Below are 72,089 nucleotides of genomic sequence, written 5' to 3'. Positions count from 1 at the left end.
GTATCAACGTAGCTGGTGCTTCCTTCCCAGAGAATTAGCAATGAATGGGAAAATCATGGAGCAGTTGGGAAACATTAGGAGGGAAAAGATGAAATATAAAAGCAAGCTAGCAAACAATATCAAAGTGGATAGTACACGAGGACATCAACGACTGTATTGGCGCTGCTTCCTGCACGCATGCTCAGCTCGTTGACTTTATTAACTTTGCCTCCAACTTTCACCCTGCCCTCAAGTTTACCTGGTCCATTTCCAACACCTCCCTCCCCTTTCTAGATCTTTCTGTCTCTATCTCTGGAGACAGCTTATCTACTGATGTCTACTATAAGCCTACTGACTCTCACAGCTATCTGGACTATTCCTCTTCTCACCCTGTCTCTTGCAAAAATGCCATCCCCTTCTCGCAATTCCTCCGTCTCTGCCACATCTGCTCTCAGCCGCTTTTCATTCCAGGGCAAAGGAGATGTCCCCCTTTTTTAAAGAAAGGGGCTTCCCTTCCTCCACCATCAACTCTGCTCTCAAACGCATCTCCCCCATTTCACGCACATCTGCTCTCACTCCATCCTCCCGCCACCCCACTAGGAATAGGGTTCCCCTTGTCCTCACCTACCACCCCACCAGCCTCTGGGTCCAACATATTATTTTCCGTAACTTCTGCCACCTCCAACAGGATCCCACCACTAAGCACATCTTTCCCTCACCCCCCCTGTTTTCCGCAAGGATCGCTCCCTACGCAACTCCCTTGTCCATTCGTCCCCCCCATCCGGTATTTATTTATTTATATACACACATTCTCTTTCTCTCTCTCCTTTTCCTCCCTCTGTCCCTCTCACTATACCCCTTGCCCATCCTCTGGGCTTCCCTCCCCTCCCCCTTTTCCTTCTCCCTGGGCCTCCTGTCCCATGATCCTCTCATATCCCTTTTGCCAATCACCTGTCCAGCTCTTGGCTCCATCCCTCCCCCTCCTGTCTTCTCCTATCATTTCGGATCTCCTCCTCCCCCTCCCACTTTCAAATCTCTTACTAACTCTTCCTTAAGTTAGTCTTAACGAAGGGTTTCGGCCTGAAACATCAACTGTACCTCTTCCTAGAGATGCTGCCTGGCCTGCTGCGTTCACCAGCAACTTTGATGTGTGTTGCTCAAAGTGGATAGTAAAAGCTTTTTCAAGTATGTAAAAAATAAAAGAGATGAGAGTGAATATAGCACCACAAGAAAATGAGGCCAGAGAAATAATAATAGGAGACAAGGAGATGACAGATGAACTACATGAGTATTTTGCATCTGCCTTCACCGTGGAAGACACTAGCAGTGTGCTAGATATTGAAGGGTGCGAGGGAAGAGAAGTGAGTGCAGTTACTATTACAAAGGAGAAGGTGCTCAAAAAGCTGAAAGACCTAAGGGTACATAAGTTACCCGGACCAGATGAACTGCACCCTAGGGTTCTGAAAGCGGTAGTGGTTGAGATTGCGGAGGCATTGGCAATGACCTTTCAAAAACCATTAGCCTCTGGCATGGTGCCAGAGGATTGGAGCAATGCAAACTTCACTCCACTCTTTAGGAAAGGAGGAAGCCAGCAAAAAGAAAATTGTAGACCAGTTAGCCTGACCTCAGTGGTTTGGAAGATGCTGGAGTCAAGTGTTAAGGATGAGGTTATGGAGTACTTGGTGACACAGGACAAGATAGGACAAAGTCAGCATGGTTTCCTTAAGGGAAAATCTTGCCTGACAAACCTGTTGGAATTCTTTGAGGAGATTACACGTACGATAGATAAAGTGGATGCAGTGGATGTTGTATATATTGGACTTTCAGAAGGCCTTTGACAAGGTGCCACACATGAGGCTGCTTGCCAAGTTAACAGGTCGTGGTATTACAGGAAAGTTACTGGCATGGTTAGAGCATTGGGTGATTAGTAGGAAGTAGCAAGTGGGAATAAAAGGATCATTTTTCTGGTTGACTGCAAGTGACTAGTGGTGTTCCGTGGGGATTGGTGTTGGGACTGCTCGTTTTATGCTGTATATCAATGATTTAGATGATCAAGTAGATGGCTTTGTTGCCAAGTTTGCAGACAACATGAAGATTGGTGGAGGGGCAGGTAGTGATGAGGAAACAGGTAGGCTGCAGAAGGATTTAGACAGATTAGGAGAATGGGCAAGAGAGTGAAATACAATGTTGGAAAATGTATGGTCATGCACTTTGATAGAAGAAATAAATGTACAGACTATTTTCTAAATGGGGAAAAATCCAAAAACCTGAGATGCAGAGGGACTTGGGAGTCCTTGTACAGAACACCCTGAAGATTAACTTGCAGGTAGAATCAACGGTGAGGAAGACAAATATAATGTTAGCACTATTTCAAGAGGTCTAGAATACAAGAGCAGGGATGTGATGCTGAGGTTTTATAAGGCACTGGCGAGGCCTCACCTTGGGTATTGTGAACAGTTTTGGGCTCCCCATCTAAGAAAAGATTAGATTAGATTATGAGGACACTCAGTCCTCGTTTATTGTCATTTAGAAATGCATGCATGCATTAAGAAATGATACAATGTTCCTCCAGAGTGATATCACAAAAAAAAAGATGTGCTGGCATTGGAGAGGGTTCAGAGGAGGTTCACAATGATGATGCCGAGAATGAATGGGTTACCATACAAGGATATTTGCTAGCTTTGAGTCTGTACTCGCTGGAATTTAGAAGGATGAGACGGGATCTCATTGAAACCTTTTGAAAGTTGAAAGGCCTAGACAGAGTAGATGTGGAAAGGATGCTTCCCATGTTGGGAGAGTCCAGGACTAGAGGACACAGTCTCAGGATAGTGGGGCATCTATTTAAAACAGAGATGTGGAAAAATTTCTTTAGACAGAGGGTGGTGAATTTGTGGAATTTATTATCACAGGCAGCTGTGGAGACCAGGTCGTTGAGTGTATTTAAGGCAGAGTTTGATAGATTCTTGATTGGACACAGCATCAGCGATTACGGGGAATGGGTCTGAGGAGGGAAAACAAAAAAGTTCAGCTATGATTGAATGGCAGAGCAGACTCCATTGGCCAGATGGCCTAATTCTGCTTCTATGTCTTATAGTCTTATTTCGAAGTAAAATTTGTGTCTGGGAAAGCAGAGGTGAAAGGTCAGAAGGACATCCTTTTGAAGATTAACAATGCATCTTTACTAAGCACCACTGAGTTGATTGTAATGGTAACAAGGCCACATCAAACTTTGGGTAAAGGAATGCTAAAAAAGATAATAGCTTACCTAAATCTGTATTGTGTTTGACTGCAGACTGCTGCAACATTCATGGACTCGGGGACATGGACCGTATTTTTTTTATTTTACTGCTGTCTTATATGTACTATATGTGCCGTATGCTGTGTCTGACTGTTGGTGGGGTGCCGAATTAAACTCGAACTTGAACTTCAACTTAAATTTTTTTGATGATTTTGTTGGATCTCCTCTGGTTACTAATGGAAAATGGACGTTACAACAAAACATTTAAAGTGACTAAGTGTAATTTTAGTGTCATAAGAGAAGAGCATGAATACACTTTGGTGCTGTTCTGCCATTCAGTTCAAACATGACTGATCATCAACTGTGTCTCCATTGGAATTCACTCCCTATAACCTTTGATGCATTTTGTATCTGTTTCCTTCTCTGATACCTCCAACAACTTGGTGTCTATGGAACTGTGATAGCAAATTCCATGGGGTCATTGCCCTCTGAGTGAAGATGTGCCTGTGTCTTACTCACCATTTGGATTCTCCAATGGAGAAGAATAAACATTCAATACTTCAGACCAAGAACCTCAGCCCAAAATGTCAACTGTTTATTCCTCACCCTAGATTACGCCAGCAATTTCAAGTTCCTGGGTGTCAATATCTCTGAGGACCTAATCTGCTCACAACATATTGATACAGCTATAAAGAAGGCAAGGCAGCGACTATATTTCATTAGGAGTTTGAGAAGATCTGGTTTGTCACCTAAAACACTTGAAAACTTCTACAGATGTACAATGGAGAGCATTCTGACGGGCTGCATCACCATCTGGTATGGGGGTGGGTGGGGCACCTGCAAAGGATCGAAGTAGGTTGCAGAAAGCTGTAAAATTAGTCAGGTCCGTCATGGGTGCTAGCCTCCGTAGTATCCAAGACATCTTCAAGGAGCCATACCTCGGAAAGGCAGCGTCCATCATTAAGGACCCCCATCACCCAGAGCATGCCCTTTTCTCATTGTTACTGTCAGGAAGGAGGTACAGAAGCCTGAAGCCACACACTCAGTGATTCAGGAACAGCTTCTTCCCCTCTGCCATCTGATGTCTAAATGGACATTACCTCAATACTTTTTTTTAAGTGTCTGTTTTTGTACTACTTATTTTAACTTAACCATTTAATATATATATATAATTACCGCAATTCAGTTTTTTCGAGTTTTCTCATGTAATGCATTGTACTGCTGCCACAAAGTTAAAACATTTCACGACATGAGCTTGTGATATTAAATCTGATTTTGACTTAGTTTGCAACTCTCTGGATTTCCAGCAAATTGTGTTCTGAGACTGCAACCCAGACCTTTACAGCCAGTGCAGACAGCATCCTTGCATCCAATCTGTCCTGCCCGGTTGCAGTTTTAGAAATTTAAATTAGATCATTGCTCATTCTTCTAAAGTGTAGTGAATACTTCTTTTATTTAGAGATACAGCGCGGTAACAGGCCCTTCTGGCCGAACAAGCGTGTGCCGCCCGATTTCGCACACGTGACCGATTAACCCGTACCTCTTTTGTAATGTGGGTGAAATCTAGAGCACCCAGAGGAAACCCAAGTGGTCATGGGGAGAAGGTGCAAACTCCATACAGGCAGCTAATCTCACCCCGTATAGTAGTCTCCTCATTCTAGTAAACAGTCTGGCAAGCCTTCAATGTACTTCTTCTTTGGCAAGGGTTTTGTTCCTCAGATAAGGACACCAAAACCGCACAGAGGGCTGCGGATGGAGTCTCACCAAGGCTTTTTGTAACAGTAGCAATCAACCTTGTTTCTGCGCTCAGTTCCTCTTGCTATGAAGGCCAACATCCATTTGCCTTTTTAACTGGTAGCTACAACTGCATGTTTACTTTCAGAGGCTGGTGTCCAAGAACATCCAAGTTCCTAAATATTTATTTACTTACACGCTTAACACCATGTAAGTAACATGTCTTCTTTCTGTTTCTCTGCCAAAGTAGGCGCCTTCACGTTTATCCGTGTTATATAGCATTTGACTTTTTTTTTGCCCACTGCGTATGCCACCTTCAAGCCTCCTTGTACCATCCTCACGAGTTATAATGGCACCAAGTTTAGTTTCTTCAACGTTTCACACATTACAGGTTGCTCCCTCATCCAAATCATTGACATTCGGTAGCGACGGCTGAGCTCCCGGTACTGGTCCCTATGGGACCCACTTGTCTCCACCTTGCCGTCTGGAAAAGTCACACTCATTCTTACTCCATTTCTTGTCAAACAGCCTATTTTCAATCCATGCCAAAACATTACCCTTATGCGTGTGCACGAATCCTTAATGTGAGAATTTATCAAAGGCTTTCTAAAACTCCATGGATACCACAACCACTGGTTTTCCATTACTGATTCGACAGAAACTCCAGTAGGTTTTTCAGATGACTAAACATCCTGAACCCATGATAGCTTTGCCTAATCTCACTGACCTTTCCAAATACCCTGTTATCTCATCCTTTATATATAACTCCTAGAAATGTCCCCACTTCATATGTTAAGTCAACAAGGGTGTAGTACCTTGTGTTCTCTCAAACATGTTCTTTTAAATAGTGAAGATTATGTTGCCACTTTCCAATCGAAGAAAATGTTAGAATTCTGGACAGCCAATCCTTCCACTGTTTCCATGGCTGCATCTGTTTAGCCTCTGAGATATATTTATGTGCCAATATTTTCTCCAGCACTACTTTCCTTATTAATTAATTTTCTTTTGTTCCTCATCTTTATCGGATTCTAAGGATCCTAACATTTATGGAAAGTAACATCCACCTCTGTGAAGACTGAATCCAACTACTTGCTTAATTGGTTTGCCATTTTCTCATTCCCCATTATGTGTTCTCCTGTTCCAGGCTGATAGGAACCTACATTGACTCACTTACCCTTTTTTTATTTCATATTTATTCAGGCTTTTGCCATCTACTTTTTTTGTTCCCTGCAAGCTTATTTTCCTACTCTATATTAGCTGACTAAATCAACTCCTTTAGACAATAGACAATAGGTGCAGGAGTAGGCCATTCGGCCCTTTGAGCCAGCCCCACAATTCAATGTGATCATGGCTAATCATCCACAATCAGTACCCCGTTCCTGCCTTCTCCCCATATCCCTTGACTCCGCTATCACTAAGAGCTCTATCTAACTCCTTCTTGAAAGCATCCAGAGAATTAGCCTCCACTGCCTTCTGAGGCAGAGCATTCCACAGATCCACAACTCTCTGGGTGAAAAAGTTTTTCCTCAACTCCGTTCTAAATGGCCTACCCCTTATTCTCAAATTGTGGCCTCTGGTTCTGAACTCCCCCAACATCAGGAACATGTTTCCTGCCTCTAGCGTGTCCAATCCCTTAATAATCTTACATGTTTCAATCAGATCCCCTCTCATCCTTCTAAATTCCAGTGTATACAAGCCTAGTCGCTCCAATCTTTCAACATCTGACAGTCCTGCCATCCCGGGAATTAACCTCTGCTTTCTTCTGTTTTCCTGAAAGGTTGGCATAACACTGAACCATAATGTTCTATGAAGTCCCAATCCTCATTTGTCTGGCACTCCTATTTGACTGCTCCTTAAAGATAAAACTGTCCTTCGCTCCTTTTATTAGCCCTGGCTGGGTCGCTATTTCTCTTCCTAGATGCCGCCTGGCCTGCTGAGTATTTTGTGTGTGTCTCTATTTCTTTAGTATTTTTATGTCAGGTAGGACTGTGTAACAATTGCAGTTCCTCCCTTTGTCCCTTAAGTATTAGCCATTGCTTGCTTTTAATGAGGCCCACCAGTTATCGCGGCTGTCTCATTCCTCGGACCTTTGTAGTTCCTGTCTTTAGATTTGGGATCCTAGTCTCAGATCGAACTATGTCACTTTCCATTTGGCAGAGTCCTGTCATACTGTGGTTACTCTTCCCTAATGGACCCTACATGACAAGATTATTAACTCACTCTTTCGTATTGCACAGTACCTAGCCCAGGGTAGCCAGGTGCCTGGTTGGCTGCTCAATGACTTTTCTTTTGCTTTTATTTAATTATTTAGTGATACAGTGCAGAACAAGCTCTTCCTGTCCCACAAGCCACACAGCCCAGCAACCCACATATTTAACCCTTGCCTAATCACAGGACGGTTGCTCAAGGGGTGGTAATGGGGACAAGCTCCCGCTACCTATTAAATGCTCCCTATGTGTGCATCTCAAGTAGCCTCTGACAACCAAGTCCAGCTCCTGGCCTTCACGTGTGGCTTAGCTACTAAGCCCTGTGGAACTGTTTCTACTGACAAGAGAACGGGCAAAGGCAGGTTACTGGTGCCCTAAAACCAGTCACTTCGGGCAGATGGGGTCTGTCAGCCAAAGTTGGCAGCTCATGTAGGAGAAGGAATACTCTGATCTCAAACCTTCACTGCCTTGTGGCTATGGAGAAGGCTTTGGGAGTAAAATCAGAGGAAGAATCTGAAATTCGAGTCCCTAAGACAGTCCTATGTTGAGTTCAATGATGACTGGTAACTCCTGCGATGATGCTGGTGCCAAATTATATCCATCTCTGCTGTTCCTTTGGATTCATCAGCTAAGAGGAGAGGGGAAGCCTTCTACATGGGCAGCAGCTTGCTCTCCATATTCTGTTTCCCTGGCTTGCCTATGGCTGACAGGGTTGCATCCATGGTTGACGTGGACCAGTGGAGAGCTCAAAAAATCACCGGACAATTTACAATGACCAGGTAATCTACTAAAGGTACTTCTTTGGAATGTGGGAGGAAACTGGAGCTCCCAGAGGAAATCTGCATCTTCATGGGGCAGAACTCCTTACAGATGACATTGGAATTGAACTCATAATAGCGTCAGACTAACCGCTGTACTACCATGGTGTCCTAGTCCCAGAGGCCATCTCATACACACTTCAGGAATTTTGCCCTTGCACTGTCATTTATTTGTGGATTTAGTTTGGGCAGTTCATGAGTTGATTAATTTTACACATAATAACAGTGTGACCTTGCTATAGGCATATTTAATATCCTGTTTAATGGCATCCCATATATTACTGCTGCTACTCGAACAACATCCACTGTAAACCTTCTCAGGAACTGCTTTCCATTGGCTCTGCCTAGGTCATTGGTACCTGAATTCACCAATCCCTGTTACTCCAAGAAGGCATTGGTACCTATGTGATCCATGACAACTGGACCCACTCGCTTTACTTCCCCTTCCCCTTCCCCTCCCTCTCACATTTTTTAAGGAGTTTGGTCATGTCACTGACACCAGCCTGATTATTACTCGCCCGCAGTTGTTTTCAGATAAGGGTGCTAGCAAAATAATGTGGACTACAAGCTGCTTTTTAAACCATTTACTCCAGAGCCAACTCACAGAATTATTTCAACTTTCCAATGCGGGAATCAATACTGCAACATTCATTTCCTTTATCTACAACCATTGCCACAAAACTACCAATGAACTACACAATTACATACTGAAGTTTAATGACGGGCTGCTGACTTTCATAATTATTTCATTAATCTTAATGGAATAACAATATTGTAAAAATTGGAAAAACGAAGCCTCAAATCTATATAGCATTTCCATTACTTCAGCAATAATCTTTCCATTTGATACCTTCCAGCTAATCTAATCAAGGTTCACACACACATACCAACTAACCAAAATGTGGTCTAACAATGGACGCAACTGCAACTTCCATTTATATAACACTGTTCACATTGACAAACATTCCAAGTCACATCAGCGCAAAGTTGAGCCACATAGAGAAAGAGGGTTTAAGAATCTCTTAAGGGAGCAGAAAAAGATAGAAGAATTGATAGATTTAGGAAAATAATTCCATATCATCTGAGCTGCCAAAGGAAGCGGTTGACAGAGGTACAATATTCTCAGTTAAGGAGCACTAGGATAAGTACATGGAGGAATATGGGTCAATCACATAGCCCTCTTTTTCTAAGCTCCATGTACCTATCTAAGAGGCTCTTCAAAGACCTTATTGTATCTGCTTCCACCACCAATGCCAGCAGTGCATTCCATGCACCCACCACTCATTGCGTGAAAAACTTACCCCTGACATCCCCTCAGTACCTATTTCCACACACCTTAAAACTATACCCCTACTAAAACTACTAAAACAGAATTCTATTATTTTCGTAAAACCGGGTCCATTATACATTGCTTCACTATTTTTACAGATATAGGAATGATGTACCATGTAATATGCACTTTGTAAACAAAACTGAAAATTACTTTAAAATGACTTAAAGTAGAACAGAAAATTCTAACCTTCCCTAATGTTAAGTGCTTTTCTAAACTATATACATATATTCAATTTCCATTCACAGGTTTGTTGCAAATCACCACTTTTATATTATATGGGGTTCCCAGATCTTGATTAACATTTCTGAGTTCAGAATCTGTAATTCACTTCTCTTCCACAAAATCACTAAAGTGTGGTTCATACAGTATTTTAATCAGTTTGATATTATAAGGGACGTGATTATGGCAGAATATTCAGTATTAGACATTTACACTGAATTTGTATTTTCAACATGGCAACTAAATGAGAAAACATTAACTGCTAGAAGCCCACTGCCGCTCCGCAGGCATACATAAAGCCCGGGAACATTTCAGGTACGGTCCTCCCAGAAGAGAAACTGAAAAAAATTCAAACTTGGTAGCAGATCGAATGTATTGAAAAATGCGTAACAGTGGAGCAGAGAGGTATTGGCCAATTTTAAAAGGTATCTTACACTACACCCCCCCCCCCCGCCACCCCACACACACATCTGTCAACTCTATTATGAACCATACATAGAAGATGTTTTACACCACTCGTCCACCAGTTTTGGTTAAAAAAGGGCTAGTGGTGTGAAACCTTCACCTTGTACCGGGACTACTGAAAGTGGCTGGTATTTCCGGTCTATATTTCGCCCCAGGCATAGTGTCCTCACTACTGAGTGATTTATTGTGCATAATTTACATGTAACTATCCTCAACTTGATGCATTTTGGAGAAATTATAGTTTTTATGTATAGCACTCCGTATTTTTATTTCAACTGCCTTTGTTTGCATTTAGTCGTATGTTCTTCCAAACTCCTCCCAGCAAATCTTGTTAGCCGGCTCAATGTTATCTGTAAACACCTGTCTAAGTAATTAATCATACAGTATTAACAAATCGTTTCATTGTGGCATTGTTACTTTCCCATGTTGTTTGAACACATGGTGCCCCCCTCCCCGACTGGTGACTACTCCGGGTGATTATCTGTGAGGACACCGACCTCGAAACATGGAGGGGGTTTCCTCCAATGGCGTGTGAAACAAGAATTAGACTTTGCCGGCTTTTAAGGAGGCACGTCCAAGCGTTCTTAATATTATATATAATAACAAAATCTGCAAGCAGGCATCCATTTTCATTACAAAGTTAAATTTGTTTTGGACTACTGGAAGGGGTGGGAGAGGGGACAAGAAAGTATGCCTGTTTGCCCCTTCTGGGCATTCCCCAGGTGGGAAACTGAACACTACGGGTCTTCCGCACAGAGGGAAATGGAAGCAGTGTTTTCATCTACTTAGATCACGAAGGAAGGGAGAGCATTTACACTGGAAGTTCAATATCTTTACAAGACAATTAGAAATGCAGTAACCTATTTCTACCTGTTTTACTCAATCCATCTTTACCGACTGCTTTTTGTTCCCATTTTTCCCGATATGCAGGTAGAATGCGTCATCTGCATTCTGATGGACTGCCAGAGGGTGGCAGCAGCAGCATTAGTTCCTCTATTTTCCCTGTTCCCTGGCTTTCTTCATTGAATACGTTTATACACTGAAATGATGCTTTTTTCCCCTAATACTCCTCTTCATCCACAAGGGGGTGACTGTCCCTCATGGGAGAGTGATCGAAAAGCAAAGCCTTCTTCGTAATTCTGTGTACACATTTAACAACTGCCCGAGTGCTTGCAGGCGATTACACCAGAGTGGCTTTACAGTTGAATCCAACCACATTTTCGGCTGCTGGGCTGAGTTACAAGCTGCATTGTGATTGAGTAACTTTATCTATTGACAAGCAGATATCTTGGAGTGATTTGCAGGCTGGAATTCACTTGTAAGGATTAGGTGGTTTATATTTAGAATAATAGGTTGTTGAGATGAAATTACAGGTTGGAATGCAATCAGAAACGTTTGAAGGGAGTTTATACGAAAGAGAGACGTCATTGTTGAAACATATTTCACAACAGCAAGCCCCAAAGTGGTCAGTGAAATACTTTTGAAATTAAGTTACATTACAATTACAATTGGATTTAGCCAATTTGGAATTCATTGCTACAGATGGCAGTGGAGACCAAGAGTATGGGTTTACTTCAATAATAAGGGCATTAAAGGATATGGGGAGAAGGCAGGAGGACAGGGTTGAGCCATGACTGAACAGTCTTATGGTGTCAACAGAGTGGGCAGTTTGTGCTGAGCACGATTCCACAAGCAGCATTTTGATAGTGACTGGATTATTTGTTTTTAGGGAAGATGCTTATTTTCCAGGGTAAGTCATTACCTAGCACTTCCAAGAAAATTTTGGAATATTGAATATTGACCTGAGAAGGCAGGTGGAACCTTGGCTTAAGATTTCAACATCTCTGAAAGTACCACATTTTGCTGAAATAGGACCCTGGATTTTTCTGGTTGTGAACTTAATCTGTAATGTCTGAATCAATGCCAAAGGTGCTATAAATAGAAGTCTGGCTGACACCTACTCTGTGGAGAGTTCCAGGCTGAAAATTAATTGTTTCCTATTAGCTGCAGCTGAAAACACAAGCCCTCCTTCCTGCACCATCTCCTTAGCCATGTGTTAAACTGTATGATCTTCCAATTACTGGCCTCACTAGCACAATCCTGAATTCACAGCCTTGAGATCCTGTCCTTTAATTTAGCACCTAACTCTCTGAACTCATCACCCTTCCTTACCCATGTCATTGATACTGACATGGACCACAACCTCTAGCTACTCACCCTCTCACTTAAGAATGCTGTGGACTTCACCTAAGTTGTCCCAGGCACCCAGGAAGCAATATACCACCCGGGAATCTTGATTTCATTCACAGAACCTCCTGCCTGCACCCCTAACCATTAAATTCCCTATCACTACAGCTTGCCTCTTCTTCCCCACTTCCCTTCTGAGCCACAGAGCCAGACCCAGAGCCAGAGACCTGACCGCTGTGGCCTTCTCACCAACCCCCCCCCCCCATACACACACACACACACACACACACACACACACACACACACACACAACAGTATCCAAAGCAGTATATCTATTATTGAGGAAAATGGCACAGGGCTACTCTGCACTGGCTCCCCCCTCTTGATGGCCATCCAGTTACCTATGTCCAGCACTTTGAGTGTAACTATCTCCCTGTATGTCCTGCCAATCAACTCCTCAGCCCGCCAAATGATCCCAAGTTCATTCAGCTCCTCAATACAATTCCTTAACACGGTCTGTCAGAAGCTGCAGCTGGATGCACTTCTTGCAGGTACAGTTGTCTGGGACACTGGAGGTCTCCCCGTCTTCCCCACATCTGCAAGAGAAGCATTCCACTATCCTAATTGGCATCCCACTGCTCTAACTATGCAAGAAGAGTTAAATGAAAAAATCTCCTTAGAGCATCCGCCTCTTCTCACCGAAGCCTCTATCAGCCAAAGCCTGAACTCCCCACTCTAAGAATCATCCACTCAGGCAATAACCTCTCCACTTAAACTTAACTTCTTTTTATTGGACCTTGCCAAGTGCCAAATTACGCACATTCTAATGTCTCCTAGTGATGTGTGACACGCAGTATGTCCCAACTACCCTCGCTTGTTTCTTTTAAAATCTCCCTCTCACTATGCACATTCCAATGTCTCCTGGTGATGTGTGGTTCACAGATAGGGTGATTGATACAGACACATAAGAGAATTGTTAAATGTAGTGGTCCTCAGGGGTTGTACAGGCAAGAACTGGTTGAGTCTGTAGACAAATTAGAAAACAATGATCAATCTTTCGTTTTTAACACAGGGAGATGGTGGGATTGGGGGTGATTGTAGGTCAATGAGCCACGTGAAGTTTTCTGTGGTCTGGATGAGCTTGATTTGCAGAAGTTGGAGGTCACCCAGAAAAACAAGTCTTTATATAATCCATGTGTGTGATTTCCATGGCAGGTGAGCTGGAGCAAGGTCAGGCATAGGTGTTGGATGACATTACAGAGGTAGAGTCCAAATGGAGATGGTAGCAAGGATATTGAGCTGGAGGCTTACCTCGGCATCAAACACAACACAAGGTTGTAAATGACTACTGAGCCTGAAAGTCAGAGTCAACTTCAAAATTAAATCTCAAACAATGACCAGGGTGAGAAGGATATTCAGTGCTTGTGGCAAGGATCAAAAATACTAGCTTTGGTTTTGCTGATATTTAACTGAAATCCAATACTGGAGTCCAACTCTCAATAAAATATTTGCTTGAATCTGAAACTTTCCATGACAAAATAAGATTCATTTTATCTGTTCACATTTTTTAAAGATGAAGTGATGCACCCGTACTGATTGGAAAGTGTTACAAACGTGATATTTTAACTGTGGAATAAAATACACCTGTTTGATGGAGTTCATTGGTGGAGCTTACATAATTCAGTTTGTGTGGATTGTCTCGTCCAGCCTCCTTACAGAGTGGGTAACCACACAAAAAACCTCCGTTGACGTATTTCACCCAGACCACAAAAAATGGAGTCAAGCTTCAGAATGTCAAATGTGCATTGCAGTCTGCATTATTCATCCCTAACCACTTTACATCCAATAAATTGTGCCCCAGTCCACTTGAGAAATTTGTATAGAAAAGACACAGCAGGTCAGGCAGCATGGGGAAGGAAGAAATCGAGTTTACATTTAAGGTACAAGACTCTTTGTCAGATGTGCAACATCTGCATTTTTGTGACTTTCACCTCCTGGGGAATTTTGTCATTAGTGATTGTACTAACTTAACAAATCCCTAAGGTTGCATGGGCCCATTTCCAATACACAAAGGATTAACTTAACATAAGACCATAAGATGAAAAAGCAGAATTAGGCCATTCAGTGCATCGAGACTGCTTCACTGATTTATTTTCCCTCTCAACCCCATTCTCCTGCCTTCTCCCTATAATCTTTGACACCCTTACTCATGAAGAACATATCACCCTCTGCTTTAAATAGACACAATGTCTTGGCCTCCACAGAGATCTGTGGCATTGAATTCCACAGATTCACCACCTTCTGGCTAAAGAAATTCCTCCACATTTCTGTTCCAAAGGGACATCCTTCTTTTCTGAGGCTGTGCCCTCTGGTCTTAGATTTCCCCCACTCTAGGAAATATCCTCTCCACATCCACCCTAGCTAGAAATTTGAAAGGTTTCAAAGAGATCCCCATTCATTAATCTAAACTCCAGTGAGTACAGGCCCAGAGCCATCAAATGCTCCTCATACATTAACCCTTACTTTCCTGGGATCATTCTTGTAAAACTTTTCAGGGCTTCCTCCAATGCTAGCACATCGTTTCTTAGATAAGGTACCCAAAACTATTCACAATACTTCAAATACAGCCTGACAAATGCCTTATAAAGTGTCAGCATTACATCCTAGGTTTTATATTCTAATCGTCTTGAAGTGGATGCTAATAACCCATTTGCCTTCCTTACTGCCAACTTAACCTGCAGGTTAAGTTTCAGGAATCCTACATTAGGACTCCCAAATCCTTTCGCATCTCTAATTTCTGAAGTTGCTCTCCATCTGGAAAATAATTTACATCATTATTCTTTCTACCAAAGTGCATAACCATACACTTCCCAACACTGTATTCCATCTGTCATTTCTTTGCCCATTCTTGTAATCTGTCCAAGTCCCTCTGCAGACTCACTGCTTCCCCAACACTACCTGCCCCTCCACCTATTTTTGTTATATATGCAAACTTGGCTACAGAGCCAGCAATTCTGTCATCCAGATTATTAACATATGAAGAGTAGCTACCCAACACCTACCACTATGGAACACTACTGGTCACTGGCAGCCAACCAGAGTTTATTCAGACTCTGCCTCCTGCCAGTTAGCCAATATTCTGTCCATGCTAGGACCTTTCCTGTAATACCATGAGCTCTTCATCATGCTTAACATTCTCATTGCGGCACCTTCTCAAAGGCTTTCTGAAAATCCAAGTAAACAACATCCACTAACTCTCCTTTGTCTCTCCTGCCTGTTATTTCCTCAAAAAAATTCTAAAAGATTTGCCAAGCAGGATTTTCCCTTAAGGAAACCATGCTGACTTTGGTCTATTTTATCATCTGCCCCAATACTCTGAAAACTCATCCTTAATAATGGACTCTTAACATCTTGCCGGCACCGGAAGTCAAGCTAGCTGGCCTATAATTTCCTTTCTTCTGCCTTCCCCCTGCCCCTTCTTGAAGAGTGGAGTGACTCTTGCAATTTCCATTTTTTTCCAGAACCATGCCAGAATCTAGTGATTCCTGAAAGGCCATTGCTAACACCCCTACAATCTCTTCATCTACCTCTTTCAGAACCCTGGGGTATAGTCCATTTAGTCCAGATGACTTATCCACCATCAGACCTTTCATCTTCCCAAGCACCTTCTCCTTAGTAATAGCAACTATACTCATTGCTGGCATATTGCTAATGCCTTCCAAAATGAAGACTAGCAAAAAGTACTTACTCTAATTGTCTACTATTTCTTTATTCCTCATTATTACCTCTGCAGTGTCATTTTCCAATGAACCGATGTCCACTCTTGCCTCTCTTTCACTCTTTATATATCCGTATCATAAAAAAAAACTTTTTGTCTCCTCTTGTATATCATTGGCTAGCTTGCCTTCATATTTCATCTTTTCTCTCCTTACTGCTTTTCCAGTTGAATTATGTTGGTTTTTAAAAGCTTCCCAATCCTCTAGCTACCCACAGTTTTTTGCTATACTACATGCTCTCGCTTTTGTTTTTATGCTTTCTTTGACTTTTCTTGTCAGTCCCGGTTGCCTCATCCTCTCCTTATAATACTTTCTTCTTCTTCGGGATGAACCAATACTGCATCTTCTGAATTACTCCCAGAAACTCCAGCCATTGCTAGTGTCCCCTTCAAATAAATTTTGGCCATCTCCTCTCTCATGTCTCTGTAATTTTCTTTTCTCTACTGTAATACTGATATATCTGATTTTAACTTCTTCCTCTCAAAATGCATTGCCTCCTAAGGGTTCCTTTACCTTACACTCCTTAACCCAATCTGGTTCACTGCACAGCACCCAATCCAGAATTGCTTTGTCCATAATGGACTAAACCATAAGCTGCTCTAAAAAGCCAACTCTTAGGAATTCTACAAATTCCTTCTCTTGGGATCCAGCACCAGCCCGATTTACCCAATTTACCTGCATATTGTAACATTGCCCTTTTTACATGCCTTTTCTATCCCCCATTGTAATTTGTACTCCACATTCCTAACTATTGTTCGGTGGCCTGTATATAATTCCCATCAGGATCTTTTTTGCCCTTGCATTTGCTTAACTCTAAGATGGCACCGATGTTTTGACTCGTGAAGCGCATCATTTAATATTCCCATTTAGGACTATGACAGCTGAAATCCACAGTCACAGCCATCTGATGACTCCTCTGGTTCCACAGGCAATACTTCAGTAAGCAGCATTGTTTTAAAAATCGATACTCAAAATCGATGAACTTCGGATGGCAGACTTAGGTTGTGAATGCAGTTCCCCTTTAAGAAGCAGGAATGGCACAGCAGTCTACCGGTACAATTGAAATGCCAAGATCTTAGACTCCTCCACTTCCGAGTATCCTGCTGGAAAATAATACTGAAGACCTCAGAGCAAGATTGCAATACCAGGGTGACATCAGGGACTCACACAAAATGCTGGAGGAACTGAGAAAGCCACGCAGCATCTATGGAAAAAAGTAGTCAATATTTCAGGCCGAAACCCTTCAGCAGGACTGGAGAAAAAAAAATTCCATAAATGCTGCCTGACCTGCTGAGTTCCTCCAGCATTTTGTGTGTGCTGCTCAGATTTCCAGTATCTGCAGATTTTCTCCTGTTTGGGACATCAGGGACCGCTGTGTACTTTGCTTCATGGAAATGTGGCTATCCCCTGTAACTTTGGACCCAGCACTGTAGCCTGATGATTTCACTATAATCCGCAAAGACAGGTCAACTCAATCTTTTAAAGGTAGAGGAGATGGAGTTTGCTTTATGGTTAACTCATCATGGTGCACAGATGTGGTGGTTCTGTCTCAGTCCCGCTCACCTGACCTGGAACATCTGGTGGTCAAATGTCATCCCTTTTATCTGCTGAAGGAGCTTTCTGCCATTATCCTGATAGTGGTGTAAATCCTACCTGAGACCAATGTCAGGCAGGCACTGGAGGAGCCAAGCACTGTAATCAGCAGGTACAAAACAGCAGACCCTGATGCCCTCCCTATCATTGCGAACGATTTCACCAGGCCAGCTTGAGGAAGTCTCTGTACAACCATCAGCATCCTATCGCCTGTGGAACCAGAGGAGCCAACACACTTGACCACTGTTACACCACCATCAAGAACGCTTACAATGCCATCCACGCCCTCTTTTGGAAAATCCCATCACCTGGCTGTACTTCTACTCCCAGCGTATGGACAGACACTAAACACTGCAGCTCCAGTGGCGAGGACCAAGAAGGCATGGTCAAGGGAAGTGGAGGAGCACTTGCAGGAAGCCTTTGACTTGGTGGGCTGGACAATATTCAGGGATTTATCTTCGAATCGGAATGAATACACTAAGTTGTCACCGACTTCAACAAGACCTGTGTGGATGGGTATGTGCCTTCAAGAACATACCAGACATACCCAAACCAAAAGCTTTGAATGAACCAGGAGATTTGTAGTCTGCTGAAGGCTTCATCTGTGGCTTTCAATGTTAGTGATCCAGAACTATACAAGAAGTCCTGGTACGAGCTACGGAAGGCTATCTTAAGAGTGAAAAAAAACCAATTCTGATTGAGGTTAGAGATAGAGTCAGATACACGTCAGCTCTGGCAGGGTTTGCAGGGCATTACTTCCTAGAGTGAAACCTAACATTGTGAATGGCTGTGATGCTTCACGCCCAGATGGGCTCGATGTCTTTTATGCACACTTTGAAAGGGAGAGTAGAACTGCACCTACAGCATCTGGTGACCCTGTGATCTCTGTTTCAGAGGCCAATGTCAGAACATCTTTCAAGATGGTGAACCCTCACAAAGCATCAGGCCCTGTAGGGCTCTGAGAACCCGTGCCAGCCAACTGGTGGGATTGTTTAAGGACATCTTCAGTCTCTCACTGCTGTAGTCGGAGATTCCCACCTGCTTCAAAAGGGCAACAACCATACCAGTGCCCAGGAAGAGCAGGGTGAACTGCCTCAACAACTGTCACCCAGTGGCACTCACATCTACCGTGATGAAGTGCCTTGAAAGGATGTTTATGGCTACGATCAACTTCTACATAAGCAAGAGCCTGGACCAGCTGCAATTTGCACACTAAGTAGATGCAATTTCATTGGCTCTCCACTTGGCCTTGGATCATCTGGACAATAGTAATACCAATGACGCTAATTACAGCTCAGTGTTCAAGACAATGATATCCTCAGTTCTAATCAACAAGCTCCAAAACCTGGGCCTTTGTTCATCCCTCTGCAATTGTATCCTTGACCTTCACCAGCAGACCACAGTCTGTGTGGATCAGGAGTAACATCTCCTCATTGCTGACCATCAATGCTGGCGCACCTCAAGAATGCATGCTTAGCCCACTGCTCTACTCTCTCTACACCCATGACTGTGTGGCAAAACACAACTCAAAAATCATCGACGAATTTTCCCACAACTATTGTTGGTAAAATTTCAGATGGTGATGAGGAGACGTACAGGAGCAAGATAGATCACTGGTTGAGCGGTGTTGCAACAATAACTCAGTGTCAGTAAAACCAAGCAAAAAGGGGAAGTCAAGGGAAAACACACCAGTCCTGATTGAAGGATCAGCAGTGGAAAGGATGAGCAGTTTCAAGTTCCTGGGTAACAACATCTCTGAAGATCCATCCCGAGCCCAAAATATTGATGGAATTACAAAGAAGGCACAGCAGTGGCGATATTTCATTAGGAGTTTCAGGAGATTTGATATGTCACCAAAGACACTCACAAATGAAAACAGATGTACCGTGGAGATCATTCTAACTGGTTGCTTCACTGTCTGGTATGGAGGGGCCACTGCACAGGATCGGAAAAAGCTGCAGAACGTTGTAGACTCAGCCAGCTCCATTGTGGGGACGAGCCTCCCCAGCAATGAGAACACCTTCAAAAGCCGATGCCTAAAAAACATGTCATCCATTAAAAAGGATCCCCATTAATCAGGACGTGCCATCTTTTCATTGCTACCATCAAGAAGGAGGTACAGGAGCCTGAAGGCCCTCACTCAGTGTTTGAGGAACAGCTTCTTCCCCTCTGCCATCAAATTTCTGTATGGACAATGAATCATGAACACTTCTTCACTATTTTTCCCTTTCCTTTTGCACCACATATTTAATTATTTTATACATAGATATGTATTATAGTTTATAACTGTAAATTAAACTATAAATTTATAGCTTTTACTTTTATTATATATTACAATGTACTGTTGCTGCAAAACAGCAAATTTTACAACATATGCCAATGGTAACAAACCTGATTCTGACAAAGATTCTGCACCTTTTGATCATTTGTCACCTCTTTCTAAGGATTTGCTCTTTTCCAACAAAGCCATGCCACCCCCTCTGCCCACTTAGCTATACTTTTGACACAATGTGTATCCTTGGATGTTATGCTCTTCGGTTGATGATCAACATGCTAACAGCGTCCACGCGGCTTGCGTTCCCTTGAATTTTGAAGATGAAGGTGCAACTTGTTGGTGGTGTTTAAATGAGAGCAAGATTTTGAATGGCAGTTCAAGAGACACTATTTTCTCCAGAATGTGCAGCCATTATCTTAAAATAAGACCCAGTAAGCTGAAGGGTGAGATCAGTAAAACTTTGCATAGGGAGGGTGCAGTTAAGTTCTACAAAAGACTGAAGATATTAAAATGTAACTGGATATTTAAAAATTAAATTCAGTATATTTTGTTTGAGAGAGAGGATAAATTGTGGGCTAGAGATGGCCAAAAGGAAGTTGAAGTCATGATATAATTAAATAACTGTACAGGCTCTGGGAACTTCAATGTCTTACGTAGAGGACAATGTCCTAACATATATGAGGTAAATGAACAGGGGCTGGTGTCTAGCATTGAGCTTGGGTCTTTAATTGTTTTAGTCTTACTGTAGCTACAAAGAACTGCTCTTGAAATATGCACCCTCTTTTTTTCCCCACAGATGCTGCCTAACTAACTACCGTTTCTGACGTTGATCCTGGTTTTAAAAGGTTGCTGATTTCTCAAAGAATGAAACCTTGTGTGAGGCAAGTTGTGGAAGGTGTTAACAAAGGGGATGGGCGGTGAGTGAATTCCTACAGGGATTGGGAGGAACAATCGAATGATTCAGAACAAAGACAATGATGGTAGGAATTATATTACAGAGAGCATTGTTAAACTTGAGGGGCCATGCTCAATGTGAAATCTGAAAGGTGAGAGGGTGGATGACCTATCCTTAAAATATTCAGCAAATACTCTTATCATTGGAATTACATGCTTCTCCTGCCTGAAGGAGTTAATCCATTTGCTGAGAACAGATTTTGCCGATAGTCTGCTCCACTTTAGCATTCTGTGCTGATAACCATTCTATTTGAAGCTGTACCTTCTACCAAAGTCTATTAGATTTAAAGAGTCATGTAGCACAGAAACAGACCCTTTGTCCCACATGTTTACCCAATGATACTAGTCCCATTTCCCAGCATTTGGCCAGTAGCCCTCAATGCCATGGTGCTCAACTAAACACTGCTTTAAGTGCTGTGAGAGTACCTGCCTCCATCAGACCTAACATATTAGCTGCAGTAATTCTGGTACAGTTCAGATTTCAACCACCTTCTGGGTGAAAAAGATACTTTCTCAGTCATCTAGTCCTTATTTGTATCTTCTGGCTCTGAGAAAGGAAAATGTTTTTCAGGATCTACTGTCATGGGTTTTCTCCATCCTAATCAGGTTCCCTCTAAACTGTCTCCAAGAGAAACAACCCTAGCCAATCCGAATCCTTCCTCACAACTGATTCACCTCATCCCAGGTGCTTCCCGTCTCGTCTCCATCCTCGCCAGTGCCATCACATCTTTCCTACAGTGTGGTGACGAGAATTGCTCATGTTTCTTCTGTAATAGCATCCCTGCTCTTGCTCACCCTTCCCCCTGCACACCCTTGCCCCAGTACCCACTCAGTCTGGCTCCCACTTGCAACCTGCACCTACTTCCCCCACCATTCCTTCAGACTGCTCCCGATCCCGCTCACACCCACCCATCCCCGCTTCTATGACCTTCCTTTCCGCTGACCTGCTCTCCCACTTACCTCTCTTCATGTTGACCCATCCTCCCCTGGCCTGGTCTCTCAGTGTTCTTTTTTGCTCCATCTTCACAAGGCAGATGCCCTGTGATTAGCAAGCCATCCCCGCCCTCCCTCCCTCATCACCATGTCCTATCACGGGCATTCCCTTTCTTCCCTCCAGTCCTTTCCCTAATGAAAGTTTATTAATCTGAAACGGTAGCTCTCTTCTCTCCACAGGTTCAACAACTGTTAATTTTATTCTAATTCAAACAAACATCGGCTATTTTTTCCCCTGTTTGCACTGACACCCCCAACCCTGCCCCTCAGCGTCCCCCATCCACACTGACACCACCTACAGCAACCCCCGTCTCCACTGACTTCCCCCCCCACCACACTGACCACTGCCCACAGGAACACTTCAGATTGTAATGCCTCCTCACACTTACCTTGGCTATACTGACATGCCCTCATGTTGTCTGTATCACGTGGGCCATCCCTCGCTCTGACAACCGATCGCTCCGACCCTGACACTCACTCACTACTCACTGCACCCCGCCCCTCCATTCTGTCCCTCACTTCAGTAACATTCCTCTCCCCTATGTTACCCCACAATACTTCTTCAGCTGGGCAGTCTCCCCTCACCTTCACCTTGCCTCCTTCCATCCTGATTTCCCTCCTCTTCACCCTGACACCATTGGTTTTCTTCTTCACCTGCACCCCCTTCACCCTGACTCCCCCCTCATATTTACCCTCCTCATACCCTTCACTCTGACTGCCCACTTACTTACCCCTGCTCGGGCTCACTCCGATCCCATCTGTTCTGACCCTTAGTATTATCAAGGATCCCACCCATCCACCCAGCATCCTCTTTGACATTCTACCATCAGGCAGGAGACTCCGATGCATAAAAGCAAGAACGGTCAGGATGAGAAACAGTTTCTTCCCTCAGGCCATTGAGCTTCTGAACTCTCTGCTGCATCGTATTCAAAGTGTGCTGGTTAACCTGTTCCGTACCTCACAATATTTAATACTAATACACTTTAGTTTGTTATTTATATATGATTCAGCTGTAGATTTTATTCTTACCTTCATAAGTTATCGTGTGTTAAGTGTACTGCTGTGCCTTACACTCTGTCTCTTTTCTATATATATTACATATGTTATATACATGTCAATAGTTAAAGGGAAATAAACTTGACTTGATGCCTTCTCACACTGGCACCACCACTGCTGATGATTGCGAGTTTCTTTTTCTTTCTTTTTAATATTTTGTGCTCAAAGTGTTGTAAAGGAAAGTTATTAGGGAATGGGTCCAGCAAGTTTTGGTCATTGACGGGATTCAGATGATTGGATACGCACTGTGGAAAACTGTGGAGCTTTGGGTAAATAGATGAAGTGTTACTGTCTTCACACCTTGTCAGAGTCAAGCCCTCTCATGGCAGGTACAGCATGGGTTAACCCAAAGTAACCCCGCGCTGTTCCATCCAACAGGAAAGTTGAGGCTAGTTTTGTGCTTTTAGCCCTGAGCCATGAGGAAATTGAATAAGATAGCCCAAACAAGTTTCATGTAGCAAGCAGGCAGGAACCAGCGGAGCTTTACCACATTAGTCTGGGTCAGATAAATCCCAGCCATTTTGATGCAAGGTCAACATCTAATCCACTGCTCTATCCAGTTTCACTTCAATGTCGCTGCATTTGCACAGTGGAGATAATTTGATAGCAATGGTCAGTACAACTGCTTTAAAGGTGAGCTAGCAACTCCTTTACTGTGTCTGCATTTGAAGGCAGATTAGGTGACAGCTGTGAGTTAGTCTCAGCATTTCTTTTGAGACCTCCCTTCCAGAGACCCGAGCACATACGTAACTCAGACTGATTCTCTCCTGCCTTAATATCTTCTGATACTCTACCATGCAGGCAGTCTCTCAAGACTGAGGGGGAGTTGCTTCTTCTCGGACTTGCGAGTTCCCTGAGCACGGATGAGGTCAATGTGAGAGGCGTGACTCTTCCACGGGTGGGGCAGGAGGGGGAGTTTGTGAGGTGATGACTCACTGTCAAATATAGATTGATGACAACGTTGTGGCAGGCATATGAACGTCCAGCTACCTTGACAAGAGAGCCTTTGAGGACAGAAGTGTAACTCATCAGTGATTGCAATGAGTTCTAGATGGAGGGATTCAAAGATTCAAAGTACATTCATTATTAAAGAATGTATAAATTATACAACCTTGAGGTTTGTTTGCTTACAGGCAGCTACAGTGCAAGAAACCCGAAAGAACCCAATTAAAAAAAATAAGGACCAACCCTCAATGTGCACAGAGAAAGAGAAAATAAAACACAAATCATGCAACCAATAGAAGCAAGCAACAACAACAGCATTCTGAACCAAATTGAGTCCTCACATCCAAATCCGCAGAGTAGCCTGGAGTAGGCCCAAAGCCTCAGCATTCAGTTCATCATATTGGCGGGGCAAATCGTTATAGAGGTCACAGGCACAAAGTACCGCAGCCAGGGTATGTCTCACAGCCCCAGCGATTTGTTTATGGGTACTTAATGACTACTACGTCTGACTCTGGTCATAAACGGAAAGAACTCCACAATTTCACAATAAAACCTTGTAACAACATTAAAGATTGTTGAGTTATTGAGCAGAGATCCTCTAAGTGAGGTATAATGTGGAGAAGAGCAGGGAAAAAGAACCACAGCTGAAGAGGCAACATTAACTCCCTCTTCCTAGAGATTGAAACATCGACTGTACCTCTTCCTAGAGATGCTGCCTGGCCTGCTGCGTTCACCAGCAACTTTGATGTGTGTTGATTAACTCAATGAGCTCAGGCTCAGCAGTCAAGAACAAGTTTTAAATGACCACCAGCATCTCAACATCTCAAGCCAACTGCCTATCTTTCTCAAACAGGAACCATGCACCGGATGTAGACAATGCGTCAGAAAGAAGTTTCAAAGCAACAGTTACCTAAAAGGAATATGAAAAGTATAATAAAACACTAAATGTTTCCATGCAGCAACAGCTTCAGAGTTACTAACATAGGAGAGTCTGCAGATGCTGCAAATCTTCAGCAACACCAAGTCAGGCAGCACCTATGGAGGGGAATAAACTGTTGACGTTTTGGACCTCAGTGGCCACCAGCTTCAATTTAACATGTTGGCATTGGCCTTGATGAGGCCACATTTCCCCTTTTCTGTTCTTCTATTCCCCATTCTGGTTCCTCTCCAACCTCTTCTCTTCTCCTCAACTGCCCATCACCTCCCTCTAGTGTCCCTCCTCTTTCCCTTTCTCACGTGGTCCACTGTCCGCTCCAATCAGGCTCCTTCCTCTGGAGCTCTTTACCTCTTCCACCTATCACCTCCTAGATTCTCACTCCACCCTCTCCCCCCCACCTATCGACTTTCCCCCTCACCTGGTTTCACCTACGACCTGTCAGTTTGCACTCCTTCCCCTCCTCTACCTTATTCTGATCTCTGCCCCCTTCCTTTCCAGTTCTGGTGAAGGGTCTTGGTGCTAAATGCAAACAGTTTCAAAATTAGGTAACTTAGCAGGTAGTCAGAGGGACCAGAGCCGGCAAACAAACATATCATGCAATAGATTAGAAGTGTTCAAATCTTAATCTCGTTTTTAGATAACAGCAATCGCAAACAGCCAAAAATCAATAGGCACTGTAAACATAAAAACATGGAAAGGTGGAGATGCTCAACAGGGCAGGCTGTAACAGCGCAGAAAAAGACTGAGCTCACAGTCCTGGTCAACAAAAGTTAGTCCTATTCAGGGAGATGGGAGGTCGGGACTGCAGATAACCAGAGGATACAGATAAGACCTGAGGGTGATAAATGACAAAAGGGATGATGACGCAAGGCAAATAGAATGGAAACAGGACTGGGAGGAGGTGGTAATTGGAAATAGCAGAATCATTCCTATGTTAGAGTGCCTCCGGTAAATATGATTCTGTGATTTCTCCTGACTCTGTTTCTGTTCATTGGCTAGTCCTCTGTTCATGCCATTTCCAATTTCATGAGCTTTTATCATGTGTATTGCCTTGTTACATGGCCGTTCATGGAACGGCTTCTGGAAGCCAAATATGTTACAGCTACTAATTTGCCCTGATGCACCCAGCTCAGTATCTGTTCAAAGAAATAAGCAATGAACACCGTATATTATAAAATCATGTAACCCCTTCCATACTCCTCTTTTCTATTCTTCACCAGAGTTTGGTTTGTTCATGATCTTCCTTTTTTATTTATTCCTTTTTAGCAGGAATTATTGACTTGAAAGTTGTGAGGAACATGAATCTTACTTAGCTAACTCCTATCTTACAGAGATGATTTCCAGTTGTAACACGACTCAAGCTAAGGCCAGCAAGTTTAACACAGGCTGAAAATTAAAGGTGGCTTCAGTTTATCTGAGCCATCAGGGATGTTGTACAAATTCCATATTAAATGGAACGTTGTTCAAAAACAAACAGAAGGAAAGAATATTCTTAGTGTTGGCAGTATAACCGCAATCTCCAGGGTGAGCTCCCTCTTAAATCTTATTTTTACTAATCTTCACTCTTTAATTAAGCACTCTTGTGGTCATAGGAGACTTGCAAACACCACCTCTTTTTTTTGATTCTGAGTTGGCTGATGAGGCGAAAGAGTGATTCACAAATTCTGTCATGGGTGAGCCAGATACTTGATGGGGACAGTGGATGGGAAATGCTGTGTTCTTTTGTCTGACTTCTAAATCTTCCCAATGAAGAGCACCGAGACAATCAAAGCCAGTCTTTCTCCATTTTAAGACTAAAAGATCATATGACACAGGAGCAGGCCATTCAGTACATCGAGTCTGCTCCATCATTCGATCGTGGCTGATTTATTATCCTTATCAATCCCATTCTCCTGCCTTCTCTCTGCAACCTTTGACATCCTAACTAATCAAGAACCTGTCAACCTCTGCTTCAAATATGCCCAATGACTTGGCCTCCACAGCCATGTATAGCAATGAATTCCACAGATGCACCAACCTCTGCTATAAAAATTCCTCCTCATCTCTGTTTTAAATAGATATCCCACTATTCTGATGCTGTGTCCTCCGGACTTAGACTCACCAACTATAGGAAACATCCTCGCAACATCACTCTACCTAGGCCTTTCAATATTCGATCGCTTTCAATGAGACTTCCTCTCATTCTGCTAAAGTCCAGCCAGTACAGAGCCAGAGCCATCAAACACTTCTCATACATTAACCCTTTCATTCCTAGAATTATTCTTGTGAACCTCCTCTTCGCTATCCCTCTCCAATGGCAGCACATCACTTCTTAGATAAGGATCCCAAACTGTTCACAATATTCCAAGTGTGGCCTGACCAAATAAAGCCTCAGCATTACAACCTTGTTCTTATATGTTAGACTTCTGAAGGGAGGGGAGGGAGGGAGGAAGGGAACGTTGACTCAGACCTTGAGAGGCCTGCGTCGGGCATTTTCATGCCTTACAAGGCGCAGATTGGAAGTCTGTGTGGGGCGCCACTCCTCGCACGGACACTAGAGCAATGTGTGGTTAAGTGCCCTGCTCGAGGGCACAAACACGCTGCCACAGCTGAAGCTCGAACGAGTGACCTTCAGATCACTAGATGAACGTCTTAACCACTTGGCTACGTGCCCAACAAAAATGAATCCTAACTGAATCCTTCTGAAAATGAATCCTAACATTGCATTTGTCTTCCTTACCACTGATTCAACCTGCAAGTTAACCTTTAGGGAGTCCTAAGTCCCTTTGCACCTCTGATTTTTGAAATTTTTTTCTCCCTATAGGAAATAGCCTTTATGCCTTCTACCAAAGTGCATGACTGTACACTTCCCCACACTATATTCCAGCTGTCACTTCTTTGCCCATTCTCCCAATCTGTCTAATTCTTTCTGTAGGCTGTGTTTCCTCAACACTACCTGCCCCTCCATCTATCTTCTTACTGTCCGCAAACTTGGCCACAACATGAAAAGAAGCAGTTTCAACACTAACCCCTGCAGAACACCACTAATCACTGGCAGCCAATCAGAAAAGGCCCCCTTTATCCCCACTTTTTGCTTCCTGCTAGATAACTCATCTTCTATCCATGCTCGTATTTTTCCTGTAATACCATGGGCACTTATCTCGTTCAGCAGCCTCATGTGCGGCATCTTGTCAAAGACCCTCTGAAAATCCGTAAACGATAGCATTGACTCTCCTCTGTCTATCCTGCCTGTTACTTCCTCAAAGAATTCCAACAGATTTGTCAGGCAAGATTTCCCCTCAAGTAAACCATGCTGACTTTGGCCTATTTTATCACGGGCCTCCAAGTACCCCGAAACTTTATCCTTTTATATGTCGCTTTTTTGTAGTTGCCTTCTGTTGGTTTTTTAAAAAGCATCCTAATTCTCTAATTTCCCACTGATTTTTGCTCTATTATATGCCCTCCTTTTATGCTGTCTTTGACTTCCCTTGTCAGCCAGGGTTGCCTCATTTTCCCATTTTTATCTTTGGAATGTATCTATCCTGCACCTTTCAAATTGCCACCAGAAACTCCAGCCATTGCTGTTCTGCCGTCATCCCTGCTAGTGTCCCTTTCCAATCAATCTTGGTCAGCTCCTCTCTTGTGCCTCTAACTCCCTTTATTCCACTGTAATACTGATACATCTGACTCTAGCTTCTCCCTCTCAAACCGCATGGTGAATTCTATCATTTATGATCACTGCCTCCTAAGAGTTCCTTTACTTTAAGATCCCTCATCATATCTGGTTCATTGTACAACACCAATCCAGAATTGCCTTTTCCCTAGTGGGCTCGATCACAAGCTGTTCTAAAAAGCCATCTCGCAGGCATTCTACAAATTCCCTCTCTTGGGAATAACCACCAACCTTATTTTCCCAAATTACTTGCATATTGAGATCCTCAATGACTATTGTAACTTGTCCTTTTTACATGCCATTTCTATCTCCCATTATAATTTATATTCCACATCCTGGCCACTGTCTGGAGGCCTATATATAACTTCCAACAGGGTCTTTTTACCTTTGCAGCTTGTTAACTCTACCCATAAGGATTCTACATCTTCTGATCCTATATCACCTCTGTCAAAGGATTTGATTTCATTTTTTACCAACAAAGCCACCCCACTCCCTCTTCATATACTTGTATACCAACTGCCCCATCCTCAGCTCTATCACTTTTGTTCCACTCCTCTGCCAAGTTAGCTTAAACCCTCCTGAACAGCTCTAGCAAACATGCCTGTAAAGATATTGGTCCCCCTCAAGTTCAGGTATAACCCATCGTTTCTACACAGGTCATGCCTTACCCAAGCCTCAGCAATTCCTCAGCAATTCATTCATCTGTACTATCATCCTATTCCCGGCCCAAAGAGCATGAGACATTGGAGTAATCCAGAGAAGACTACCTTGGAGGTCCTGCTCTTCAGCCTCATCCCTAACCCCCTATATTCAATGTGTGGGACCTCTTTCTCTTTCTACCCACATCATTGGTGCTAATGTGCACCATGACCTTTGTCTGCTCACCCTCTCTCTTCAGAATGTCCTGCAGCCACTCTGAAACATCTTCTACCCTAGCGCCAGGGAGCCAACCCACCATCCTGGCTTCTCTTTCACAGCCACAGAATCTCCTGTTTGTGTCCCCAAGTGATCGAGTCTGCTATCACCATTGCTCTACCTGACTTTATCCTTCCCTGCTGAGCCTCGGAACCATCTGCAGTGCCACTGGCGTGGCTGCTACTGCTCTGCCTTGTTAGGCTATCTGCCCCATCCCAGCAATATCCAAAGGGATATACTTGTTGCAGAGGGGAATGGCCACAGGTTAACCCTGCACCAGCTGCTTACTCCCCTTACTCCTCCTATCTGAAGTCGGCACTCTAGGTGTGGCCAACTCAGTAAAAATCTTATCTGTGATGTCTTTCAGCTTCCCGGATGGTCCTGGGTAATTCCAACTTCAGCTCCAGTTCCTTGACCTTGTCGGTCAGGAGCTGAAGTTGGATGCACTTCCTGCAGATGTAGTCATCAGGGAGACCGTTATGTACTCTGCAATCCCATATCTTACAGGAGGAGCACTTCACTGCCTTAACTACCATTCTGCCTACATTTTTTGTATCTTTGGCTCAAACTTCATAAGCTTAAGTTCCACAATCAACCAGACGATTCTAAACAACTTGGTTCTCTTAGCCTCTGGATGTTTTTTGCTGAAGCCTGTGAGCCGAAGCCTGACCACTCTAACACAGGCCCACTCACACAATGGCCACTCCACTTACACTTCACTTCTTTGTATTGGCTCTTGTTAAGTTACTTATAACCGGAGCAATCTCCTGCTCAGCAGACAAGTCCTGACAGGCCCTGGTCACTTTTTGAACCTGGCATGTAAAGTTCACAAGGAATTGTCTCCAACTCGCTCTGAGGTCTCCTGTTCGGTTTTGATCGGTTCTGAGTTAGACATGCCTCAATAGGGAGGCTACATTTTTTTGATGAGATTTTGAAAACGTCCATGAAGCAATTTCCTTGCCCTCATGTTTGCCTCATTCTGTGACAGAGCTCAGAGTAAAGTCCTTTTTTGAAGTATAGTTTAATACAAGGCCATCTATTGAAATTCTGGGTGTAATTAAAGCCTCGATACTGAGCACATTAGCCTGGAAGGGAACGCTAATGCCGTTTCACTTTTTCCACTCATGATCTGAAGGATTTTGTAAAGCCATTCTTTGTAGCACCTCTCCATTGCTTTGTGTCTGCTGAAGATAATCTATATCTCTAAAGCCTCCAGGTAGGCAGAGGATCACTGACACCTGATAGACCATAAACTTAGTGCTAGGTTTAAACTCTTAATCTAGTAATCATAGCTGGAAACACTCAGGTTTTCAGAACTCTTTATATCCTTCAGTTCTTGTCCTCCTGATTCGCATTAAATAAACACTAAGATATAAAGCCTCTTCCCCAGAGGAACTGGAGAGAGAGAAATGTCATAAACACTTCATAGTTAAACTGAGCTGACTGATAGTCCATAGCTTCAAAGCAAATAGTCGGCTGTTATCAGAGATTTCAGGCATGCACAGTAAAATGTGCAACTTTGAGACCTGAGCAATGCTGGTCCTCCTCAAAGTTCTAAGTTCAAAGTCAATTTATTATCAAAATATATATGTCACCATATACAACCCTGAGATTCATTTTCTTGTGGGCATTCATAGCAAATACAAATAAATACTATAAAATCAAAGAAAGACCACACTCAACAAGACAGACAAACACCAATGTGCAAAAGACAATAAATTCTGCAAATACAAAAAGAGAAGAAATAATAAATAAAAAAAGCAATAAATACCGAGAACATGAGATGACGAGCCCTTGTAAGTGAGTCCATAGGTTGTGGGAACAGTGTTGAGGCTGGGGTGAGTGAAGTTGAGTGAAGTTATCCCCTCTGGTTCAGGAGCCTGATGGTTGAGGGGTAATAGCTGTTCCTGAACCTGGTGGTGTGAGTCCTGAGGCTCCTGTACCTCCTTCCTGATGGCGACAGCCAGAGAGCAGAGCATGGCCTGGGTGGGGGTCCTTGATGATGGATGCTGCTTTCCTGCGACAGCGCTTCGTGTAGACGCGCTCAATGGTGGGGAGGGCTCTGCCCACAATGGACTGGACTGAATCCACTGCTTTTTGTGGGTTTTTCCATTCAAGTACAATGATGTTTACCTAACACACCCTCCATGGCTGGAACTGAGCCCTGCATTGCAGCATCGATTAGTTGCTTCACGTCTGGCCCTCTGCTTTACACCAAGGTGAACAGGCAAGGAGTGGTTGTGGATAACACACAGTGCCTGACTTTGTTTATTTTATCGTCTTTGTGTCTGAGGCCCATTTGCTGCTTGGTCTTTTTCACCTTGCAGTGGCACCGGGTGGGGGGTGGGGGGAGGTGGAAACGTGTTTGGGGTTGTTGTAGTCAGTTGCTCAGGCCTTCCATCCCTGATCAAAGCAAGTGTGAGGGCTGTGGGAAGACAGTGTAGCCCACAAACCCTTCTCAGCCTTCGACCTCAGGGCAGCCCCCAAGTGTGGAAATGTGTTCACAATACTCTCCAACCATACCTTCATGAGTTTTAAAATCCAATCAGTCGTCAGGCAAAGCCTACTCCACCTCACAGCTTCCCTTCTTTATAACGACGTGTCTCTCAGTAGCCTACAGGATATGTCGTTTCCCGATGAAGAACAGGCAACATATTACAAAGCCAGATGGAGGCTGAGAGTGTATCAGGAACTTTTACTGCTGCACTGAAAGGCCGATTTTGTACTGCTCTTGCACGCATGAACAATGTTGTCACGGCAGGATTTGACTGTAAAAATGGAAATTGGCCTTTTACCACCTCTACTTCCTGTAAAGAATGAAAGTGTGTGCCTTCCTTCATTTCGCCAAGAATGCCTCATAAATAGTAGGGAAAAAAAATCACAGTCTTTAAGTGAACAAATCTAACATCATATACTCTGACTGGAAACAATTACACAAAGCATTGTGGGCGTGAATGGAGAATCTGAAGGTACTGTCCGGTGCTAGAGTACAACAGTTACAAGGAACCCCAGTGAGAGTCAGCACCTTCAGGGGAGGGGTCTGAACCCCAGTGAGAGTCAGCACCTTCAGGGGAGGGGTCTGAACCCCAGTGAGAGTCAGCACCATCAGAGGAGGGGTCTGAACCCCAGTGGGAGTCAGCACCTTCAGGGGAGGGGTCTGAACCCCAGTGAGAGTCAGCACCATCAGAGGAGGGGTCTGAACCCCAGTGGGAGTCAGCACCTTCAGGGGAGGGGTCTGAACCCCAGTGAGAGTCAGCACCTTCAGGGGAGGAGTCTGATCCCCAGTGAGAGTCAGCACCTTCAGGGGAGGGGTCTGATCCCCAGTGAGAATCAGTACCTTCAGGGGAGGGAATAAAAGAGGAAAGTAGTATTATAATCTAGTTATCAAGACTCTTGAAATAATCCTTCTCTATCCAGAAAGAACTTCATCTGCTGAAATAAAGTTTCCAAATCTAGGCAACAGCCTTATGAAGCTTCTGAGACTAAAGAGAAGAGACTTCATGGGATTTGGGACTTCAGTATGTAGAGGCCATAGATTAGCTCTTTTCACCATAGAAAAGTAAAGGTTATGAAGATATTTGATAAGTGAGTAGTTGTGATAGAACAATAATAGTTTCTATTGTTTAAAAGGTCAGCATCCACAGTAAGAAAGAGAATTAAACTACTTGTCAGAAAACTTTGAATCTACAGTCAGAATATTTTTTTTAAATGTTTGTGATCTGGAATGTACAGTCTAGCCTATTCAAAGGAACATTGGCTACTTACCATAAGAGCAAGGATACCTGCATGGCACTGGGGATAGGTACCTCCAATTCTTCCCTCTCCCAGCTCCATCAAGGAGCCACCACAGATAAGGCCTCTTGTGGTGTGTCGTTCCATGACAACATGGTCCCCCACTCTCCTGAACCTGCACTCACTGTATATAGACTCAGATATCAGAATCTGGAGCAAGGAACAACCTCCTGGAGGAACCCAGCAGGTCGAGCAACATCTGTGTGGGGCAAAAGATTTATTGACTTTTGGGAATGAAACATCCTGATGCATGGTTTTGACCCAAAATGTGGATAATTCCCTCCTCCCCACAGATGCTGCTCAATCCACTGAGTCCTCTGGAAGAATATTATCGCACCTAGAACCGTTTGGGATGATAGAAATCACTCTGGTTATTAGATCAATCTTCTACCAACTCTACTCTGCCAAATATCCAGGTCAAGCTTTTCCAATTAATGGAGTTTCGTATTTCACTAAATTTCAGCAGTCCATAAGGTTGCTGCACAATGGTCAGGAGAGTTCTGTGAGAGAGAGGGGAAGGTTACTCCTGATCTCTGTCCAGTGGGAAGTTGCCAATTGCAAGTAGATGGATTTCAGGATCGCTGGGTGAAATAGAAGGAGTAATGTGGAGCTATTGGCCAAACCTTAGTAACAGAAAGGTAAACTGGCGGGGTGGAGTAACTGCACCGTCACCCTTTGGGATTTAACCAGTCTACACGGTACTTGTACACAATAATACAGATCTGAAATCTGTAATACTTTCATTTAAATGCCACATTAATAATCTGTGATAGATAGTGATTGATAGACCATGGGAGATGCATTGAGTATATGTGTCACATAGATTGAGGCTGGAGGTAGATATTGGCTTAGACCTTGCCTGTTAGAACTCCTTATGTTTATCTAGGGTGCATTGTTGTTTACTTCTATAACCTTGTGCTTCAAATATCGTTCTTTGGTATTGCAGTGGTTATTACATGCCACGTTTATCTTCAAGGCTCTTTATGAGTACCTCTGACATGATTGTTAAGACCCGGTAACTGTTGACCTCTGATGTATCCACAGAGTGTGGAGTATTAGAATCAAAGGACATCATGTCGGGTCCCCTGACTGTCCTGAACTTGCACAAGTCACAATTACACCCCCCCCCCCCAGAGTCAGAGAAATTATCACAGAGTGGCTCTATCATATCTCTTTCAAATCTGCAAAAAAACAATCTGAAACTAAGCCTCCTGCCCTCCACTTTCCCCATTATCTTGCATCTTGCAATGTGCCAAATATTGACTAATTATAGATAGAGTGGACATGGAGAGGATGTTTCTTATAGTGGGGAGTCTAGGACCAGCGGGCACGGCCCCAGAAGGTGAGGACATCCCTTTAGAAGATAGATAAGGAGGACCTGCTTTAGCCGGGGGGCACTGTATCTGTGGAATTCATTGCCACAGACAGCAGTGGAGGCTGTCACGTGGTACATTTAAAGTGGAGGTTGTTGGCTTCTTGATTAGCAACAAAGGTTATGCGGAGAAGGCAGGAGAATGAGGTTGAGAAAGATAATGAATCAGCCGTGAGCAGACTTAATGGGCTGAATAGCCTTATTCTGATCCTATTGTTTGACTTGTGGCCTTATGGTCTAATTGTTTTCTGCCCCAACCATCATTATATCAGAGCCTTCCATGTTCTAAGCTTCTTTTCACAAAGAAGCCTCTCCTAATCCCTAACCTCATCCAGTGGTACTTCCTTGTCACCAACTCCCCAACTAAAGAAAATAAACCATTGACCAGAGGACAAATGTGTTTACGATCAGTCGTCAGAGAATTTGATGTCGGTAAAGAGAGTTTAGCTTTCAAGGCACCATTGGGTGAAATTAGTCGTAAGTATGAAACAGAAAGATAAATATTAAGTAGAAATAAGTTTGAATGTGAAAGTAGAATTACTCAATGCATGTTACATTCGTTCCAAGGTGAATCAATTGATGTAGATAAAGGAGTTGGCTCCTGTAATCATCATAGAGATGTTACTCACAGCTCCAGGCTGACCGAAGTTGTGAAATTTCGGACATTGAATATTACAACACAGTACAAGTCCTTTGATCCATGATGTTCTGCCTTTCTTTTAACCTACTCAATCTAAGATCAATCTAAACCTTACTTGCTACTTAGCCATTCATTTTATTATCATTCATGCGACTATCTAAGAGTTTCTTAAATGCCTGTAATGTATCTGCCTCTGTCACCATCCCAGCACTCACCACTCCCTGTGTTAAAAAATTACGTTCAACATCCTCCAATCACCTTAAAATTATGCTCCCCTGGTCATTTCTGCCCAGGGAAAACAAAACCTTTGGCTGTCCACTTGATCTGTGTCTCTTTTCACTTGTATACCTCTATCAAGTCACCTCTCATTCTCCTTCACTCCAGAGAGGAAAGCTCTAACTCACTCAACCTAACTTCATAAGACATCCTCTCTTATCGAGGCACCATCCTGATAAATCTCCATTGCACCCTCTCTAAAGCTTCCACATTCTTCCTATAATAAGGTGCCTAGAACTGAACACAATGTTCAAAAAGTATAGAAAAGATATGCAAAATATTTTTAAAAAATAAAATGAAGGATGTTTTGATATTCATATTGAAGAAATGAGTGACCAGAATCTGTTAAATCTGACAAAGGAGGAAGAGACAAAAAATGGAAAGCAAAAGGGATGCAGATTGTTTGGGTGACTAAGCAGGAAGGTGGTAATTTAGTACAATAGCATAAGGCTGACTGTATCTTACTTGGTCAAAAGAATAGAAAAATAGAACTTTTTTTTAAAATGGTGAGTGACTGACTGAACTCAGTATTGAGCAGGATGTGATTCTTGTCCACAAAATGTAGGAAGTTAGCACTCCGGTACCACCAGGCAAATGAGGGGCTGAATCATCTGAGCTGATGTGTGCTGCCAAGAGGAGGTTAGGCTACACCCACGACACTTGACACTTGGCATCCTTTGATCAATCTGCCGAATCCCTGACTAGGTTTGTTGGAATGACACTGTGGTTCACTCAGCTCCTCTCTGTGCTTTTGTGGGATCATGTGACTAACCTTGTGCACAGTGATGATCTCATAGCGTTGGTTCAATGGGCTATTGACATGGAAACTCTTAGTCACGCTTCTTGGCTTTCCCCCTCCCTTTCCAACACCCCCCCCAGAGAAGACATTACTAGGGACTCCATGTCAATTATCCATCAGGAAACAGATAACAAGAAAACAAGAGATTAAAAAAAAAACTTACATCCAGCATTTGAATTCACTTAATTTTTCACTCAAAATTCCTCTGTGTTATAGGCTGCTACTTTGGCCTAACAACTATAGGAACAATATTAGCCAAATTCACCATCCCGTGCTCACCAGCAGGACCCTCCTCTGGCAGACAGAGCAGAACTCAAGGGTCACAGTGTGAAATTTCTACCCTAGAGCATTGTCAATGTTGGAATTCTCAATCCAAGAAGGCTGTGAGTGCAGTCAATAAGAAAATTCAATACTGAGATCAATAGATCATAAAGTGTATCAAAATAATATGAAATAAGTGAAATTTTAAATGGAAATTCATCCATGATCTTACTGAGCCAGATCAGTGGGCTATATAGTCTACTGCTGCTCCTTTTTCCTACGTTCTTCTGCTTACCATTCACTCTGCCCAAAACCTTCTGAATTTTTAAAACCACTATTAAATCTCCTCAGTCATCCAACTCCAGTGAAAATCACCCTGGTATCTTGAATGACTTCTTCTCCAAGGATCGCCACCTTGTCATGGTGGAGAGGCTCGCAAGTTCCTGAGGTCCCAAGAACAATCCCATCTGGAGTTTAACTCCTGGTAAGGTCACCCATGGTGGTAAGGTCGGGGGGATGGTTCCCGACAAAGAGCGATCCAACCCCAGACCCCACCGATGGAGCTGGCAGAAGATGATGATTCATCACATGGGCCGCGAAGGTGGAGAAAGGCTGCAGAGGTGAAGGGTCCACAGTCATCTTGCATTGGACCCTGACCCTGATCTGTCAATGACCGCGTGGTGGATGCCCAAACATCAGCCTCCACACGTTAAACAGAGTCACACACAGGCATTCTCCCTTAAGGGAACCTTCCCTAGACAACCTTTTAGGAGAACATCATACTCGACTCAAGTGATCGCACTGCTATCACCAATTATAATACCCCAATCCTCGCGATTTTCTGGCAAATCTACATTGGTTAATGTCTCTTCTATAAAGGTGTGCTTAAAACTGACTCTAACTGTAGTTTAACCAAAGCTCTATATAACATTATTATTTGTACATGTCCGCACATTTCATTTCATGGAATTCTGTATGCAAGCCCCGAGGTCTCTGCTTGTCTTACTCAGAATCAGACTCAACATCACTGGCATATGTCATGAGATATGCTGTCTGGCTCTGTTATAGGAGTCAAACTGGACACACTGGAGGCTGTGGTAGAACAAAGGACCCTACTGAAAATCCTGGCAGTTCTGGCCAATATCTCTCACCCTCTGCATGCCACCTTAGCTGAACAGAGGAGCACTTTTAGTAATAGACAAAGACAACTGTGCTGCTCCAAAGAGCGCTATATGAGGTCATTCTCAACCTATAGAAGTGATCACTCCTCTCCTGTTAGATGGTTTGTGGTAACTTGTTTTTTATTCTTTCTACTTCTCTTCTATTATTTCTATCTGTGCAGTTGTAATGCCACTCTGGCACTATAATTTCCTTTGGGATCAGTAAAGTATCTATCTATCTATGGGTTCATTCTCCATTCAGAAATCTGATGGCAGTGGGGAAGAAGCTGTTCCTAAAATGTTGAGTGTGTGACTACAGACTCTTGTACCTCCTCCTTGGTGGTAGCAATGAGAAGAGGCATGTCTTGGGTGATGAGGGTCCTCAAGTTGGCTTCTTGCTTCTTTTGTTAGAATGGCTTGAACTACCTTCTCTAAAGTGTAATATAATCAGTATGATGTTTTTTGTCAAATTACCTGAGTGTCAGATGGTGACAGGAAGGGATAGAGAATACAAAGTTGAAAATAAATAAGCAGATGTGTTCAGAGATTACCAAAGTAATAGAAGGCATAATTAAAGGTTTAGTATTTAGAACAGATACTGCATTTGTCCTAGCTTCTGCACTTAGAACAAAACATGAACTGACAGAGCAAATATAAATAAATATGAATTGATGACAGAGGCAAGTCTGCAGGACAACATAGGCTGGGATCTAAATATTGGAAGGTTCATGACACTTAAGTTCAGAAAGCTAGAAAAATGTGGACAGGGCTCTTGTAATGAGTGAGGGTTTCTATAGATATTTAATATTGAAGATATATAGTAAAGGGAATATTGGCCCTATAGAAACTGAAGAATTAGTAATGGAAAACAAAGATCAGAGATGAATTACAATTAGTATTTTGCATCAATCATTTAGAAAAAAAGGATAAGTAAGATTGCAGAAATAAGAATAGAAGGAAAGGAAGAATTCAGAAAAATTAGTATCCAGGAAAATCATATGACATGAATTATTGGAGATGTAGGCTGCCAAGCCTCTGGGTCTTGATGGACTTCGTCTTACATTCTTAAAAGGAAATTATTATATTTTATTCAGAAAATGTGTGTGACAGATGTTAGTTATAGTCATACTTTATTGATCCCGGGGGAAATTGGTTTAGGAGATAGTATTAAAGTTATAGTAGGTGCTTAGAACAAATTGATAGTAATCAAACAAGTAAAAGTGGATATATTGTTTAAACTTAAATTTCCAAAAAGCATTTGATAAGATATTGCATCAGAAGTTACTGCAGTAAGCAAAAGCTCTTGGTGCAGGAGCAGTGTCTTGGCATTAGGGTTAACAGCAAACAAGATGGGCATAAACAGCTCTTTTTCTGATGAGATGTAGCACGCTGGCATCAGTAACTTTCTACAAATTATACAAATTACTTGAATAGAGACAGTAAGGGTTTACTTGCTAAATTTGCAGATGGCACAAGGTGGTTAGGAAAACAAATTGTGAGAAAGTCGTAAAGACCCTACAAAGAGACATGCACAGGGTAAGTGAATGGGCAGATGGAGTATAATGTGAAATTGTCCACTTTGACAGGAAAAATTAAAATAAAATAAAAGCACATTAGTGACAGATTGCAGAGCTGTGAGAAGAAAAAGAGATCTGAGTGTCTTAGTGCATAATTCACTGAAGGCTAGTATGTAGTATGAGAAGTGATTTGGAAAGCTAATGGGATGTTACTGTTTATTGCTGGGGCAACCGAATATGAAAGTAGTGAACACGAGGAAATCCTGCAGATGCTATTCGTCACTATTGAAGAGCATTGTTGAGGTCACATCTGAAGTACTGTGTGCAGGATTTGTCTCCTTATTTATGAAAGGGTGTATTTGGAAGTAGTTCAGGGAAGATTTACTAGTCAGAATCAGAATCAGGTTTATTATCACCGGCATGTGACGTGAAACTTGTTAACTTAGCAGCAGCGGTTCAATGCAATTCATATTCCAGAGAAAAATAATAATGATAATAATAAATAAAATAATAATAATAATAATAAATAAACAGGAAAATCAATTACATATATTGAATAGATTTTTAAAATGTGCAAAAACAGAGATACTGTATATTTAAAAAAAGTGAGGTAGTGTCCAAAGATTCAATGTCCATTTAGGAATCAGATGACAGAGAGGAAGAAGCTGTTCCTGAATCGCTGTGTGTGCCTTCAGGCTTCTGTACTTCCTACCTGATGGAGACAGTGAAGAAAGGGCATGCCCTGGGTGCCGGAGGTCTTTAAAACACTGCCTTTCTGAGACACCGCTCCCTGAAAATGTCCTAGGTACTTTGTAGGCTAGTACTCAAGATGGAGCTGATTAGACTTACAACCTTCTGCAGCTTCTTTTGATCCTGTGCCGTAGCCTCTCCATACCAGACAGTGATGCAGCCTGTCAGAATGCTCTCCACAGTACAACTGAGATGTTTTTGAGCGTATTTGTTGGCATACCAAATCTCTTCAAGCTCCTAATAAAGTATAGCCACTGTCTTACGTTCTTTATAGCTACATCGATATGTTGGGACCAGGTTAGATCCTCAGAGATCTTGACACCCAGGAACTTGAAGCTGCTCACTCTCTCCACTTCTGATCCCTCTATGAGGATTGGTATGTGTTCTTTCATCTTATGCTTCCTGAAATGGGTATGCTGTCTTATGAGGAGAGGTTAGACAGGCTAGGCTTTTCTCTTCAGAAAAATGAGAGGTGACGCTGAAAACTGTAAGACCCTGAGAGGTACTCACTGTCTGAGAGAATTTAGAACGACAAATTATTGTTTAACAATGTAGGATTGCTCATCTTATACAGAGCTGAGTCAGAATTGTATCTCTTAAAGAGTCATGACTCTTTGAAATTCTCTTCCTGAAAGGGCTGAGAATGTGAAATCTTTGAATATTTTTAAGATGAAGACAGTTGGATGCTTGTTAAGGAGCATTGAGGTTACAGTCAGATTGGCCATGACCTTATTAAATAGTGAAGCAAGCTTGAGGACCTGAGAGGTTAATACCGCTCCTTCATTTGTTGGTATATATATGTGGATTTGCACTCCACTGCACAATAACTGCAAGCCTATCTGGAATCATTTTCCTTCACCACATTGTCTGGCTCCTGCTTTACACTTCCAACTACTGAGTGTTGCCTCCTCCAGCCATATCTCCGATGAAATTCATGTTAATCATTCACTGCAGCTTTTTGCATACAGAGCACATCACCATCTGTCCATGATCTCCATCCAAAACCTATACTCATCCCAATCTCCAATGTACATCTTTAACCCAGCCCCAAGTCTTCTCCCCAGTCCCATTCCATCCCCAATCCTCATCCCAAACACTAATCCCAATCCCTATTCTTAATCCCATCCTCATTTCCAACACCTGTCCAATTCCAAATGTATCTTCAACCTCCATGTCTAACCCTTAGACAACAGCAAAGCCTACTCATTTCCAACTCTGTTCTCATATCCCACCTCAATGCGAAGCACACCCCATCACCTCCGTTATTTTTATTTCCCAGTTATTCCCCATTATTCCACATTACTGGGTTATCTGGTAACGATTCTCAAGTTTACATCTCTGCCACTCCATCTCGAATCAGGATAGGATCAGTTTAGAATTTTAATGGACAACCCAGTCTAACCAGAGTATATGGTGAGGGATAGAGTTTATGCAGAGTTACCCTCAGCCAAATGAAATTCCCCAAGACCTGTGGTGCCCCCATGTATAAAAAGGCCAAGTTTAGACTGGAAGATGGCAGAAGAGATAGTTGGTGTTGATATGATGCTCCTGATGTATCATGGTTCCTCTGTCTATGGGTTCAGCATGGAAACAGTGAGGAGATGCACCACGTATGGCAGCAAAGGTAGTGCATATGCAATAATACCTTGGAATTTGAGATTATGTCCAATAATGCAAGAACTTACCAAAACAATACAATTTATTAATTACCTAAGCAGCAAACCATGGTTTCATAAATAGTCATAGTCATAGTCATAGTCATACTTTATTGATCCTGGGGGAAATTGGTTTTCGTTACAGTTGCACCATAAATAATAAATAGTAATAAAACCATAAGTAGTTAAATAGTAATATGTAATGCCAGGAAATAAGTCCAGGACCAGCCTATTGGCTCAGGGTGTCTGACCCTCCAGGGGAGGAGTTGTAAAGTTTGATGGCCACAGGCAGGAATGACTTCCTATGATGCTCTGTGTTGCATCTCGGTGGAATGAGTCTCTGGCTGAATGTACTCCTGTGCCCAACCAGTACATTATGTAGTGGATAGGAGACATTGTCCAAGATGGCATGCAACTTGGACAGCATCCTTTTTTCAGGCACCACTGTCAGAGAGTCAGAGATCCTTTGTCTGATTTTTCCCAAATATATGAAATATCTTTATGCCTTTATAATTTTGCACAGAACTGCAGCTGCCAAAACAACAAGTTTCACATAATATAAGACAAAGATAATAAACCTAATTCTGATTTTGATTTAACAATAATCGCTAAAGTTTGTCCGATGTATAACTATGAAATTGCAACTTTGGCCAGCAAAATGGTAAGTTAGTTATTGTTAGGAACGCTGTTCATTTAAAGCTTGGGAACAGCCATGTATGACATGTGGAGGCTATTTTGAATGGAAAGTTTGTTGTTTATAAATATTAACAGAGTTTTAATCTTGCCTCATCTATATAGAGCATAGAATAAAGAATAGTACAGCACAAGAACTGGCCCTTTTGCCTATTATATCTGCACCAAGTATGATTGCAAATCAAATGAATTCCTGCTGCCTGCACATGATCTGTATCCCTCTGTTCCCTCTAGATTAGGTTAGATTAGATTAGATTAGATTATGAGGATGCGCAGTCCTCTTTTATTGTCTTTTAGTAATGCATGCATTAAGAAATGATACAATATTCCTCCAGTGTGATATCACAGAAGCACAGGACAGACCAAGACTGAAAAACTAACAAAAACCACATAATTATAACATATAGTTACAACAGTGCAACAATACCATAACCTGATGAAGAACAGGCCATGGCACAGTAAAAAAGTTCAAAATCTCTCAAAAGTCCCACATCTCACGCAGATGGGAGAAGGAAGAAAACTCTCCCTGCCATGCCCGACCACAGTCTGGCTCTGAGTCATCCGAAAACTTTGAGCTCCGATCAGCCCTCCGACACCAAGTACCGAGCACCATCTCTGCCAATCGCTTCGACCCCAGCCTCCATTGCCAGCAGCAGGCAAAGCCGGGGATTTTGGGTCACAGCGGCAGCGAATCGGGCATTTCAGAAATTTCCCCAGATGTTCCTCTGCTTCTCACGTCTGTCTCCATCAAATCAGAATTGTGCACGGCGTCCTACTTACAGATATGATATCATTTCACCGGAGAGCTGCGGCGCGTTGCGTCGCACTGCCATCTTCTTCTCCCACTTCTCATGTTCTTCATGTTCATGTTCCTTAAAAGACTCTTGAAGTATCACATCCATTTCCCTTGTCACCTCTGGCAATGGTGCTCGGTACCTACCATTATCTGTAAAAAGCTGCCCACTTAAATTTTCCCCCTCACACCATAAGACTCTGTCCTCCAGTATTTGACGTTTCTACCTAGGGGAACGTTTAGCAAAACACAAACAGTTTTTATTTTACCGTGAAGTTCAATATCATAGCTTGCATTAAACGATCCCAGAAGAAAATTTCTCATAGTATGTAAGGTACATTAAAATGATGAGAACGATTTTCATCAACACACAAGAAGTGCTGAAGGAACTCAGCAGGTCAGTCAGGACCTATGGAAAGGAATGAATATTTGACGTGTTGGGCCAAGAACATTCATCAGGACTAGAAAGGAAGAGGGAAGAGTCCTGATGAAGGGTCTTTTGGCCTGAGACATCGACTCTTTATTCTCCTCTATAAAAGCCTCCTGACCTGCAGAGTTCCTTCAGCACTTTTTACGTGTTGCTCAAGACTTCCAGCATCTGCAGAAACTCTTGTCTTTATGGAATGATTTTCATGGTGCTCTGATGATTGCATCAAATCTCACCTACTCCCAGTTATGTCAGCCAGGCTCAGTGGGTGGAATTGGATGTTTGAGAGTTCAGTCCAACTCCAGGCGTTTGAGCAAGAAGGCAGATCTCTTCAGTACTGAGGGGGTCCTGAACTGTTTTGGTGCCACGTTTCCAATGAGAAGTGCTATCATTTACACTGATGCTCTAACAGGTGGTGGGAAAGGTAAAAAAAAATCCCATGGAACCACCTTGAAGAATAGTACAGTATATTCAGAGTTCTGGTCAGTATCTCTTCCCAAGAATATACAGTGGTGACTTATCTCACTGCAGTGTGTGGGGGAGTCTAGGACCAGCGGGCTCAGAATAGAAAGACTTCCGTTTAGAACAGAAATTAGGGAGAATCTCTTTAGCCAGAGGATGGTAACTAAAGTTTTGTAACTAAAGCCACACCCACCACAGTGGAGGGGAGAAATTCAAAGTAACACCAGAGGCCAGCACAGTTGGAACAAGACGCCCAGAGTCGGGTTGCACATTTGAAAAAAAAGTGTTACAGAACAGGAAAGAGAAAGGCCAAGGAGGAGTTTGATGATAAGAAGAACTTCAAAATAATTCTATGGATTGTTGCTGAACACAATGTACATGTCATTCCTGAAATGGTAATTGGAGTTCTAGGTACATCAAAGGACCACACTGCACACTGAAAGGGCGAGGTTATTGGGTTGCCCAGTAACGGACTACTACACAAGAGTGGGCCAGCATTAGCCGGAAGTTAAAGCTGCCGAACCCGCTTTCATGAAATCTGTTTAAGATGGATTTTGCGCAATCGGATAGTCCGATTTGTGCGGGATCAATACAGTTTCCGTGTCTCCTGTTGCTCGCCCCCCACACACACTATCTCGCGTTCAGTTGGTTCTCAAGGGTCGGGCTTTTTGGTTGTGACTCCTGCAAACCACTGCCGTGTGTTCCGGCGGAGTCAAAGCCATCGCAACATCCCTCCACAACAAGGCAGTTCAAAGGCCTGAACCGCAACTAAAGCGCCCCTCTCCATCAAAAGAGTTGTAACAGAAAATCAAGGGGCACCCACACACGCTGATGTATCTGCGTTAAATGACCCCAACTGATTGAAATATATATCTTGGCTCTCTAATCTCCTTTTCCTTACTATAAAATTAATTCTATTAAAATTCCTCTCCGCTTATCGAACCCGTTAAAACATTTTCAAATTATATAAAGAAAAATATGAATCCATGGGTTCGCAGCGCAGTGTAACTTTTACCTAAGTAACAGAACTTTCTTTTGCTGCGGAATGCGAACTGACAGGAACAGAGACACCGACCGGTGATTTACCTGCTGAAGGAAGCAATCTTGCGGTAAGAATGAGGAGGGTGATTAAAGTTCTCAGCCTCCATCCCATGACTTCCCGAGGGGCTTTGTCCATTTTGTGCCTCATGATGTCGAGTTGTACTCAACAAGTTGTCCTCAAACCATGGGCGCCCCTCGCTTAGAAAATCGATCTCCGATAGATCTTTTTTAATCCCTCAGTTCTGACAAAACAGCCAGTCCGATCTCAATTTCAAAATCGCGCCTTGTGCACAGACCCTCGTTAAACTGCGGAGAGTTTTCCTGGGTTTTCGAGAGCTACGCCTGTTTTGCGTTCTTCCTCCGACTATGCAACCGATCAGAGTGTGAAGTTGGCGCTGGGACTTGGCACCAGGTTGGTACTGTGAATATTGATAATGAAGTTTCACTTAGTCCCACCTTGGACAAAGAAACGTCCCAATGCTCTTAACACAGTAACAAGCAATGAGTCAACAAGTTAAGATATGCGTTTAGTTTAAAGGATTAATATCTGTGCCCCTATTGACGCAAGATGAAAGAGAATACACAATCGTTAATTAGGTCACTGGCTTTAAGCCAAATGACGGACGCGGTCTTCAAGGTTGTATTAATCACTAAAACCGGGTTTAATCTTTGTCCGTTCGGCGTGATTCGTGCAGTTTCTCACGACTTTTTGTTGTGAACAATTCCACTGAAAATAGTTTCCAGTAAGTCCACCTTGAAGTCCTCTCTTTAAAGGTGTGGTCGATGCGACCGCTTAAATCGGCGCATATAGGAATTAAGTGGGAATTAATTTATAACGCATCATTCGAAAAATTCCTACCTATAAGAATTGTTATTACTATTCGCTGTCCCCTCTCCAGCTCCGTGTTTCTGTGGTAACTCAGTAATGCCGCTACAAGAAGCGTCTTTATCAACAGTGGGAAGGTTGCAGCCTACAGTAAGAGCGAGAAGTAAATTCCGAACGTCCAACAAACTTTGAATAGAGTTGTCCCAGAGATACACTAGCACGTTGCTGCAGAAACGACCAATCTCAAACTTTCTTAGCTGAAGTAACAGTGTGAGTTGACAGGTTTTTCCACAATCAACATTATACATTATTGCGCTGGGGCAATCAAATATCGGCAGAAGCAGGTCAGATTGGAAATTGGTATAGATGGAGAAGGTCAGATGAAAGCGCAAACAGTGAATTTACATCTAATTAACCATTTTCAAAGCTAAGAGAAGAAGGGTGGGGGTGACTTAGGATGGAAGATCTCTAAATAAAGAGGCAAAATCAGCCTCAGAAGAGAATGAAAATTGAAAGGTGTCCTCAAAAATCTTTCACGTGCAGGGAGGACGAAGCACAAGTTCAGCGCACGTAAGTTTTATGTGCAAGAAACAGACAGAAGGGCAGCTGAAATAATGAGTGACTTCGTAAAGGGGAGAGACAAATCCCAAAGAGATTTTTGAACTCCCTGACGCTAGGACGATGGAGGACGTGGGGTCTGCTAAAAGGCAAACTGAGCAACAGGTACGGCTGTTCAGACAGCTGTATTGACAAAGGTAGAGAGTTTTCCACAGCTTCCCATCGGAGCAAATGCACCGGGGTGGCCGTACAGTAACAGCGTTGAGCAGGCACCGAGGATCGGACTGATTCCGGGCCATTTGAGCTACACCTTGGATCCCATACCTACTAAAGGAAGATGTGCAGCTTTGATACACTTGCCTTAGCCGGCCTGCACACAACACAAGCACAATTCAAAGCAGCCGGGTCAGAATCAAGATCAGATTTGCTGTCACTGACATATGATACAAAATTTGATGTTTTGTGGTCGCAGTACATTGCAAAAACATTAAAAAATCTATAAAAATAAGTAAATAGCGCAGATTTCCTTTCTCGAGTATCTGATTTCCCCGTTAGTACGGCTATTTTAGTTGCTTTCTTTACATATGTGAAATCGTATTCTACATTCAAATTTTGCGGCCAAAGACATTTTCCTGAATGAATTATATCAGTGATGTGGTTTGGGACCAACCCCAGTAGCGAGTGAAAATATTTTTTTTGGTGTCAACCCCGTGAAACTTCCAGAGAAAACCATCACAGAAAATTTAGTCTTTCATGACAGTTAACACTTCTTAGTTCTAACATCACTCGTCCAACTATTTTGTACCTTTTTAGTGTTTTAATATTCTTTATGTTGCGTGGAAAATTTGCCAGGAACCAGCCGCGGGCTTTGTGAGTTCAATACGAGGTTAATGAAGCCGTCTAGAAATCCGATAGCACCCGTTTTAAGTGCCGTATGATTTACTTGCAATGTAAAACAGTTTGTGAAACGTAGTGAGCAGACACATAAATGAATGTTTTAATCAGGCACGTCTGCGCACTCACAGAGGACATAAAGTACAATTGGGTGATTTCAATCCCTGCTCAATACTTCTTGAATGCTCTCCTGTGAAACTGGATTACAAAAATGTAATTAATACTCAGAGTGGACCATGCAAAGGAAAGTGGATCTTAACAGGAGATTTATGCTCTGCAACTGTGCTGTTTAAAGGGATTATCAACTGTCTCTACATTTGTAGTGGCCTTAATCAAATGTCAACACAGTTAATTCATGGGAAAGAAACTGTAGTTGAAAGATTTTGCTCGAATCTCCATAAGCGTTGATCTTGAGTTTGCCCTTCTTGCCTACTGAGTAGTTATCGCGTTTGGCCTGCAGGAACCGAGGTTTGGGAGGTCACAAAGGCAAGGGCATGTTGTCAAAAGCGCCGATGAGAGGAAGCGAAAGCTTCCTGGTTGTGTGAGCTTGTTCCCCAAGAGACTCCTGCCTCCAGTTCTCGGAGGAGGAATGCAGCTGGGTCACCAGAGCCGACAACAGAGACCTGCCTCCTCCGGCACCAGGACCTGGACTGCTCTACCTGAGGGCTTGAAGATGATAGGTGGCCCGGTGATTCAGCTGATGAAGCCGCTGCCCCATAGCGCAAGAGACCCAAGTTCAGTCCTGATCTTGGATGCCGCCTGTGTGGAATTTGCATGTTCCCTCTGGGACCATGTGTATTTTCTTCGGGTATTTTAGTTTCTTCCCACATCCCAGAGATGTACAGGTTGATAGGTTAAATTGCCCCAAGTCTATAGGAGGGTGGTAGAATCTGGGGGGTAGTTGACGGGAACATGAGGAGAATAAATTGGGATCAGTGTAAGAAGATGATAGATGGTCAGTGTATAAGTGATGGGCCGAAGGGCCTGTATTTGTGCCGTATCCCTCAGTGATTCAGAACCAGGATCATATTGACATATGTTGTGAAATTTGTGAAGACATAAAAATATTACTATAAGCTTTAAAAATTATATAAATAGCGCAAAAGAGGAATAATGAGATAGTGTTCATGGGTTCATGGACTGTTCAGAAATCTGACGGTAGAGTAGAATAGCTATCATCGGCCGGTATTTCTGGATCATTGCAGGCAGCAGTTAGTAAATGCCACATATCTCAGTTTGCAGTCCACTATAGACAGTGGAAAGTCATGGACACTCCACTGCAGGAGAAGGCAGAGCTGGTAAAGCTGCTGTTTCTCGGTTCTGGCAATCCGAGTTCGATCCTGACCTCCAGTGACGTGTAGAGTTTGTGCACTTCCCTCTGTAACCACATGGGTTTCCTCCGGGTTCTCCAGTTACCTCCAACATCCCAAAGACGTGCAGGCCGCGAAGGTTATTTGGCCACCATAAATTTCCCCTGATGTGTGTAAGTGGTGGAATTTCAAGGAATTGATGAGAATAGATTATAATGAAAAATTATTGGCATGACAGGAATGCTTTGTGAGCTGCCATCGGGTCAAAATGATTCCTTCTGTGTCATTAGGATCCAAAACTCCTGGTCTAAAACAGCGCTGGAGGCAAAAACTCTCACTGTGTTTAAAAATGCACGTATGTGGCATGTACCAGGCCAACCTCAGAAAGGCGCTGCCAAAGTTATACCAACATGTCTCCTGCCCTACTAGAGGCCCGAATATACTTGACCACTGCTACACAGCAGTCAAGGATGCATACCGTTCCGTCCCACGACCTCACTTCGGAAAATCGGACCATCAGGCCGTACTCCTCCTCCCGGCTTACAAACAGAAACTGAAGCGGGAGGTCACGGTGTCAAAAGTGGTGTCGCGTTGGACGGAGGAAACGGATGAGGTCCTCCGTGACTGCTTTGAATCGGTGGACTGGTTAGTATTCAAGGACTCGGCAGCTAACCTCGATGAGTATGCCTCAGCTGTCACGAACTTTATTTGGAAATGCACGGAGGACTGTGTGTCTCGCAATACGATCCGTGTATTCCCTAACCGGAAACCTTGGATGAATTATGAGATCAAGTCCCTTTTAAGGGCTAGAGCTGCGGCTTTTAGGTCCGGCGATACCAGTCGCTACATGGAATCCGGGCGTGAACTCCGGAAAGCCATTAAGGGCGCCAAGAGGCAATATCGAGCCAAGTTGGAAGCCCAGGCTAACCAGAGGATGCCAGTAGATTACGGCAGGGTCTAAATGAGATCACTTGGCGCAAAGAAAAGGCTGGGAATATCAGTAACTGTGGCGCTTCTCTTCCTGACGAACTTAACGTATTCTACGAAAGATTCGAACAGAAGAGGAGCGTCCTGCTCCCTCCGGATGAACCAGACCTGGTGGCATCGAGATTCATCGGCATCGAGATTCATCGTCACCGAGGAGGACGTTAGAAGGGCCTTCCTGAAGATAAACCGAAGGAAGGCGATGGGTCCAGATGGCGTCCCGGGACGGGTTCTCCGGGCCTGTGCAAGCGAGCTAGCTGGATTATTTGCTGACATCTTCAACTGCTCCTTGCTTCAGTCTAAGATCCCCTCGTGTTTTAAGAAGGCAACGATAATCCCAGTGCCGAAGGAGAGCAAGGTGGCATGCCTGAATGACTATCGACCTGTGGCTCTGACATCAATTGCTATGAAGTGCTTCGAGAGATTGGTTATGGCACACATCAACCACAGCCTACCAGTCAACCTCTACACTTTGCAATTCGCCTACCGGAGCAACAACTCAACAACAGATGCCATCTCTCTGGCCCTACATTCCTCCTTAGAACACCTGGAGAATAAAAACACGTATGTAATGCTCCTTTTCATTGACTACAGCTCGGCCTTGAATATCATCATTCCAAATAAACTGATTCCTAAGCTCCGGAACCTGGGCCTTAGCACTCAGATCTGCAGCTGGATCTTCAACTTCCACACAGACAGGACCCAGGCTGTAAAAATAGGGGACAAGCTCTCCTCTACAATCACTCTGAGCACCGGTGCCCCTCAAGGCTGTGTACTCAGCCCCCTGCTGTACTCACTGTACACCCATGATTGTGTAGCCAAGTTCCCATCAAACTCAATATATAAGTTTGCGGATGACACAACAATTGTAGGCCGTATCTTGGGTAATGATGAGTTTGAGTACAGAGGGGAAATGAAGAACCTGGTGGCATGGTGCGAAGACAATAACCTATCCCTCAACGTCAGCAAGACGAAGGAATTGGTTGTTGACTTCAGAAGGAGTAGCGGACCGCACGACCCAATTTACATTGGTGGTGCGCAAATGGAACAGGTCAAAAGCTTTAAGTTCCTCGGGATCGATATCACAAATGTCCTGACTTGGTCCAACCAAGCAGGGTCCACTGCCAAGAAGGCCCACCAGCACCTTTACTTCCTGAGAAAACTAAAGAAACCTGGTATGGAAGTATGGAAGCTTCTTTCCAACTGTGATAAGACTGCTGAACGGATCCTGACCCAGATCTGGGTCGTACCCTCCAAATATCCAGATCTGCCTCTTGGTTTTTTTAGCACTACCTTACTTTCCATTTTTCTACTTTCTATTTATGATTTATAATTTAAATTTTTAATATTTACTATCGGTTTGTAATCCAGGGAGCGGGAAGTGCAGAATCAAATATTGCTGTGATGATTGTACATTCTAGTATCAATTGTTTGGCGACAATAAAGTATAAAGTATGTGTCCTTGTGTGTGTGTGGGGGGGGGGTGTTGCTAAAGATCTACTGTAATTGGATCCTCGACTTCCTAACTGGAAGACCACAGTCTGTTCAGATCAGTGATAACATCTCCTCTTTGCTGCCAATCAAGACTGGCGCACCTCAGGGGTATGTGCTTAGCCCACTGCTCTACTCTCTGTATACACATGACTGGGTGGCTAGGCATAGCTCAAACACCATCTACAAATTTATTGACGATACAGCCATTGTTGGTAGAATCTCAGGTGGTGATGAGAGGGCGTACAGGAGCAAGATATGCCAACTAGTGGAGTGGTGCCGCAGCAACAACCTGGCACTCAACGTCAGTGAGACGAAAGAGCTGATTGTGGACTTCAGGAAGGGTAAGACGAAGGGACACATACCAATCCTCATAGAGGGATCAGAACTGGAGAGAGTGAGCAGCTTCAAGTTTCTGGGTGTCAAGATCTCTGAGGATCTAACCTGGTCCCAACATATTGATGTAGTCATAAAGAAGCCAAGACAGCGGCTACACTTTATTAGGAGCTTGAAGCGATTTGACATGTCAACAAATACGCTCAAAAACTTCCATAGTTGCACCGTGGAGAGCATTCTGACAGGCTGCGTCACTGTCTGGTATGGAGGGGCTACTGCACAGGACTGAAAGAAGCTGCAGAAGGTTGTAAATCTAGTCAGCTTCATCTTGGGTACTAGCCTACAAAGTACCCAGGACATCTTTAGGGAGCGGTCTCTCAGAAAGGCAACGTCCATTATTAAGGCCCTCCAGCACCCAGGGCATGCCCTTTTCTCGCTGTTACCATCAGGTAGGAGGTACAGAAGCTTGAAGACACACACTCAGTGATTCAGGAACAGCTTCTTCCCCTCTGCCATCCGATTCCTAAATGGACATTGAACCCTTGGACACTACACTTTTTAAATATACAGTATTTCTGTTTTTGCATATTTTTAATAACCTATTCAATATACGTAATTGATTTACTTGTTTATTTATTATGTTTTATTTTATTTATTTTTTTTCTCTCTGCTAGATTATGTATGGCATTGAACTGCTGCTGCTAAGATAACAAATTTCACGTCACATGCTGGTGATAATAAGCCTGATTCAGATACTACTGAAAGATGGGATTGAGCTGAAGAATTCTTTTTCACACCAGCATGGATATGATGGTCTGAATGGCCACCTTGTGACAAAAGTTTTGTATGACTTTTGTCATTACAGTGAAGTTTGAAGGAGGAAAATAAGGCATAAGATCTGTTGGTTACAACAAAGAAAGGTTTCCGTTACAGATTTCTATGAAGCTTGGGTGTTTTACCAAAACTGGAGGTTCCTGGGCACAGCACCAGGGGTCCTGTTGAAGGAGGCGCAGGCTGATAGCTTCTGCTCACAGTCTGTACTCAGCCACGCTGCCCTTCAGGAGATTTCAATGTCAATTTTCTCACAAATTCTCCAGGCAGCCTTTCCTATTGCTGACTTGAACTGTTTTGATGAAGATGGTGACTTGTCCTAAACACGGGCAAAACCAACCTTGCAGTTTGACTCCATCTTGACCACCCTTTAGCATTAAAAGTATATGGGCAAATTTACCCTTGTGACACATAGGGGTGAATTTTGTTGGCATTGCTCCCAATCTTCCACTTGTGGCTGCAGAAGCTCTAGGAATATGACATTAGATGCCTCTCATTCCATCCTTTCAAGATTCACACCCTTCATATTTAAACCTGGTTTTACACCTTATACAAAGTCTCAACTATTGCAAGTTAAGTGTGAAGCCTTTTTTTAATTCTCATCCTTCAAAGTTCAAAGTACATTTGTTATCAAAGTATGCACACCATATACAACCTTGAGATTCATCTTCTTGCAGGCAGCCACAGAACAAAGAAACACAATAGAATCCACTAGAAAACCCTACACCACAAAGATGGTCAAACACCCAATGTGTGGAAAAAAGAAGAAATCGTGCAAACGATTAAAAAAAAGTGAACAAGTAAGGCACAGAACATGAACCGCAGAGCCTCCAAAAGTGAGCCAACAGCCACGGAGCCAGTTCAAAGTACCATATGTCACCATATATAACCCTGAGATTCATCTTCTTGCAGGCATACACAGTAAATCCATAGAATCATTGAAAGACCGCCTCAACAGGATGGACAAACAACCAATGTGCAAGAGACAACAAGCTGTACAAATATAAAATAAAAAAAATAATAAATAAATAAGCCTTAAATGTTGAGAATATGAGATGAAGAGTCATTGAAAGAGAGTCCATGGCTGTGGGAACAGTTCAATGATTGGGCGAGTGAAGTTGAGTGAAGTCCCCTCTGGTTCAAGAGCCTGATGGTTGAGGGGGGATAACTGTTCCTGAACCTGGTGGTGTGAGTCCTGCACCTCCTTTCTGATGGCAACAGTAATAAGAGAGCATGGCCTGGATGGTGGGGAGATTCTAGATGATGGATGCTGTTTTCCTGTGTCAATGGTCCAAGTGCTCAATGGTGGGGAGGGCTTTTCCTACGATGAACTGGACTGTATCCACTAATTTCTTTTAGGGCTGCAGCTGGTCCAGGTACCTGGTTACTGCAGGCCTCATGGAATAGTAAATTAAACACCAGTTCATCCTTTGCCCTCGACACCTTAATCTTTTTCACCCGTCTCAGTACTTAATTCTGCCAAATATCAGTTCATTTTTCACTTGTGGGTCCGGAACCCACTGTTTAAATGTGGCCCGAAGTCCATTCCAGCAATGGTCACTCTGACAGTACTTGCAGTCTCAAGAGGCCAGTTTGCCAAATCCTTCAGGATACTGCTAGAATGCCTGGTCGTTCAGCCGGTTCAAAAGCTCAAATCAAAATGGGAACTTACAGGCTGCAGACTGCAGTGATCAGAGCCCTGAAAAAAAGCACATGTAATAGAATAGTTAGTAGCTTAGTTTGCTGCCTGCAAAATGTCTCCATGTCTCACCAGTGTCATCTTGAAGGCATGTAGGCTTTGGAACAAACCGTGGTAACTGAAAATTAATCAAGTATCTTATTGATCCTAGGAAAGTGTGAAGACAACAAGTGGTTCTACCCAACACCCAATACTGGGGCAAGTGGAAGGACTACTTCTCTGCAACTCTCCGCTGGGGCACTTTCCCTTTATGCCAAAAATGTGAAGTATTCCACTCCCCCGGATGACTATTCTTGTTCTTGAAGAATAAAACTTTTATAGGTAACCTGATTTTAGAAAATAAAAGCTTCCATCTAACTCTGAATTGATATTTACATCTGCTGTGTATTTTAGTGTTGACACAAAAATGGAAAAAATTCTACCATTTACAATGTTCTGTTTTGATGATCAGGGAGTACATATCATATCAGTTACCGTATTAATGATGGCTGTTTTCCACAGGAACAAGTAATGTCTGTTGGCACTAAAGGTAAGTCACTGTAGTTGGAAAATGATTTAAATCCTCAGTGACACGTTTAATTCTGACAACTTTGAAGAGGCTGGATTGTGATTTATTGTTTTTGACAGAATCAATGTGATTAAATCTGATTTTAAGTTCTGGCTTGCCATCTCGTGTTAGAGTTGTGCTGTATGTTTATCTGTGGTGGTGTTGATCTGGTTTCTAATCATATTAACAATCATAAATCAACAGTAAATAATTTGTTTATTGCTCTAAATAGCTCCTGGCATATTTACTTTGAATATTTTGAATTTATTATAATCTCAGCAAGACGTCGCCCAACAGAATCAGACACCGCAGCATTCTTCATCCCAGAAACAATCCGAATGACGGGCCTCTGTTAGAATCCCAGTGGCTTTTCGGAGTTGAAAGGTTCACAAACTTCCAAGTTTGATGAGGTACCTGGTTCTATGGTCTATGGTTATTATGTGTTTCTTTATTGAAGATCCTAATGGTTTTGAATGACTTTAATGAACTTCTAGGCAAAAACCATATGAGATATACCATCTTGCACCTAAACCCTATTCCAACTCATTGCTTTCTCTGATCTTTCCAATAGCCTCCCACACACAAACACACACAACCTGTTTACCAGACCTCACCATCAATGAAAATAACCCCGGGTCTTTCCCCAATTATACGTCGCTTTGGTTGGAAAAAGCTGGATTTGGGGAATCGAGCTACTGTCGAAACAAACCCATTGGCTGTCTGTGGAGATTTGAGACTGTCAGTGGGACAGGGAATAGGAATTTGAAAAGCAAATTGAATGATGAGACTGACTGCAGGGAACGTGGCCCTTGAACATATTCAGCCACTAATAAAGTCAAAACTGTACTTGATTGGCACTGTTCCATTTAAAATTCCTGACCAAGAAAAATCTGTCAATTTCACCTTTAACCCTTAAATGCCCGCCCCTCACTGCGGAACCAGTTTCACGACTTTCTGCGGCAGATCCAGATTAACATTAATATTTTTATGAAGAAATACTTCCTCCTGTTACCCCTGCAGAAAATTCTTCCAAGAAAATAATTCCTCTTCATCTAATTTTAGCACTTTTTAAATCATCTCAGACAGCTCAGCTGAGTGATTCTATAATTCTTTTTGTATTTGGAAAGGTACAGATATTTCTTTACAGATTAAACTATGTTAAATGAGATGGATTAGGCATTCCCCAAGAAGAATGGATGAAATAGTTTGGCTTGCTGCTGAGGGAGGGGCTGTGATGAGGAGATGGGAATTAACTAGAGAGGCAAAGGTAATGGGCAGGTCTAGAGGAGACTTGGGCTTGCAGCGACTGGTGAGTAGGATAAGGCAGGGATGTTCTGTTTAAAGAATGGAAGAGGGCAAACAAAAAGGAATGAAAAGTAGGAAAAGTAGCTCAAGAATAAAGATTTGGGATCATAGGATCTTTCAGCACAGGAGAAAACCATTCAGCTCTGTACTGGCCCTTTGGGAAGAACTAATCAATTCTGTCTGACTCCCAAGCTCCCGAGACATACCGGCTTCGGAGGCAGTGCAGAGGAGGTTCACCAGGTTGATTCCAGAGTTGAGCGGGTTAGAGATTGAGTCACCTGGGACTGTACTCGCTGGAATTCAGAAGACTGAGAGGAGATCTTAGAGGAAATATATAAAATTATGAAAGGGATACATAAGATAGAGGCAGGAAAGTTGTTTCCACTGGTAGGTGAGACTAGAACTAGGGGACATAGCCTCAAGCTTTTCCCAGAGGGTGGTGAATCTCTTGCCCAATGAAGCAGTGGAGGCTACCTCAGTAAATAAGACAAGGCTGGATAGGTTTTTGCATAGTAGGGGAATTAAGGGTTATGGGGAAAAGGCAGGTAGGTGGAGATGAGTCCATGGCCAGATCAGCCATGATCTTATTGAATAGTGGAGCAGGCTTGATGGGCTGGATGGCCGACTCCTGCTCCTATTTCTTATGTTCTTGTGTTAACCATTCACTGCAAAGTTCCCCTTCAATTATTTATCTAAATCTCTTTTACAGATGCTAGTGAATCTTCTTCTAACACTCATTCAGGCCATACATTCTAAGTCATTCAAAATAAATGTCTGCTCATGTCTATCCTGGTTCTTCTTTCAGGACTTTCGTAGATCAATATTGTATAATCTGAAACGTTCGATGTGCATTTTAATTTGCAATGTCTGAGATTGATTTCAGTTTAAACCAGACAAAGAAGTTTGCACATTTTTCTTCCAGTTCACAGAATGTCTGGACATACATGCAAACCTTAAACCTGTTCTCACCTGCTGTTCCCTCCCAACTGCTGTCAGCTGGGCCACTAGGTGGTGATCTAGAGAAGAACCTTGGCTGATATCTCCCATGCTCACCCTATATTTCCCCCATACCAAGCACGCAATGAACAGCTTCAACTTCTCCACAACAGTGGAACCCGGGGTGTTTTGCAACACTGGACAAGACCTCAGGCAAGCCTGAAGCTATATTTCAATGAACGGGTGAGTGGTTAATAAAAGGACAAAGGAGAAGGTGGAAGGAATTAGGATGGGCTAATTAAAAAAAAAACTGTGCTGGCTTTCTTTAAGAAAATAACACTTGGGAAATGGAGCTTAAATAATCTGAGAGACAACATAAGACCATAAAATATAGCAGCAGAATTAAGGTATTTGGCCCATCGAGTCTGCTCCACCATTCCATCATGGCTAATTTATTATTCCTCTCAACCCCATTGTCCTGTATTCTCTCTGAAGTCTTGCACATCCTGTCTAATGAAGCTATTGACAGCTGCTTTAAATATATCCAGTGATTTGGCCTCCACAGCCATCTGAGGCAATAAATTTCACTGATTCACTTGAGTGACCTTGGATGTGGCATTCAAGTTGTCTACCATGGCAGTACGATATGGAGAGCAAGCTGTTGCCCATGTCGCAGGCTCTCCCTCTCCATGCAGCTGATGTAATCCAAATGAATGACAGAGACTGATACAGTTTGGCAACAGCAGTGTCACTGGAATTGCCAGTCAGTGTTGACCTCAATGTAGGACTGCTTCAGGGACTCCAGCTCCTGATTTTAGATTATGAGATCACTCAGTCCTCTTTTATTGTCATTTAGAAATGCATGCATGCATTAAGAAATGATACAGTGTTCCTCCAGAGTGATATTACAGAAAACAGGACAAACCAAAGACTAACACTGACAGAACCACATAATTATAACATATAGTTACAGCAGTGCAAAACAATACCATAATTTGATAAAGAACAGACCATGGGCGCGGTAAAAAAAGTCTCAAGTCCCAATCGACTCCCGAGTCCCCAATAGCAGGCAGCAAAAGGGAGAAACTCCTTGCCACAAACCTCCAGGCACCAACAACTGCCCATGCCTTGGAAGCAGCTGACCACAGCCGACACTGAGTCCGTCCGTCCGAAAACTTCGAGCCTCCGACCAGCCCCTCCGATACAGCCTCCCGAGCGCCATCCTCTGCCGAGCGCCTTCGACCTAGCCCCGGCCGCTGAAACAAGCAAAGCGGAGGATTCGGGGCCTTCTCCTCCAGAGATTCCGGTTACCACACAGTAGCATCGGCAGCGAAGCAGGCATTTCAGAAGTTTCTCCAGATATTCCTCCGTACTTTCACATCTGCCTCCATCAAATCAGAATTGTGCACAGTCCCCTACTTGACAGATTACAGATATCATTCACCGGAGAGGCCACACACGCTGTGTCAGGCTGCCATCTTCTTCTTCCCTTGGGGTTTACTCCCAAAGCCTTTCCTATGAGTGGGTGTAGCCATGAGGCAGTGTTGGTTCGAGATCAGAGTTTTCCTTCTCCTAGGCGAGCTGCCAGCCACGACTGACGAGCCCCATCTCAGAATCCGAATCAGGTTTATTATCACCGGCACATGATGTGAAATTTGTTAACTTAGCAGCAGCAATGCAATGCAATACATAACCTAGCAGAGAAAAAAAAATAAAATAAAAAAATAAACAAGTAAATCAATTACATATCTTGAACAGATTTTTTTAAATGTTCAAAAACAGAATTATTGTATATTTTTAAAAAAAGTGAGGTGGGTGTCCAGTGATCGAAGTGACTGGTTTTAAGCACCAGTAACCCACCTTTGCCCCTTCTCCTGTCAGTAGAAACAGTTCCACAGGGCTTAGTAGCTGAGCCACATGTGAAGGCCGGGAGCTGGACTTGGTCGTCAGAGGCTATTTGAGATGCACACCATTGGGAGCATTTAATAGACAGTAGGAGTTTAAAGGAACGGGATTGCTACCTTCAACTCTAGAAATTCCTGCTCTTCTCTGGTTTTGGGAGGAGCAAACAGATAAATTTGGACCAATGATTCCAAATGCTCCTACCATCGTGGTTTTCCTTATCTCACACCTGGTAGGTGGCCTAGTTTTGGTTTTGATTAATTGCTATGACAGGTCTATATCCCCATATGATAGGTAAAGGGGCATTTTAACTTATCTGGTGATTTCTTTTGCCTTTGTCCCAGAAGATAAGGAGCGGAGCGAGAAACTATGTGCTTAGTCAGTGTGGGTCAGTCATTTAGGCTGTACAGTCACCTGAGGTATTCTGCAGTGTAGTTTCTGGGCCATGGCTAAACTAATCTGCAAACCTACTAAATTATCACCTAAATCTAGATGTGGCTAAAAATTGATGACAAACTGGGCAAAGCCAAGTGAAAACAAGGGGCCTAATCCGGTGATTGTGGGCAGCACTTAATTCATAAACAGCCACTATATTAAGGCACTAGCTCAACACCTAGACACCATGGCAGAACATTCCAGTGAACAGTTCTCATCCAAAACAAAGAACATTTTCTTTTACAAAATGCATACAGTTGGCGAATTGATTTTAGCAACTCTTTATTTGCCAAGTACAAACATACCGTAGGTCATTCTGTGGGCGCCTACTACTAAGTAAGTTATGACAGGGATGTTGCAGGTGGGATACATTTTTAAATGCCATTGGGCTTTTCCTGCAGTTATGTATGTCCCCACGCAGACTGAAGCTAAAGCAGCGGCATTCTTCCTGTGTGTGTTTTGTATGCTTCCACATACAGGAACGAACGAGAAATCTATATTTTCTATTGGGTGGTGAAAAGTGCATGCAGGCTCCAGGCTCATGTTACTGAACATTTATTGATTAGAAAACACCGTCTGCCGGCTCCAATCTCCCATTCTCACCACGCCGATTATCCGAACTTGTCCTGGATGTCCCCCTACTTTCACCTTTCTGGTCTTCAACAGGATGCGTGTGTGGGGTCATACTTGCTGATTTCTTGTAGGGTCTTTAAAGCTAAGCACCAATGTGCACGGGCCCATCCACAACCTTGCCTTATGCATTTTTTAACGTGAATGTTGGGGTGCGCGGAGGGGATATCCTTTGTTTCTGTCTCTTCCAAACCCACTGCCACTGCACACAGTCTTGAGTTTCAAGTCATCCAACTCACTTTATCCCTGTCACTACTGAAGTCAAATAACATTGGATTACAAATCCAGGTGCATTTGTATATTGAATAGATGTAAATCAAGCCAAATAAATATCTATTTGTTTCGCAAACAACAGGAATTCTGCAGAAGCTGGAAATTCAAGCAACACACATCAAAGTTGCTGGTGAACGCAGCAGGCCAGGCAGCATCTCTAGGAAGAGGTACAGTCGACGTTTCAGGCCGAGACCCTTCGTCAGGACTAACTGAAGGAAGAGTGAGTAAGAGATTTGAAGTTTTCTCGCAATTCCTCCGTCTCTGCCGCATCTGCTCTCAGGATGAGGCTTTTCATTCTAGGACGAGGGAGATGTCCTCCTTTTTTAAAGAAAGGGGCTTCCCTTCCTCCACTATCAACTCTGCTCTTAAACACATCTCCCCCATTTCACGTACATCTGCTCTCACTCCATCCTCCCGCCACCCCACTAGGAATAGGGTTCCCCTGGTCCTCACCTAACACCCCACCAGCCTCCGGGTCCAACATATTATTCTCCGTAACTTCCGCCACCTCCAACAGGATCCCACCACTAAGCACATCTTTCCCTCCCCCCACCCCCCGCTTTCCGCAGGGATCGCTCCCTACGCGACTCCCTTGTCCATTCGTTCCCCTCCATCCCTCCCCACTGATCTCCCTCCTGGCACTTACCCATGTAAGCGGAACAAGTGCTACACATGCCCTTACACTTCCTCCCTTACCACCATTCAGGGCCCCAAACAGTCCTTCCAGGTGAGGCAACACTTCACCTGTGAGTCGGCTGGGGTGATATACTGCGTCTGGTGCTCCCGATGTGGCCTTTTATATATTGGCGAGACCCGACACAGACTGGGAGACCGCTTTGCTGAACACCTACGCTCTGTCCACCAGGGAAAGCAGGATCTCCCAGTGGCCACACATTTTAATTCCACATCCCATTCCCATTCTGACATGTCTATCCACGGCCTCCTCTACTGTAAAGATGAAGCCATACTCAGGTTGGAGGAACAACACCTTATATTCCGTCTGGGTAGCCTCCAACCTGATGGCATGAACATCGACTTCTCTAACTTCCGCTAGGCCCCACCTCACCCTCGTACCCCATCTGTTACTTATTCTTATACATACATTCTTTCTCTCACTCTCCTTTTTCTCCCTCTGTCCCTCTGAATATACCTCTTGCCCATCCTCTGGGTTCTCCCCCCCCACCTGCCTTTCTTCCCGGACCTCCTGTCCCATGATCCTCTCGTATCCCTTTTGCCAATCACCTGTCCAACTCTTGGCTCCATCCCTCCCTCTCCTGTCTTCTCCTATCATTTTGGATCTCCCCCTCCCCCTCCAACTTTCAAATGTCTTACTCACTCTTCCTTCAGTTAGTCCTGACGAAGGGTCTCGGCCTGAAACATCGACTGTACCTCTTCCTAGAGATGCTGCCTGGCCTGCTGCGTTCACCAGCAACTTTGATGTGTGTTGCTATCTATTTGTTTATTTGTTTGCTTGCTTGTTTATTTTTTTTTAAGAGATCTGCCGTGGAATCGGCCCTTCCTGTCCGCCGAGCTGCACTGTCCAACAACCCAACTTGACCCTAATCTAATCACGGGACAATTTACAATGACCAATTAACCTATCACATCTTTGGCCTGTCGTAGAAAACCAGACGTCCCGGAGAAAACCCGCACATCAAGTATTGGCCCCTCAGAAAGCCAGCTGAAATCTGGAATGGGCGTTAGGCCATCCAAATATGTTAATACAAGCTTAACAGTTCTTAAGGGTCCTTCAGTGAAACTCAAACAGTTCAGGATGCTGCTGTGACACTGTGCCTGCCAGCTGATTTACTTTGTAAGATCTATGTAGAGCCAGGAACTGGCATCTGGTTTGGCAGTAGGTGGGTGCAGAGTTCTGTGGATCCCAGGACAGTCTCCAGGTTTTGGAAAGCAGGAAAAATAACTCCATTGTCTGAGAAACGAAGGTGAAAGAAAACACAGGTTTATGGACCAGTTGGCCCAATTGGGAAATTACTTGGAAATGAAGTGGAACTGGGGTAATTTGAAAATAATAGGACCATAGAACACTACAGCACAGAAAACAGGTCATTTGGCCCTTCTAGTCTGTGCCAAAACTTTATTCCACTAGTCCCACAACCCTCCAGACCTCTCCCATCCATGTACCTATCCAATTTATCCTTAAAACTTAAGAGTGAGCCCACATTTACATCAGATGGCAGCTCGTTCCACACTCCCACCGCTCTCTGAATGAAAGAGTTCCCCCTAACCTTTCCCCTTTCACCCTAAAGCCATGTCCTCTCGTATTTATTTCTCCTAATCATAATAATAATCAGAGTCGCTGTCGATTTATGAAAGGAAAATCACAGCTGACAACCCTGTTGAAATTTTTTGTAACCAGCAGAATGGAAAAGAGGGAATCAGTAGATGTAATGTGGTTAGCCATCAAAAGGCTGTTGACAAGATGCTCCCCCAAGAAATTATTCAACAAAGTTAAAGTGCATGGTATTGTGGACAGTATTCTGCCATGGCTAATGGTGTGCAAAATATCAAGGATCGCCGGGGGGAAATTTCGAGGCACGGGGAGGGTACAGAAGGGTTCTGGGGCGTAGCTGAAGTTGACATGAATGGACAAGGACATGGCAGATGTAATCTTATAGAGAGGCTAGGTATTCTAAAATGGTGAGAGTCTGACAGGGATTGGGGCATCGTGTTCTTGGTCACAAACTACTGAAAGTTAAGATCTAGGTCCTGCGAAAATTTAGGAAGGTAAATGGTATGTTTGCCTTTATTACAGGAGGGATTAAGGAGAGGTGTATAGTCTCCTCGGAATTATGAAAAACAGTAGAAATTCCCCGATCAAGTAATACCAAATCTTGCTTTGACCACGTGTGGAATATTGTGTGCTGGTCTAATATAAACATTATGTATATTCTTCCATACAGTGAGAATGAGAAGCAATATTGCTGATTTGGTCTGTACTGTCTTGAGTTTAAAAATAAGAGATGTTCTCACTGAAATGCATGAGATTCTTAAACAGTTTGGGAAGTTTATGTTTCTTCTGTCTAGAAGCAGATGGTCTCTCAAAATAAAGCATCTGTCATTTGTTATGGACATGAGAAGAAGTTTATTTAGTGATTAGTGAATCTTTGAACTCTAGTTGATAAATATAGTCAGAACTAAGGTCAGTAGATTCTTAAACATTAAGGTGCTTGAGATAGGGTATTAGTTGCTCTCTCTCTCTCTTTCTCTGTGTTTCGATGGTGAGTGAGAAACTATTGGTTTACACGTCGGGGGACTTGGACAAGCAACTAGGCAGATTGTAACATTGAAACAATGAGCTGCTGGTCTCCTGCTCTCATTTGTTGCAGGAGTGATATCTCTCTCTACCTCGCTACAGAGATATTTGTACAATATCTGAGATATTGAAGTGTTGTGATGGACAATAGTTTTTCGTTGGGACTCTAGATTGTGGTCTCTTTGGTGGCTTTGCTGTAGCTTGCCTAGTGGGGTGGAGTGGGGTGGGGGGTTTGGTGATTCTGCTGGAACAATTGGGGGGGGAGGGTTAACATTTTTGCTGCTGCGTATGCATGGGAGGGGGAGGGGGCTTTGGGGCTTTAATGTTTCTGTCATTGATTTGTTTTTTTTCTGTTTCATGGATGTCTGTGAAGAGTAAGAATTTCAGGTTGTATACTGTATATTTTCTCTGATATTAAATTGAACCATTTGATTTGAATTCTCATCTTGATAATGCTTTCAGTGTCAACACTGAACATTCACTAGTGTGCTTAATTTTGAATTTATTATTTACCAGTCTGCAGTTTATGTGATTAGAGCTGATACAGTGTTTAAACAACAGAGGGAAGGATTATTTACAGTGAGTGAGAACCATATAACCATATAACAATTGCAGCACAGAAACAGGCCATCTCGGCCCTTCTAGTCCATGCTGAACACTTACTCTCACCTAGTCCCACCGACCTGCACTCAGCCCATAACCCTCCATTCCTTTCCTGTCCATATAGCTCTCCAGTTTAACTTTAAACGACAACATCAAACCTACCACAACCACTTCTGCTGGAAGCTCATTCCACACAGCTACCACTCTCTGAGTAAAGAAGTTTCCCCTCATGTTACCCCTAAACTTTTGCCCTTTAACTCTCAATTGACTCAGAAGAACAGATCAAAAATAACTGCAGTATAAAACCAAAATCTTCTTGAATTTCCCAACAGAACTATTGTCCACATCTAGTGTTTTTGTTTGTGCATAAAATAGAGCATATTGTCAAACACTAGCACAGTTCCAAGTGTGTAACTGCTTCATATCTCCAATCTGCCGTACTTAAATCTGATGTGTCTATATAATTGTAGTTCCCCATTTTACATATTCAGATTCTACATACTACATATTTATTTATTGTTTGACCTTTTTAATAGCATTGTGTTAACCACTATGCTACCCATGTCCGCCCCAAATATACTGCCTTATATCTCTCTATAATCTGCATGGTTTACGTATAATGAGGAACGATTTAATTTAGTTTTTTGGTAATGCAATCTTGTTGGCATGCCATGTCAGTATGTGAACATTACCCTCACCATTCTGCTGTCCTCTATAATTTTTTAATTATTTCTTACTGTAATGTATAGTAATGTTTATGTACTGCAAAATACTGTTGCGAAAAACATCAAATTTCATGACATTTGTCAGTGTTAATAAACCCAATTCTGATTAACCACTCTGTATAATGCATCTATAAATGGTACAACTGCAACTATACCTATTATTTTCTGATAACTTTATACCATTGGACATGTAGTATCTCTATACTGTTGCCACATTCTCAATGCAGTGACTTTATCTTCTTTGTGCTGTTATTATTTTCTCTCTACAACGTCTTTCTCATCTACGGTAGCTTCGTCTCTGGTGAATTCATGCATTAATAATAAGATTCATTGTTGAGCAAGCTGTGTTAATAAAATGGGGAATGTGTTCTCTCAGTGTGAATGACAATATTATTTGGGAATGGCTAAAACCGCCTTTGAAGGTTGCAGCAGATCTTTGAATGCCGTAAGTGAGATGATATATGACCACATTGTAGAACGGAGCTGCACAGACAGGGGGAAGTGGCCGGTGATGAGGTACATGGAATAACGCCTGAGAAGAAAATAGATACTGGAAGGTTTGTGAGAGATGTAAAAGAAAGTAGGGTGAAAAAAATGTAGTACCAGAGGGAAGAGATCTTAAATTTGGCCTTCAGTGAGGAGTGATCCTACTGCATTCTGAATGATCTTTGATTGTTAAGCCATTAAGACAAGTGATGTTGAAATGCAAAGTTGATTAGTGTCTTGGCAGGCAAGTACACAGAGGGAGCAATGATGGTAATAGAGCGGGAGTGAACTCCTTGACAGAGTATTGGGAGATGGAAGCAGGGTTGAAGGTTGTTGCAATACAACAGGATTCCACTTTGTGGGACTGTTCTAGGTTTCACATTCTGGGTGAGCTGATCAGTCGGATTCAGTTGAACGCCAAGTGTCATCAGAACTCATGTACAAGATGCACTTCATAGTCATGTCCACGAGGGCCAGGCATGTAAAAAAATGAAGGAAAGGGAGTAAGAAGCTGAGTGAGACGATGCACGGCCAGGAGCACGAGTGGAAGTCGCCTGAGTGTATTACAGGGTGGGAGGAATCCAGCACTGCACTCTGTGGAAGGTCATCATAGGCTTGATGAGGAAGGGAACAGGCAGTAGGCCAGAGTTATCTTGCTGTAAAGCAAGCCATATAACATTGACCATTGGGGATTATTATGCCTAACTGCTCTGGGCCATGTTTTAAACCTGAGCCAAGTGATGAGAAATGTTGGGTGTGATCCTGGAATGGAGATTTCATCAAGGTGATGTATGACTGCTCTTTATAAGGTCTAGATAAAGAAAGTCCTTACAGAAAATTGTAGTTAAGTGACCCAAGAAGAGGGACTGCTGCGATGGTGCATTAACTACAGGCGATTTTATTTAGTTTTTAGGTAATGCCATGTTAGTAACTTTGCTGTAAAATGTTATCAGGAAAAAGAGTGATGCTGATGTAAAGGGGAGCTGAGTGGAGGTGCGAGATGGAATGAAGGCAACTGACTGAAAGGCTTCTGTTCACGCAGCATCAAGTGCTTCCGAGCCAGGAAGTTGTGTGCAGAGACCCACAAGCAATGATCTGCTAATATAGGAGAGCACAGGGATAGGAAGCCCAAGATCCTCCTGAGGTTTGGACAGGTTTTGAGTAATCCCCAGGCATCTGGTGGGGCAGCTACCGAGAGTGTGGGCAGTCAGCAATCAGGGAGCATTCCTGGACAGGAGGGACAATGATAATCCTGGGGGTGAGGTGGCAGTGACCGACGGCAGGCCAGAATGGGGACAGAAGGTGGTGGGATGGAGAGGAGAAAGAGTGGAAAAGAGAGGGGCTGAGGAGGAGGGCAGTTGGAGGAGAATTAGAGGAGGGTGAATTGAGACTGAAGCCCAAAGGATTGAGGGGATTAGGCAAGGGATGAGGGGACCTAAAAAAAGAGGATATGGGCAAGATCATGTGTGGTTGTGGTTGTGTGTGTGTGTGTGTGTGTGTGTGTGTGTGTGTGTGTGCACGCGTGCATATATGTATTCTCAGTCTGAGTGGCCATGCTAGTCTCCAATTGCTTTCGACCTCCTTGCTATTGGACCAAGATCTTGCTTGGCCAGGTCTATGTGGTACCTGCTGTCCAATGGCTATCCTGTGTTAAAAGAAATTGGAGAATTCACAGGCACCTTCTCAAAAGTGGGGTGGTAGAGAGTCATTCTTAAGTATGCAGGAGTACCAAAGAAAAGAAAAAGACTTGATAGAACAGATCAAATTTAATTATTGCTTTTTTTGGCAATTGTAGCAAGATTTTCTTTTGAGAACTCTTTCTTTTTCTCCAGTTTTGTGTACATACTGCAGCAATTCCCCATTAACTGCCCAGCCTTTGTCAATGTTTGGAAATTAAATTGGTTAGATAAACCGAATGGCAGGGTTATACTTTGATCCCTTCCTGAGACCATTTGAAAAGGTCTGTGTAAACAGCATGCAAATAGATTTCAAAATAATTTGTATCAGATTGTGCAGGACTAGTAATTGAATTGTTGAAATGAACATAATTGCACAACACTGAGTGCTGGGGAGTGATTTCCTTGCACCTTGCAAATCTCACTGGGTTCTGTCAAACTTTCTTTCAGGACAGCCGGAATCCTTCAGGGGGTTCAGGCAAGCCCAATGTGTTTGCACAGATCACTGCACCAGAAGGTTAAGGGCTTAAGTTCTACTGCAGAGGCTCGGGGCTATATTCCAGGTGGATGTTTCAGTGCAGTATTGAGGGTGTGCTGCAATCTCACTTGTACCAGCACTGGATGTGTTTTTCATAAAGTGGCCGCTGGGTGTATGTTCATGGTCTTCTGCTGCTGTAGCCCATCCACTTCAAAGTTGGGCTTTCAGAGATGCTGTTCTGCACACCATATTGTAATTATTTGAGGTATTGTTGCTTTCCTATCACCTTCAAAGCTCGAAGTGCATTTACTAGCACAGCATGTATACCGTATACAACCTTGAGATTCTTGTGCAGGCAGCTACAAAACAAAAAAAGAATGCACAATAAAATCCATGTAACATCTCACACAAGAAAGACCGTCAAACATCCAATGCAAGAAAAAAGAACAACGTGTACAATCAGTAAAGTCTTCTTCGGTTGTCCATCGAAATCTGATGACGACGTCCACTCCTTTAACGGTGAGATCTTTGATGACTATACAGTCCTATCCTGGACCCACAAGCTCTATTGCAGGCGGGACATGTATATGTGGTAGTGGTGGCAACCAGGGCTGCATTTCTCCTGGCTCTCTTCTGCTGTCTTCTGGTTATTCTTCCCATCTCCAGAATACGAACCCCGTCGCTACACAGCTGTCGCCAAGTGGTACAGTCAGTAGCAAACTCCTCCAGGTCCTCAGGTCTGATCTTGCACTTCCTTAAAGCATTCCTCATCTGATCCTTCTAGCGCTAAAGTAAGTAAACAGATAAAACACAGAACATGAACAGCCGAGTCCCTGTTGAGTCCACAGTCACAGGGCCAGTTCAGCGCTGACGTGAGTAAGGTCACACAGAGTAACTCGTTCTTCACCCTTGGCCCCAATGCCTTAATCTGTTTAGCCCGGCTCGGCGCTCAAGTCGGCTAAACATTGGCTTCACCAGTCCTGCCTGAAGGGTCTTGGTCCAAAACGTCAACTGTACTCTTTTCTGTAGACGCTGCCTGGCCTGCTGAGTTCTTCCAGCATTTTGTGTGTGTTGCTTGGATTTCCAGCATCTGCAGTCTTTCTCCTGTTTGTAAACATTGGCTTTGTTTTCCACCTTCGCGCCCCTGCACCGCTGCTTCAATCCAGCCCAAATTTCGCCTCAGCAGTTTCAGCTACGGCTGTACCTGCATTCTCCAGAGTTCACTGAATTCAGGATACTGCAAAAACACCAGGTCGTACAGACAATCGGAAAGCACAACTCCCAAAGGATTGCAGTCATCATAGTCCTGGAAAAAGTACATGTAGTAGAATAGTAGTTGTGAGCTTGCCATATCTCACCAGAGCCATCTTGAAGAAGACCATCTTGAACCAGTCTGGCCACTTTCCTCCTACCTGTCTCACTAACATGACACAAACACAAAATACTCTGCAGATGCTGGGGTCAAAGCAACACTCACATCACGCTGGAGGAACTCAGCAGGTCGGGCAGCATCCGTGGAAACGATCAGTCAAAGTTCTGGCCTGAAACATTGACTGATCGTTACCACTAACATGACATTTTTTTCCCCACAGAAACACTACTCATTGGATGCTTTTTGTTTCTTGTACCAGTCTCTGTAAACTCTAGAGCACAAGTTCCCAATCCCGGTTCCTTTAGGGTATATTCAGGAGATGTGCAATACAGCAAATATTTATTTCAACACCAACCAGTCTTCAGATCTGAATGTGGATTGTAGATTGAATTTAAAATGCAGGTCAGAACAAGTCGTCCTGGGGCTGCATTTTAGAACAAATTGCAGACCAGGAAACACCCAACTGACCTGTCATGTCCGCAGATGCATGAACACTCATTTTAGGTGTGATGGTGGGAAGATCCAGGTACAGATATTTGAAAAATTACATGTAACTCAACAGAAGCATTATGAAGGCATTATAACTATAGAAATTGTCATGTTACCTTGTTCTTTGACATATAAAAATGATGGGCCGGGGAGCCCCTCTCTCTCTCTCTCTCTCTCTCTCTCTCTCTCTCTCTCTCGTGACTTCAAAGGCTGTCAGCTTGTGTGTGTCCTGAATAAAGACTTTTATATCTACCAGTTGTGTCTCTCCAGTGGCTTTATTTACAGTCATGACAGGGTCCATGGACTCTTTGTGTAATGGCATTGGGCCATGGCTTAAAAGAAGTTGGGAACCCCTGTTCTAGAGTCTGCTGTGCGTACAAATCCCAGGAGACCAGCAATTTCTGAGATACTCAAAACACCCCATCTGGCACCAACAATCATTCCACTGTCAAAGTCACTTAGATCACATTTCTTCCCCATTCTAATGTTTGGTCTGAACAACAACTGAACCTCTTGACCATGCCTGCATGCTTTTATGCATTGAGTTGCTGCCATATGATTGGCTGATTAGATATCTGCATTAATAGGCACGTGTACAGGTGTACCTAATAAAGTGGGCACTGAGTATATTAAACCAAGGCTCCGTCTGCCCACTCAGATGGACAAATGAGATGCAATGGCATTGAAGGAGTGCAGGGGAGTTTTCCACACTAACCAAAAAAATAGCAAGCTTTAACAAGTATCTCTAAGTAAGTTTTTCTGGACATTAATACCCTGCTTGTTGTGGAATTTTTCTGTGTACTAAAATGCCTGTTGTACTACAACAGAATAAACGCAACAAAAATAGTGCTTAAAGATAGTACTCTGGGACACCCAGAAGTGGCCAACAATTTTGTTTTATCTAACAAACAGGACATGACCTAAGATGAGTTTCTTAGATTACTTTTAATTTGTGTGAAAAGTACACAAACATATTATATTTCTGTTTATACATTGGGAGCTAGTTGGTTTAATGGTAATTAAATGCAAAATATTGAAAATTAATGATGGCTTATCTTTATGAAAAAATATTTGCTTTACTTTCTTGGAAGTATAAGGAGATTTAGTACATCACTAAATTAACAAACTCTGCAAGTGCACTGTTGCATCATGGCCTGGTACAGCTATTCCAACACGCAGGAACAGAAGAGTTTGGAGAGAGTAGTGGACACAGTCCAGTCCACAATGGGCACAGCCATTTTCACCTTTGACAGCTTCTAAATGATGTACTGCCTCAAGAAGGTGGCATCTATCATGTAGGATCCCCACCATCCAGGTCATGGGCACATTTTTCTGCTACCGTCAGGCAGAAGCCTGATGTCCCATGTTGTAGCGTGGATGAAATCACTGGAGAGACAGAGTTACTGGTAGATACAAAGCAGCTTCTTTATTCGACACAACAAGGTACAGCAGGCAACTACGGATGGAGACGCTTTCCGTAGAAAGGTCTGCTAGTCCAATGTGGGCCCGAAATTATATGCTAAACACAAAGGCAATCGCTACTTAAAAAGTTATAGACAATGCTTCCTATTGAAGCTACATACAAAATATCACACCATCCTTTCCTTCCAACGCCAACATGTCTGAGTTGGTATCCACAGCCTTTAGGAATGTAAGTTAAGTCTACAATACATTTATTTGGCATTTCCCATGCTAACATAGAAGACAATTAATATTTATAATGTATAGATAGTACTGTCTTTGAAACTACAGCATCTGGTCAAACTACGGCGCCAGAAGCATCTGGTATTCACACCCTTTAGGAAGCGCATTGTTGTGGACTCGACTCAATCCACAGTGCTTTGTCAGATAGAAGTCTGGAGGCCAAAGTCATTTAAGTGTAAACAAATCATCTACCCAAAAAAATTTACCCTAACATTCCACACCACCAGGTTCAGGAACAGCTACGTTTCTCCAACCTTCAGGTTTTTGAACAGCCCCGTACAGCCCTAATCCTACGTCGGTAACTGAACACCAGGGACGATGAATGAGTCTCCGATTGCCCTTTCTTTGCACTGCCTTGTTTAAGCAATCTCTCCCCCTGCTGCCTTGTATAATGTATGTATAATTTATTTCAGTGTGTCGTCTGAACCTATATGCCTGTGATGCCTTAGCAGGCAAGCTTTTCGTTGTTCCTGCGCCTCGCCGTACTTGTGCACATGACAACAAACTGCACTTAAATTGATTTGTTTCATTTTAGCTGAGAAAAATCAATATCTCGTTTCCTGCTGCCACCTTGCAGAAGTTCATTTTACAGTCCCTTCCTGTAGTGAGATAAGGCAAGATTATTTATGGGTTTCAATTATATTGAAAAATATTTTTATCAGAAGTTTTTTTTTGTTTAAAACTGTGGGTAACTCAGATCACCTGTTATCAGTGGTACAATATGTCTGTAGTGCTGCACCTAGTTTCAAAGTCTGTGAAAAATGTTCAGAAGTTCTTCCAGCCAGATATCTTCTCTGTCTTCCACAGAGTGAGCTGGCCATGGACCAGCTGCGTTCTAGTTGGTTGGGCCTTGGGAACTGTACTATCACACTAACTGAAGAGCAGGGGAGTTTAGGACCACATTTGCTCCCACAGACAATTGATTTGATTTATATCATTGATCTCCACAAGACTCTGTGCTGTGTTTTCTTACACAAAATAATTTAAGGATTGTGAAAAGTTTCAGGAAATTCTAATGATATGAAAGACATTTGACATTTTTTTAATCTTTCACCCTCATGCAGCTCCAAGTCTGTTTGGTTCCCCCCACTAACTTCTCAATCTACTGTATATCTTGCTGCGTTGCTTCAAGATCGCCAAAATCTTTCCTGCCTTCCATTTGAGGAACATGCTAGTATTTCTGTGATTCACTCACTTGCAGAATGAGGACTTTCTTCCTCCTCTCCCTTCCTCATTGAATTGAATTGAAATGACATTATCTCTTACATCCTTCACATACATGAGGAGTAAAAATCTTTACGTTACGGCTCCGTGCCCTAAGCACACCTGCTTACGCCGATGACTCTTCCAGTGCTAATTCTCAACCCGGGGGGGGCAGGAATTCATCCTCCATGACAAGCAAAGACAAAAC

Source organism: Mobula birostris, chromosome 27, assembly GCF_030028105.1.
Source record: "Mobula birostris isolate sMobBir1 chromosome 27, sMobBir1.hap1, whole genome shotgun sequence".
Taxonomy (NCBI): Eukaryota; Metazoa; Chordata; class Chondrichthyes; order Myliobatiformes; family Myliobatidae; genus Mobula; species Mobula birostris.
Note: the sequence above shows the minus strand (reverse complement) of the source record.